Source organism: Melanerpes formicivorus, unplaced genomic scaffold, assembly GCF_026170545.1.
Source record: "Melanerpes formicivorus ecotype bairdi unplaced genomic scaffold, bMelFor1.0.p_v2 SCAF_8, whole genome shotgun sequence".
Lineage (NCBI taxonomy): Eukaryota > Metazoa > Chordata > Aves > Piciformes > Picidae > Melanerpes > Melanerpes formicivorus.
Window position 1 is genome coordinate 27407073 of NW_027142360.1, and position 60811 is coordinate 27467883.

The window sequence follows — 60811 nt, forward strand, 5'->3', positions numbered from 1 at the left end:
GCAGCGTGTCCTCCAAACCCCCGGCAGGGACCCTCCCCGTGGGGACCCCTCCTCCGTGGGGACCCCCGCTCCTAGCCGCTGCCCCCCAGCAGCGTTCAGCGGTGGCCTCTCCGCAGCCTCTCTCTCCCCCGGGCTGCCCCAAGCCCGGCGCGGGGCTGCCCGGGCGCCGCCGCCGGCCCTCCCCCGCTTTGCTGCCCTTTGCCCACTGGCGAAGCCTGGGGCAGCAGGGCTCTCCCGCCAGGGCCGGGGGCTCCCCGAGCAAAGCCCTGCACCGCCGCAGCCCCCCCGCCCCGGGCCCACCTTCCCTGCGGCGTCCCGGCCCGCGGCGCAGCCCCGCGGCGCTGCCCACAGCTGACATGGCGGCCGCGGCGCCCTCTCGCCTCCGCGGGGCCCTTCCTCGGCCGGCCCGCGGCAGGGCGCTGCGGCGGCTTCCGGCGAAGCCTTCTTGCCTTCAACAAAGATGGCGGCGCCCGCGCGGTGGCCGGGGCGCGCCGCTTAGTGCCCAGCTCCCTGGTGTAAGTACGGGCCCAGGGGCTTCTCCTCTCGCCCTCTCCGCGGTGCGGCACCAGCGGCCCGGCCCGGCCCGCCCGCTGCCCCCGGCGCGGCTGAAGCAGAGGCAGAAGCAGGACTGAAGCCCTCAGCCCGAGCGGGGCCCGGCGGCGGCAGCCCCCAGCGCGGCTGGGGCAGGGGCAGGGCGGCAGGGTGGCGGCAGGGTGGCAGCAGGGTGGCAGCAGGGTGGCAGCCGTGCCCGGCGGCAGAGCCGAGCCGCTGCTGCTGGAGCCTCGCCTCGGCGGCAGGCTCCCGGCTCGGGGGCCAGCAGGGCGCGTAGCAGCAGCTTCCAGCGCTCGGCTGTGGGGGGGAAGTTGAAAGCGAAACCTGGGGGCGTGGAGGCGTGGGGCAGTTGGCAGCGATGCTGCCAGGAGCCAGGCGCGCTCAGGCGCTGGGCAGGGGATGCCTTCCTCTTAGCTCAGCAGGCACATGGGAGTGCTCCGGGAGCCATGAGCAGCGCAGTGCAGCTGGCGCTTGGGAGAGGGCCAGAGTGCAGCCAGCCAAGAGCTGAGCGAGTGTGCTTCGTAGGACCAGGAGGAGTCCTTCTTGAGCCCAGGCTTTCAAAAGCCTTATCCCCAGTCACGGGTAAACGATGTGTCAGAGGCAGGAGCAATGCAGACCTGGTGTTGGTGTGGGGAGACAGCAGGGCCTGGGGGGCTGTGTCCCGAGTCGTGGCTCTGCAGTGGAGGTGATGCGGTTTTGGAGCTGGGTGTGGAAGCTTTGAGCCATGGGAACGTTTCAGTGAGCCACGCTCATGGCATCACAGAGCCGTGTTGGCTGGAGAAGACCTGAGCTCACCCAGCCCAACCTTCAACCCAGCCCCACCATGGACACCAAACCATGGCCCCAAGTGCCATGACCACAGGGTTCTGGAACCCCTCCAGGCATGGGGACTCCACCACCTCCCTGGGCAGCCTCTGCCAGGCCCTGACCACTCTGGCAGCAAAGACATTTTTCCTTATCTCCAACCTAGCCTTCCCCTGGCACAATTTCAGGCCATTGCCTCTTGTTCTATCACCTGAGAGCAGGGAGCAGAGCCCAACCCCAGCTCACTGCAGCCTCCTCTCAGGGAGTTTGTTGTAGTGTTTACTTTGGAGCCCAAGATACAGGCTGTGATTAAAATGAGTTGAAATCAGTGCCATGGTGCAGTGAACTCCATCCCTACACTGGTAGGCACCACAGTCTGGACACATTTCCATGTCTAACTGCTCAGCTCCTGACTTGGACATTTCCCTCTCAGACCCACAGAGAAATACTGAAGTTTTAAGAAGACCTTAAACCCAATGCACTCATCCTGGAAGTTTACTGGGCTGGTGGCCTTGCTGTTGGTGACCCTAAAATCTCTGTTGTTCAGGGAATCACAGAATGGGTTGGGTTGGAAGGGACCCTAAAGATCATCCAGTTCCAACCTCCCTGCCAGGGGCAGGGACAGCTCCCACCAGCCCAGCCTCATCCAGCCTGGCCCTGAACACCTCCAGGGGGGAGACATCCACAGCCTCCCTGGGCAGCCTGTGCCAGGCTCTCCCTGCCCTCCCTGGACAGAATTTCTCACTCTTGCTTTCAGTGAGCAAAGAACCTTTTTCAGCAGAAGTTCCCTCTTCAGCTTCACGGCTGGGAAGGCATTTTGCAGTCCACAAAGGTGCAAAGCTGGATGGTTTGGAAAGGCCTGGTTTCTGCACAGTGTTGTCCACGTTGGTGCTGAAGCAGGGGACCCCATCAGGTGCTGCACAGTGGCTGGAGACGTTGGTGTGCCTCATCTGGCACATGGGAGAGGAAGCTCCTGGGCAGGGACTCTGGGTGGTCAGTGCAGAATGGAAGCACAGTAGAGCTTCATATCATCTGAAAGAGTTCTCTGCCTTGCTTGAGATCAAGCCCTCAGGGCTGCTGCTGGGTGACTCTCTTGAGCTCTGCAGGCCCTCAGGGGCTGTCAGGGAATCCTGGAATGGAGGAATGGAGATCTGCTGCCTAAATTTTACCTGCTTTAGCTTTAGCCCAGTGGTTGCTCCCAGGAGTGTGAAGGCAGTGTGTGTCAGAGGCCTGGCTGCAGCTTCACCTGGCCAAAAGGAGCGTCCCAACAGCAAATGGGGAAATCCTTTTATCCTTCTCCTTGCTTGTGCTCTCGTGGCACTCCTTGGTGGAGCCTGCTGTTTGAGCTGTGCTGAGCAAACCAGCCTCTGGAAGGACCTCTGCCATGACTGCTGTGGTTTGATCCCAAAGCAAGGGTCAGACAGAAGGGGTGAAAATTCCCTTTGGTGTAGGAGAAAGCTACTGAAGAAGCCAGGAGGGGTGGAGTCCTCCTGGGAGGTACCTGCCCTCCAGCAGTGCAGGAACGTGGCTTCACTGGAGGGTGGCACAGATGTTGTTCCCCAGACCCTCTCATGGTGCTGGGCTCCTTGCACTCTATCCAGGATGCCCTCTGCATGCCCAGATGTTCTGTGGGTTGCCTGCCCTGGGTGTAACAGCCAGGCCAACCAACCTTTGGTGTGGCCTCGAGAGGCATCTCATGCTGCAAAGACTTCAGGAGGTTTCTCACGGCGCTTTGGCCTCCTCTGCCTCTCCCCCTGTCCTGCCTGTTGCTGTGGCTGGTGGAGCAGCAGCATCTCCTTTAATTACCAGCCACTCTCTTGGCAATCACTCAGCACCTGCTGCAGTTTTTCTGACTTCATTATTTTGTCACCAGAAAGCATTTAATTGTGTTACTCTGACACTGTTTCCCTTCTCGAGTGCCATGAGTGGGCCCAGGGAGATGTTTGTCAGTAAGTACTAGACATGACATCTCAATTCTCTGGGTAGGTCTGCCACAGGCTCCCAGCATCATCTTGAGCGAGTTGCTTGAGCTCCCTCCACCTTGATTTCTCTTCTCTAGAGTGGCTATAAAATGCTTTCCTAGCTTAGTTCCCCCCCCCCCCCCCCTCCCCCCCCTTGGTCAGAGTGTTCAAGTGAAATGGAAGCTAGCAGAGGGCATCCTGTCAACACATCAGAAGGGTAAATACCAGGGAGGGAGAAGAGCTACTTAAGCTGCAGAACAAATAGCTATTAATAGGAGGTGGGTACAGATGAGAGAGGAATCCAGAGGAAGTTTCTCCCCATCAGAGCAGTCAAGTTCCAGAGCAGCCTTCCAGGATGAGTCAGAGGGGAGGCTGGCCTGGTTCAGAAGGTACACTTCTACCCCTCCTCAAAGTGCATCACATGTGGGCCAAAGCTGCCTGCTGAGACCTTCCCTGCTGCTGCTGCTGCCTGCAGGGACCTGATGTTGTTTAGTCTGGAGCAGAGGAGGCTGAGGGAGAGCTCATTGCTCTCTGCAGCTCCCTGAGAGGAGGCTGCAGTGAGCTGGGGGTTGGGCTCTGCTCCCTAGTCTCAGGTGTAGAAGAAGAGGCAATGGCCTGGAATTGTGCCAGGGGAGGCTTAGGTTGGAAATGAGGAAAAATTTCTTGGCTGCAGGAGTGGTCAGGGCCTGGCAGAGGCTGCCCAGGGAGGTGGTGGAGTCCCCATGCCTGGAGGGGTTCCAGAGCCCTGTGGCCGTGGCACCTGGGGCCACGGTTTGGTGGCCATGGTGGGGCTGGGTTGCTGGTTGGCCTGGGTGATCTTAGAGGGCTTTTCCAACCCAAACAATTCCATGGTTCTCTGACTCATCAGTTCTGCTGCAGTGTTGTGGGACTGCACAGAGGCAGCAGTAGGAGAGCTCAGGTGTGGCTTCTCTCTAACGTTTTAGGGACAGAGTCTCTGAAGTGCTGGCAAATGCTCTGGCTGCCTAGGGTGACCCTTGACTGGTCAGTGAGCAGGACTGTGTGGCTTGGCTTCTATTCTAGCAAAGGGCTGGGCTGAGCAGAGCCAGAGGTTTTCTTCCTGTCTGCTGTTTCCTGCCTGCCTTCTAGCTCTTGAGACAGGGCAAGGGCAGAGGGTGGAAAGCAGACGGTGGGGGTCGTTGACAGCTTTCCCACCCAGGCTGCTGGCTGAGTTTGGTTTTCTTTCTAAAGGTTGCCAAGGATCAAACATCACTTCTGGCTGTTCCAACACCACTTCTGGCTGTTAAAGGTTGAAGTCTTTCAATCTTCAGACACTTCCCCACTCCTTTTGTGGTGCTGCAGGTTGCCAGATGGATGCCAGAGACAAGCAGCTCTTGCGCTCGATGCGCCTGGAGCTCAGCACGGAGGTGCTGGTGGATGGAGTTGTGATTCAGTACCTCTACCAAGAAGGGATCCTCACAGACAGCCATGTCCAAGAAATAAAAGCCCAGACCACCACCCAGAGAAGAACCATGATGCTCCTTGATATTCTCCCCACCAGAGGACCCAAGGCCTTTGATGTGTTCCTGGACTCCTTGCAGGAGTTCCCGTGGGTGAAAGAGAAGCTGGTGGTGAAGCGCAGGGAGACGACGGTGCAGGATCCTGCAGGTAAGGCCAGGACTGGGGCTGCTGGTACTTTGGGGCTTGTTCTGAAGCTGTGATCTGAGAGTATTGGAGGTGCCAGGAATTTCAGGTGATGCACCATGCAGATACTGAGCACGAGGCCAAGGAAAGGGGACAGGCTGAATTTCCTTGAAGCTGGGAAGTGTTGCAAAGTTTGGGGAAGGAGCAGGGTTGAGCCCCAGGAGAGAGCAGAAGCTGTCTTGGGGGAGGCTGGGATGTAGGAGGACCTGGGCTCTGTTACCTCAAAGGGGATGGACTATAAGAAGTAGTTTTAAGTAGCAGCAGCAGCAGATGTCCCTTCACCATCCACAGCTCATCATTGCTCAGCTTCTGTGTGTTTCAGAGTGCTTTGTTTCACAGGCAGGACTCGATGAGCTCAGAGATCTTCTCCAGCCTCAGTAATCTGTGATTCTGGATGGTTTCTGTTGCCAGAGCCTGCATCTGCTGACTCTTCTTTGGGGTTTCCCATCATTTCCATGCAGGAGCAGGTGCTACTGAGGCTTTGGTTTGCTTACTGTGTTTAGGGGAGTGGAAGTGCCACCGTGAGCAGCCCTTGCCTGCTTTGAAAGCAAGTGTAGGAGCTGGCTGGCTGAGTGGATGCTTTGTAGCCTGCTTTACTCAAACCTTTGGCTTCCTGACATTGCAGTGTGCTGTTGGGATGAGCTTTCTGGACTTGGTGCCTGTGCAGAAGTGAGTTCTTTAGCAGTGTGGCCACACAGCTGTGGAGCAGTTTTGAAGTCAGCACAAGAGGGTCAGGCTGCTTGGGGCTCTGAGCAACCTGCTCAAGCTGCAGAGGTCTCTGCTGGCTGCAGGAGGCTTGGACTAGATGACCTTTCCAAGTCCCTTCCAACCCCAAGCATTCTGTCTTTCTATCATTCTTGGCCTTGAATCCTGGCAGCCTGCCCTGGCTGCTAGCCTCCTGGTGCCAGCAAGGCCTCACTTAGGAACATTGTTTCCAAGCAGTTTGATTAACCTTTCTCCAAGCCCTGCTCTCCCCTTCCCTCCCCTCCATTTAAGTTTGGTCATCTTAGCAGCTGGACAGGAGCCAGCAATGGGCTGCCAGTGCCCACTGCCAGAGATGGAGAGAGGGGATCTGCCCCTCTGCTCTGCTCTGGGGAGACCTCACCTGCAGGGCTGTGTCCAGCTGAGGAGTCCCCAGTACAAGAGAGACAGGGACCTGATGGAGAGGGTCCAGAGGAGGCCACAAAGAGGAGTGGAGAACCTCTCCTACAAGGACAGGCTGAGAGAGTTGGGGCTGTTCAGCCTGGAGAAGAGAAGGCTCTGGGGAGACCTCAGAGCTGCATTTCAGTATATGAAGAGGAGCTAGAGGCAGGCTGGGGAGGGACTGCTCAGAAGGGGCTGTGGGGATAGGCCCAGGGGCAGTGGTTGGGAACTGGAGCAGGGCAGAGTGAGGTTGGACATCAGGAGGAAGCTCTGCACAGGGAGGCTGGGGAGACACTGGCACAGGCTGCCCAGGGAGGTGGCTGAGGCTCCATCCCTGGGGACATTCAGGATCAGCCCTGATGTGGCCCTGGGCAGCCTGGAGGTGTCCTTGTTGAGTACAGGGGGGTTGGACAAGAAGATCTCTGAGGGTCCCTTCCAACCTGCTGCAGTCTGTGCTTCTGGGGTGGGATTTTCCCAGTGTCAGTGTGCTTTGGCTTTGCATCAGGCTGAAAGCCTATGGAGATGGCTGATGAAGACCAGTTGATCCTTGAGGGTCCCTTCCAACCTGATGCAGTCTGTGACCATCCTGTGCTCCCCTGTCCCACTCTGCTGCTCACTCAAGAGTGTTTTGCCCAGGTCTGCTGTCCAACCTGACATTATCTTAGCTGAGGAGATTTTGAATGGAATGTGAGGGGCAGCTTGTCTTTCTGTTGTGAGCCTGTGGCCATTGCTTTATGCTGGCTCCCAAATGGGTGCACAGCTCTCAGGATTCAGGCAATCGATGTCCTGTGCTGCCCAGAGAGAGGAAAGCTCTGCAAGCCTTCAGCACAATGCAGACTTGCTGCCCTGGGCCTGCTGGAGGAGACCTTGCTTGCTGTGCTGACACCTCCTGTCGTGCTGACTCTCTTGGTTTGCTTCTCCTATCAGCCTGCTTGTTTGCTATTGCTGGGTGAGCTGTGGAACCATCCTCCCAGTTGCAGAACCTGCCCCCACACAGAACCAGCACACACACACTCAGGAGCAAGTGGTCTGGTACTAGAAGAATTGTTTCCCATTGTTGTTCTCTGGATCATCCTGGGGCTTGCTTTGTCTGCTTCCCCATGGCCCCTGCCTGACAGGTTGGATTTACTCCTCTCAGGTCCTCTGGCCTCCACTGGGCTTGGTAATCCTATTGCCAAAGCTTGGCTGCAGCTCAGGGAAGGCTTCCAGATGAGATCAAAGGTTACTGTCGTTCTCGCTGTGGCAAGGCAGAGCAGGAGCAGAGGCAGCCAGCCAAGTCTGTCTGAATATTGAGGGATGTTCTTTAGGTGCCAAAGGAAGGGAGCACCATCTGTGCCCTGATAAATGCTGAGTGCACCCTGGAATGCACTGGGAACTGTAAGCAGCAGCACCTGTGCTGATTGCATGCAAGGAGATGTGGTTTGGGGTGAAGAGCCTCCCTTTGCATCCTCAACAACAAACTTGTAGGCTTTTGTCCCAGCAGAGTGCTCCAGCAGGTTCTTGGCCCTGAGCAAGGAAAAGCCCCTGGCACCAAGACACCCACAGCATACTTTCAGTGCAATGTGTTCTTCAGTGCCCTGCTGGAGAGCCTCTCCCCTCCCCCTCTGGAAGCAGTGATGGTTTGTCTGTGACAGTGTCCTTGAAAGAGTCCATTTGGAGTGCAGAAAGGCTGCCACATGCACACTGCCTTTGTTCACACCTCGAAGCTCTCCAGATGTAGCTCAATACCATGGCCTCAGGCTTTAAAGTCTTGCTTTCTTTTTTCCCTTTGAATCATCCATGCTTGTGGAAGGCTCCTGCCTGCTTTTCACTTCTTTATGCTCCATTAAGATCCTCTTTGCTCAAGCAGAATGCCCTCAGTTTTCACAGGTCCTTTGCAGGACTAAGGACTGCTGCCAAGCTGTTCCTTGAAGCTTCCCTGGAGGTGCTCAGGGCCAGGCTGGATGAGGCCCTGAGCAGCCTGGGCTGGTGGGAGGGGATTTAAACCGGATGATCTTTAAGGTCCCTTCCAACCCAACCCATGCTGTGAATCTGTGATGCCTTTCACTTCTCCCTGCCTTTTTCAGCTCAGTAAAAGCAGACTGTTAGGGCTTTTTCCCTCTGAATGTCAAAACCTGTGGCCCATGCACAGGGATTTCTCTGTGTAGGCCTTTGGGTGATGGTCCTCCTCAAGAGCTCATGCACAAACAGCACAAACTCAGCACTGTTTGGTGAGAACTGAGACAGAGCAAGGTGCCAGGAAGCTCCCCCACACTGCAGTGCCAAGAAGAGGGAAAGGACCAGGAGGAAATGGAATCAGGTTGGCTTGGATGTGCCTTCCAAGAGGATGGATGAGACAAAGCTTTGTGTCTGATTTGGGAAGGGAAAGCTGAGAGCAAATGGTCCCAGTCTCTATGGGGCACAAAGGTGAAGATCTGGAGGGGGGAGAGTGCCCCTGGCCTCTATGCCAGTGGGACTGAGAGGTTGGTCTTGGTGATCCCAAGGGTCTGTTCCAACCTCAACAGTTCTATGGTGCATTTTCTTCAAAGAGATCAAGCTTCCCAGCCTTGCTTCAGCTGAGTTTGTTGGTTCCCAGTCAAAGAGAACAAACAAAAATCACCACTGTGGTTCTTAAGCATTTCATTTATTTTCTTCCCTTAGTGAAAATCCAAACCCCAAAAATCCCAAACCAAAGCAACCAACCAAAGTCCCAGCAGAACAAAAAGAGCCCAGGCCAACAGAACCAACCAAACAGCAATTTCAGGGCAGAACTAAAGCCCTTTTTGGTTGTGTAGTGTCAATATCCTCTGCTGTATGGAACAGCTTTGAAATGGAAGCCAAAGTCTGACCTAAATGAGAGACTGCCACTGACTCACCAGGAGCCTGTGGGCCATGGACTTATTGATCCCCACGTTGTGTAACTGAGTGAAATGGTCATGGAGCAGCTTAGAGTGTAACAATAAACTGGCCCCAGAATCAGCCCTGCTTGCAAACAAAGGAACTTTGAGGCCTGGGATATCCTGAGTTGTATTGCTGACCTAAAAAGAGAAGTTCCATGGAGCACAGAAGAGCCTAATCCTGCAGAGCACAAGGAATCAGGGGAGTGATGTGCAGGCAGGTAGGGCCACCTGCACCTCTAGAACTGCAGAAGATAGCCAAGGTGGAGTCACCATCCCTGGAGGTGTTCAAGATATGTGTGGGACATGGTTTAATGGCCATGGTGGTCTTGACTTGAAGGTTGGACTTGATGGTCTTAAAGGTCTCTTCCAGCTGAACCAATTCCATGATTCTACAAGATTCCTTCCCCTTGCTTGCTCACTTTATGCACAGGACATTCCTCTTGCCTAGAGTCACCTTTCTCCTCTCTTACTTGCACCTGTCAGGTGGCCACAGCTCTGAGGAAACCTTCTCTTAAGGTAGGCAAAGCATCTGTGTAAAGCTCCAGACTGTCAAGAAGGGAATGTAAAGTCTTGTGCTTTGGGAGGTGAACATTTCTGAGCCTGACTGATTTCCAGGTGGCAGTGACAGGGTGCTGGGCCAGCTCCTTTAATTACACCAGCACCTAGAGAGGTTGGACCAGGTCATCCTGGGGTCCCTTCCAGCATGGCCTTCTGTGACTCTGTGTGATAAAAACACTCTGCAGAGGGGCACTGCAGGACTGAGACCATTCTAAACACCACCCCAAGGCTTGAATCATTCTAAACACTACCCCAAGACTTAGACCATTCTAAACACCACCCCAAGACTTGAATCATTCTAAACACCACCCCAAGACTTGAATCATTGTAAAAGCCACCCCAAGACTCAGACCATTCTAAACACTACCCCAAGACTTAGACCATTCTAAACAGCACCCCAAGACTCAAACCATTCTAAACACTACCCCAAGACTTAGACCATTCTAAACAGCACCCCAAGACTCAAACTACTCTAAACACCACCCCAAGAATTAAATCATTCTAAACAGCACCCCAAGACTTAGACCATTCTAAACATCAACTCAAGACTCAAACCATTCTAAACAGAACCCCAAGACTCAAACCATTGTAAACACTACCCCAAGACTTAGACCATTCTAAACAGCACCCCAAGACTCAAACTACTCTAAACACCACCCCAAGACTCAAACTACTCTAAACACCACCCCAAGACTCAAACCATTCTAAACTCCACCCCAAGACTCAAACCATTCTAAACACCACCCCAAGACTTGAATCATTGTAAACACCACCCCAAGACTCAAACCATTCTAAACACCACCCCAAGACTCAAACCATTCTAAACACCACCCCAAGACTCAAACCATTCTAAACTCCACCCCAAGACTCAGACCATTCTAAACATCAACTCAAGACTCAGACCATTGTAAACACCAAGCACAGCTTTTGCAGATCAAAGCTCCTGCTGTAGGAAGAGCTAACAAGAACAGTCTGAGTCTGTGTTGTTGGTGTGAAAAGAAGAAACATTCCCCTTTTTTCTGCCCCAGTTTGAATAAGCTTTGGCCTTTGTCAGGCCCATAAATCTTCAGTGCAGTATTAGAATCCTTGTGAGAGGCTGCAGCTGTTGGCACCAGAACTCCACTCTTTCTAGGAACAGCTAACTGCTACCCAGTATTTCTTTGCAGCAGCTCCTACCAATCAGATCAATCTAGAAGCTCCAGCAGCATCTGTTTATGAAGATGCTTTTGTCATCTCTCCCCCCTTGGGAATTGCTCTGCCCAAGGGTTTGATGTCTGCCCCTGCTGCCAGCCAGTGGTTTACTTGTCCAAGTGTTGGTGCTGCACCTCTTTGTGGTGCTGCTGCTTTCCCCACCCCAGCTGCAATCCCCAGTGTTGGGACAGAGGAGAGCCTGGGATGGCAGCCTGTGCCTTTGCCTTTGCCAAAGGAATCCTGCAGCAGCCCTGGCAAGTGTGAGAGAGTGTGGGGCATGGAGCTGGCTTGGCAAGGGCAACTTTCTGCTGCCTGACTTCCTGTGGTTGTTATGGTGCCCTCTCAGCAGCCTGCATCAAGGTGCTGGTAGACTTGGGGGAGTCTGGTTGGGGTTTCTTTTGGGGTCTTTTTTTGGATCTGAACATATTTCAGTGTGGTTGGGGTTGTTGTTTCTCCCCTCCCTGGAGGTGTGGGGAGTGTGTTGTGTCATATAGCTATATAAAGCTTGGTGTTGTGTAAGGCTTGGGATGGAGCCTGCCAGTGCAGGACAGGAGAGAGCCGGCAGCAGTCCTGCCCTCCCCCCCAGCTTCCCCCACGTCCCTTTGCCACAGCTGCCCTGGAGCTTTCTAGGAGTGGGGATTCAAATGCTTTAGGACATGGGGAAGTCTCATCTCTTCTTGTCTGCTTCCTGCCCTCTTCCTATCCTGCTGCCTCCATGTCTGAGGCAGTGAGGGAACAGCCTCATCTCTTGCCCTTCCCGTTTGGCTGTCAGATAGGAGAGCAGCTGAGGAATTCCTTCTCTGTCTCTAGAATGGGGGACAGAAGACAGTGGTGGTGGGGGGGGGGGGGGTTGTTGGGGTTTTTTTTCCTCTTTCTTCTCTTTCCCTCCCCTCTCTTGTCCAGTCCAGTGGCAGGAGGAGTTTCCTCCCATGAATGTCTGAAGGAAAGGGATGGGCTTAGCAGCCTTGGCCACACTGGATTGAGCTGGAGGTGAAGGAATGCCCTTGTGCCTGGAGGCTATAGAAGCCTGTTTCTGGAGAGATCCAAAGGCACCCTCGAATCTCCCCAGGTCTTTCCCACTCTCCCATCTGCCCTGCAAGTCCAGTGCTCCATTTGCAGCCTTGGCTTCCTGCCTGCCCCACAGATCTGTGCAGCTGGACCCGAGGTCTGTGCACACACTGCTGACAGCATGCAGCATGGCATGGACAAGCAGTCAGCCCCCCAGGGCCTGCAGAGCCTTCTCTGGGGGGGATTTTGGCTTTAGTTTGGGTAGAAACCTAAGAATTTCATTTGATTTTTTTTCTCCTACAGCTTGTTTTGGGTTTTGTTTGCCCCCTTAGTGAGCAGCTGTGCTTATGCTGCTGACAGCTCTCAGGTGATTCTCCCCCTCTCCTCTGCTCTCCTCAGACCCCACCTGCAGTACTGCCTCCAGTTCTGGGGCCCCCAGCACAAGAAGGACCTGGAGCCTGTTGGACCTCTTTGTTAGCCACCTGGGTGCTGAGAGGGGCTGGATCTGGAGGAAGTCTGTAGGTGAATTCACTGTGCACACTTGTCAGTTTGTGTTCTCAGAGCTGAACTAAAGCAGGAAGGCAGGATGAGAGCAGACCTTGGCAATCATTTGACCCAGGAGAGCAGGACTGCTTCTCAGAGGGATCTCAGCCAGCAAGAACCTCATGATGGCCAGCAGAAGTAAGTGTAAAGTCCTGCAGCTGGGCTAGCAAACCCCTGCAGAAGAGCACAAGGTGGGCACTGACCAGTTGCAGCTCTGCAGAAAACAAGCTGCATGTCTTGCTGGGCAGAAGGTAGCTGGTGAAGATTAACCACACACAGGGCTGCAGCAGCAAGAGCAAAGCCAGCAGGCTGAGGGCAGCTGGTTATTCCCCTGTGCTTGGTGCTAGGAGGGTGTGTTTAAATACTGCCTCTAACTTTATGCCACCAGCACAAGAGAGACTGAGAAACCAGAGTGCTGTGGAGCACCCCTGAAGTGCTGAGCTTAACATGAAGTACACTACAAGGCTGAGAGAGTAGAGTTTGTTCTTGGAGGAGGCCAAGCTGACTCAGAAAAGGTAGAGTCAGACTCTCCCAACTGGTGCACAGCAAAAGCAAAAGGCAAAGGAGTGGCAGCCTCCAGCTGTAGCAGGGGAAATTCTGTTTGGCTGTGAGGAAAGCAAAATCACAACACAGCTCAAGCAGTGGCCACCAGAGCTTTTGGCCCAAGCAGCTTCATGGATTCATAGAATGGCTTGAGTTGGAAGGGACCTTAAAGATCATCCAGGCCACCACCAACCCAGCCCCACCGTGGCCACCAAACCATGGCCCCAGGTGCCATGGCCACAGGGCTCTGGAGCCCCTCCAGGCATGGGGACTCCACCACCCCCCTGGGCAGCCTCTGTCAGTCCCTGACCACTCCTGCAGCAAAGAAATCTTTCCTCTTCTCCAGCCTAACCCTCCCCTGGCACAGTCTCAGGCCATTTCCTCTCTTTCTATCACCTGAGACTAGTGAGAAGAGCCCAACCCCAGCCCACTGCAGCCTCCTCTCAGGGAGCTGCAGAGAGCAATGAGCTCTCCCTCAGCCTCCTCTGCTCCAGACTAAACAACCCCAGTTCCCTCATCAGAGGAGGCCATGTGTGCCATGTCTGGAACAGTGAAATGAATCACCTCAGGTGCAGAGGCAAAAGGCAGTCGCTCAAAACAAGGTGTGACGTAGAATCAAGATAGAGAGGATGCACTGTTAGCTAATCATCCCCACTCCAGGCCTGTCACAGAATCACAGAATGGTTGGCTTGGGAGGGACTTCTGAACAGCATCCACTCCAACCCCCCTGCCAGAGAAGGATCAGCCAGGGCAGATCACACAGCAACACATCCAGAGGGGGTTGGAAAGTCTCCCTGTAAGGAGACTCCACAACCTCTCTGGGCAGGGCTCCAGCACCCTCACCAGGAAAAGGTTTCTCCTCATCTTGAGGTGGAACTTCCTGGGTTCCAGTTTGTGTCCCTTGCCCCTTGTTCTACCACTGGGCACCAGTGACAAGAGCCTGGCCCCAGCTTCTTGCCCCCCATGCCTCAGATCTTCGTAAGCATTGCTCAGATCCCCTCTCAGCCTTCTCTTCCCCAGGCCAAGCAGCAGCCCCAGGGCTCTCAGCCTTTCCTCCTCACACAGAGGTTGCTTATCTCACACTTCCAAAGCCTGATCCTGCCATAGTTTGAGGGTGGTAAGCTCCCTTCCCCCTTTAAGAGTGCTGGATTTACTCCCTGCCCTTATGAGCACTGTCTGTGTTCTCTCCAAGGCCTTCCTCCTCAAACATCAAAACAGCCCAACCCTGAGAGCCTGTTGCTTCCATTAGCAGTGGATGGCTTCTCCCAGCCACTCCCAGCTGTGCCATCCCTCCAACTCATATCAGGCTGCCTCCTTCCAGAGCTTCTTGAGGAACATGAAGGCATTCCCATATTGTTGAGTTACACTTCTGCCCTCCACAGTTCCTCCCCTGCCCTCTCAGGGTTAATGACTGCACTCAAAGTGGTGGAGCACCAGAGAAGTGGGCTTGGCATCTAAAACACACAAAAAGAGGAAACAAGAAGAAAATTAGCTGTGTGCATTGGTGCCCCCTTGGTTTCAGTGTGGTGCTGTGGCAGTGCAGGGCACAGCCCAGCAGAGCACTGAGCTTGTTTTCTTCTTTAATCTTTTATGTTTGCTGCCTCTTTGCTGCAGCTTCTCCTTTTAAATGGCTTTCAAAGATCAGCATTCTGAGCAGCATGCCAGGATATTGAAACAGCTCCCCTGGCCCCTTCCACCTTCCCCCCCTGTGGCTTTCTAACCTTTATTTGCTGTCAAGCTGGAGCTCTGATTTTCTGCATCCTACCAATACTGCATGCATCTGAACCTTGCTCTCCCTGCTTGTTCCTCTCATCCCTTCCAGTGCTGTGCAGCTCCTTTCCACTCCCAGCCTTGCTGGATCAGCATGGAGAGCTGTCTCCTGGCTCAAGTAGGTCAGCATCTCCAAGCCCCTCTACCAAATGCAGTGTCTGTGGTGGGCTGGTTGCTGTTGGCTGTGCTGTGTTACAACCTCCATGTCTGTTTTCCTCCCCTGAGCTGCTTTGCTGGTAGTGCCCAGGCCTCCTGCAGTGCCTCACCTTCCTTTGAGGCTTAGCAGCACCCCCACTGCAGGTAGGTGCTCTGAGTGCAGCCAAATGGATGCTGTTGAGCTGCTGCCAGCCTTGGCCTGCTGCTCCTACCTCGAAACCATTTTTACCTTGACCCCAAGCTGCTGCTTTTTGTGGGGCTGCCTCTTTGGTTAGCTGGGCTGCAGTCCTCTCACCGGTGCCCCAACCAGGAGAGCAGAGCCATGGGGGAGTTTCATTCCCTCTTCTAGTGCTAATTTGAAGTGTGGCCTTGGGCAAGTGGCTGCTGCTCTGCTTTCCCCTCTGTTCACTGGAGGCAGTGATACTCATTTCTGCCTCAGCTGTAGTATGAAAGCAGAGGGCTGCTGGACCCACAGGACCTGCTGTAACTAGCTGCAGTGGGGATGGTGGAGCATTTCTTAATCACTTTCTGTGTATTTTTATTGTCCCCCCTCCCAGGCCAGATGGATTTGAAATTTATAGTTCCAAGAAACTGGATTCCTCTGTTCATACTGTTCATAGTCTATGGCTGCCTTGCTCCCCCAGCCCCCTCCTTTTTCCTTTCCTTTTTTTCCCCCTGCTCTTCAGCATGAGGGTATCTAATTTAATAAGAGATTCAATCAGCTGGAATGTGCACACTGGGAAGTGACTGACAGCAGAGGCTTCCCAGGGAGACCAGGCACACCAGCAGGCTTGGGGAGAGAAAAAGGAGGAGGCAACTGCAAAAGCAAAGATGCCTAATGCAGTTACCATACTAATAACACCCCCAAAATGAACAGCCTGCTCTCTTTCCCCAGCCTGCTGAAGTGTGGTGGTGCTTCAGAGCTCATCACTTCCCTCACTTGGAGGCTTAATGCTTTCTGACAGGTGACAGGTTTGGTGGCATCTTGCTTTTCTCAGCTTAGAAATCCAATCCAATCCAATCCAATCCAATCCAATCCAACCTAATCCAACCTCTCTGTTCACCTGCCTCCCAGGCTGCAAAGGGTTAAGGAGTGCTGAATGCAGACATAGATGGTGCTGTATTGATATTATGTACTTTGTAATAGAAAACAGAGCTATCCAGGTCAAATATCAATAACATTCTATAAGCCTTTCTAGGAAAATATAATTAAAACCATTCAGAGCTGTTTCCCATCACTGAATGTACTGGGTCCTGTTGACTTTGGTCCCACATCTCCAATGTGATATTATTATTGACTTGTAGAGTTCTGCCTGGTTGAGAAACAATGAAAGCCCCACATCAGGTGGTGGTATCCATCTGAGCAGAAATCTTGCCCTCTTGGGGGTTTTTTTGGGCTGTTTTGGGGTGGGTGGTTGTGTTAATTTGTATTTTTGTCTGAAGCAGGGGTCACACTGAAGTGTTTGACCAACAAAAATGGTGGGGGCAGTCCTTCAGCTGGTTTAAATTGGCACAGCCCCACTGCAAGCAGCTAAAGCAGTGGACCATCAGCTAAGAACTTGTCCCAGGTGAAGCAGTTTATTCCTTTGCACCCAAGGCTACAACTTGCAGCCCTGCCTCTGATTTTGTTATCAACCTCTATTGGCTTTTTTGTTGCTGTTCTTCTCCCTCCCCCCCCCCATTTGAGTAGGATTTAGAGTGGGAAGCTCACAAAACTGTTTAAATATTCCAAACAGCGTGAGTTTGCTCTTCTAATTCTGTCCCTCCCGCTCCTCAAAGCCAATACCTGTTTTGTTGTGCTCTCCTCCCCGCTGCAATCGGGAGTGTGTTCCTCCAGGCAGATCATTTTCCTGACAAATGTGTTCTGCATATTCTTAAACCCTGTTTGCTAGCACAGCCTCTTTAAACCAGTGTTATCACAGCCTCCAAGTGAGCATATTGCTGGGAAATGGCTGATACTAGAGCCATTAATTACATTTACTCTGCAGGCTTAGGTTTTTTTTTTGCAGCGATCTGCTGGTAGGATAAATTTTTTTTTGGTGGTGGTTATAACCATGAAATATTCTGCAAATATTACAAGAGCCTAAGAACAAAAAAAAAAATCTGCTCTGCAGAGAGTTTTGTTCTGGCTGTTGGCTGTGGGTAGCTATAGCACTCGATGGCTGTCACACGGTGTGTGATCCGTAGGGAAGATCCTGGAGGGAGTCAGCTGTATGTGGATGTCTGGAAATACCCCAGCCAGAGAGAGAGGGGAAAAAATGGATGGAGCAACTTACCAGGAGTTTAAAGGTTTCATTTGCAGACAGATTCAGTGTGCAGTGGGCTGAGTTTTCCTGCAGTCTGAAGTTTCCTGGAAGTTGGTAGGGATCGTGTGGTAGAAGAGAGGGAAGAATTCAGGCTGCTTCCTTTCTGCTTGACTTGCACTGCGCTGGGTGTGTTTGTGCCTGGGTTAAGAGGACCTAGGCTGAGCATGAACTCCCTCTAAAAACACTCAGGACTGGCTATTTATTGGTTGTGACAGCTAAGAATATTTTTGTGAGCCCATTAATATTTACATAGTTGGGGCTTAATTGTTCCAATAAGGAGCAGCCCTCCGATGGCTGCCGGCAGTGGCAGCGCTCAGGGAGATCTGATGGCTAAATCTGCTCCAGAGGAGATGAGGTAGAAAGAAAACCATTCTGAAAGTATTAAGAGCTGAGGAATACTGCATGTGGAACAACAAAAATTAAAATAGCTGGGTTTTCCTTCAGCAAATACCTTCATAACTTTTGCTAACTTGCTAGATAGATGTGAGCTGGGAGACAGAAAGGCTTCTGTCTGAGCCATAATTATATTCCTCCTGCTGTCAGAACTGCTGTAATTCCGGGGCTGAGCTTTAAACAGAAATTACATCCTAGAGATCATTTCAGCTACTGGCCTCCCTGCTATTTGATCTGAAAACTCAGACATTAATTTGGGTGAATAGGAGCTGCACTTCTGTTTTTATTTTCCAAGCCATTGGAAGTCACCTGCAAATCTCAGGCAGCTCTGAGCCTTTCCTTTTGTGTTGAACTGCTTTTTGTGTGTGTGTGTGTGTGCAATAATAAAAGAATCTCAGTGTTTCTGCTTGAAATGCAGAGGATTTTACCTTCTGTTTCATATTGTAATAACTCTGGGAGTTTGATGTCTGTATCTGCTGTTCCTGGTAGTAGAAACTACCTCAGGTGAAAGGGAACCAGGGTAAATACTTGAGAAAGCTGTAGGGCTCTCCTGGCATTTTCATCAGCTCATGTCATTGGTAATTTCTCTTTTCATGCCTAGCTTAAACATCTCCCCAGCCTCCTTGTGGGTTGATGTCTGTCTTCTCTAAACAGAAAGGTGGTGGTTAAAATATTGGCTAAAGAGGAGATGATTTTGATGGACTGTCCTCTTGCTTTCTTGCCTTGAAACAAAACTGCTTGCAGACACTCAGGGACAAGCAGGCAGGCAGGGCAGTGGCTGTAGAGTTGAATTCACACAGGCAGGGCAGTGGCTGTAGAGTTGAATTCACACAGGCTGGGCAGTGGCTGTAGAGCTGAATTCACACAGGCTGGGCAGTGGCTGTAGAGTTGAATTCACACAGGCAGGGCAGTGGCTGTAGAGCTGAATTCACACAGGCTGGGCAGTGGCTGTAGAGTTGAATTCACACAGGCTGGGCAGTGGCTGTAGAGTTGAATTCACACAGGCAGGGCAGTGGCTGTAGTGTTTAATTCACACAGGCAGGGCAGTGGCTGTAGAGTTGAATTCACACAGGCAGGGCAGTGGCTGTAGATTGTAATTCACATGATTCCCTTTTGCCCCAAATCTATAGTGCTGTGCTGGGCCATTTCAAGAAGGAATATTGATTACAAGCATTAAATGTTCTTTGTTAAAACTCCACTGTTTTAGCACACAGGTGGCAGTAGGAAGATTAAAGCAAGCAGCTACTGAAGGATGAGAGGAGAGAGAACCCTGCTCCCGACCTGCATTACTTCTTTTCACAGCAACTTCCCCCCCCCCATTTTTCACACAATCCATAAACACTCGAGGAAAAAAACAACCTCTAAAACCAGCCCACAGTTAAATCACATTTTTACATGTATCTATAAATTTGGCAGGGCAGAGCCTGCTGCTAGCCTGGGCCTGCCACTTCCCTGCTAATTCTGTCCTTCCAGGCTCCGTGCACAGCATCCCTGCGGCACGCAGGGGGATCGTAACGGCACTGACATCTGCGGCAGCTTCTCTCCTTTATCATTCCTTTCGCTTCTTCCCAGCTGAAAATTAACTGTCCCCCTTCATCTTTGGAATGGTTGTGGAGGGCTGTGATTTTATGATTATTCTCAGGGCCTCCTGAGGTGGTTTAGAATATTGTGTAATGCTTTCTTTTTCTGAGTTCAGAGCCCGGAGTTGCCTGTACCAGAGTGGTTAAGGCATAGGGATACACCCCCTGAAAGTTTCCAGTAACAATTACATTCCAAGAAAGGTGCTAAATATATTGCTACCAAGAATCTCCTGGGTTGGTTTGGTTGGGATTTTTTTGTTTGTTTCCACCACCCCCACCCCCCCCCCCCTCAATCTTTTTGATGTCATTTGGGAGCGACAAAGACATTTTCACTTTGCCTCCTTAAAAAGCATTTAACCAGCCAGAGAAAAATTTGCTTCAGATTCATTTTGTTGGGTTTTTTCCCCCTCTTTAACCTACCCCAGGAAGTTTAATCCTGTGGCAATCACCTGGTCATGAAAACAAAACACAAAGCAAAGCAAAGCAAAGCAAACAGAGGCATAAAAACAATTCCCACTGTGTTGAGCGTGAGTCTTCCTCATGGCAGGGCTGAGGGGCTGGAGCTGCAGGCAGCCCTTCCCTGGTGCAGTGACTCCGAGCCCACGAGAGGCTGCTGGGTGGTGGTGTGCTGCCTGAAAACTTCCCTTACAAAAGGCACAAGCCCCGTGGAAAAAAAAGTACCAGTAAGAAAGAAAGTCAAGTTTCCAAGCTGGCTTGTTTACACTTTGTCATGCAGCAGACGTAAGGCGGCTGGTCGTGTTACGGCCAGTGTTTGTTTTAACGCAGAGATGTGCCACCCTTTTAAACCGCCCTTCGCTTTTTGCTCTGCTTTTGGGACACGGTTTCTAACCCTCGTTTGTTTTCATACGCCCGAAGTGAACGCTGTAAATGGATTCGAAACGATGAGACACATCTTTAGGTCAGCGTTATACTTTACCCCAGCCTATTTCCACCCCCTCCCCTTGCTCGCAGTTGCTTTGCAAAGTCGGAGCAGATGATAATTGCGGCAGTTTGCAGGCAATAACAACCTGCATTTTCTCACAGGAAGCCTTAGTAACGGTGTGACATAACGAAGGTAGAAGCAAATCGAATTAGAGAACCAGCAAACCTTGTGTTTTATAACCCCCAAATAAAATTCTCCAGCAGCAACTAGCCCTGTAATGTAATCCAATCTGGTTTAATACTGAGATTTTTCCAAGAAAGCAGGAAACAGTAAAGGGTAAGGCTTTCAAACCTCTGCTGTTTCGTTTACAGATCCCTTGCGTTAATTTAATGCTTCTAGGGAACTGGGGCTCTTTCTTTTTTCTCAGAATCCCTTCTCTAGGAAATACTGAGTGGTGTGGCGCTCAGAGGCACTCATGGTTTACAACAGATAAGCCAAAGGAGCTGGCTTCAAATTCCACACTTCTCTGAGAAAACAAAACACGCCAGTGCGTGCTTCCCTCTCCAGCGGAGGATTTCTTGCTAGCAGGCTACAGAAAATTTACCTTAGAAGGAGCTTAGCAGACAACCTTCGTGGGCCTTCCATCTCCTCCCCTTCTCCCGTCCCTCCAGTGCATGCACCAGCATCTCGCAGTCCTCTGCAGTCAGGGCTTTTGTAAGCAGAGAAAAAATAAAGAAGAGGTAGGGGGAGAAAAAAAAAAAGAGGACAACAAAAAAAAAAAAGGACAAAAAAAGAGAAAAAGAAAAGCTAGATAAATATTTACAGCTCTTACTTTTGGAGCCTTCCCCTGAAAACGTTTTACTGGCACAAACTTCCCCGCTGCCGCCGGTGTGGCCGGGCCAGCTGCAGCCCCAGCAGATGCAACAACGCCTGCCCCTTCCCGAGCCCTGCCAGTGGGTTTAACTCCTGCTTGAAAAACAAAACCAGAGACACCCACCTGGGCAACTGCATTTTGTGGCTAAAAAAAATGATTTTTGTCTGGGGGGGAAGGAGGAAAAAAATAAATAGGAGGAAGCCCTGAAAGCAGAAGAGTTTGCTTGCGAGATCCCAGCCCGGCTGAGGTCAGCCCTGGGCTTGGTAGCAGCCCTGCTGCCGCAGCTGGAGGAGATGCCTCTTTCGGCCTCCTCGCTCTTTCTTTGCCTCCTTTGCCTGGTTCAAAAAAGGGTTCAGAGTGTGGATTTTGAAAGGAGAGCAGCCCTGGCTCCTGGGTTTTGTTGGCAGTGAGAGGCTGGGGTGCAAGTTGTGGGGTGCGGGCAGAGAGGGCTGCGGGGCTGCTGCCGGTCGCTCAGCAGCCTGGGCTGCCTGATCTGCTTGCGCTGGGGAAGAGCAGCCACCAGCAGCGAGCAGGAGAAGACATCTGGAAGGGGATCATCGCTGGGGACCCACTGCTGGTCCTCAGAGGGGCAGGGGAGAGCAAGAGGTGTGGAGGAGAAGGAGTGAGAGAGGCACAGTGGGAAGGAACAGCTGCCTGACCCCAGGTGCCTGTCCTTCCCACAGACCAAGCATGGCTCTTGGGGAAAACAAGGGAAATGGAGGCTGGGAAGAGGGAGAAGTTCCTATCTTTGGGGGTTGTGTTTTGTTTTGATGGGTTTTGGTGTTTTTTTTTCCCCCTTCTCAAGATCTGAATCAGTAATTAAAACTTTGTGTTAATTGGCAATAAAGTCAAATTCCTTGAATTGGGACTTTGCCTGCAAGGGGGGAGGAAAAGCAAACATTCACTGCCTGCTTTATCACCAGCAAGCTCTTCTGCCTTTGCCTCTGCTCTGCCTAGCATGGGAGATTCTCAGGACCTTTGTTCTTCTGGTGGCACAGAGCATGCTGGTAGATGGAGGCTTTTCCTCTGGCCAGTGATTTTTGTATCCCTATGTAAAGGCAGGGAGAATATCAAAGACTGAGCTGCACCCTCTCCCGGTTCCTGGGTAGGCCCAAAGGATCTCAGATTCACATGGTGGGAGCAGAAACTGGGCAGAAGGGAAGAGGGTTGTCCTGTATAATGTGTTCTTGGTCTCAGTCCCACCTCTGGTGCCATACAGCTTAGGAAAAAAACAAATCAGCAAGTAGCTGTAGCTGTGCCACTGAGAGCCCTGCTGCCACGGCAGGGCAGGTGCAGCTCCCCGGGAGTCCTGCTCACAGTTGAGGCTTTGGCTGTGAAAGTGGTAGTGCATGGGATCCAGGCTGAAGTGGGGTGGTCCTGGTGCTCCAGAGATTCCCCAGGATCAAGGAAATCAAAGGACTCTTCTTCGGGGACAGCTGTTACTGCCTTATAAGCAAAGGGAGACAGAGCTGATGCTGTGGTCGATTAATCACTGCCCTGACTGTCTTCCTTTCTGGGTTTGATGTGGGAGGGAGAGCTCTGCATCTGTTTCATCCACAGGGTCAGTTTGCTTATTAGATGAAATAATATTGAGGAGTGCTGGGAGAGAAAAAAGGAGGAGTTTGTTCTGTGCTGCTCTGACTGGTAGCAATTTTTAGTGCTCCTGGTTTCATTTTCCTTTCGCAGAGGTCCTCGAATCCTGCGCAGAGTTCTTGAGCATGGCCAGGCAGACCCCTACCCATTCTGGAAACAAACTTTGACAAGCAAATTGGCTGCTCTGTCAAAAGTCTGCAAAGGAAACTTCCTCTCCTGGCCCTGCCACTTCCAGATTGTTCCTTTGTTTTGTCATGCTGGGGTGTAAGCTGCTCAGGGCTGGCAGCCTCCTCCCGAGGATGGCTGATTTCTTCTAACCCACGCTGGTCGTTAACTCTTTGGGACAGCATTTTGGGTGGCCAGGCTGTTTTCACTTTGCATGAGCAGGCCTTGGGAAGACATGAGCACAGAAATAGTCTGAAGATGGGCATATGGAAGCAGAGCAAGGCCCATCTGTCTCAGCAGCCTTTTTCCTGTTTGATTCAGTGGCTGGGAGGCCAAGGGAGTGCTGCAGGAGCAGGTCCTGCCCATAGCAGTAGGTTCTCACTGTGCTCCCTCTGCAGGCTGGGGCCTGGGGGCTTCACAGAATGCCAGGTGGGAAAGGACCCCAAGGATCACCTGGTCCAACCTTTCTAGCTGATGGTGGAGTTAAATGAGCTGGCCCAGCATTCTGTCCAGCTGAGTCTTAGAGCTACCCAATGGAGGGGGCTCCACCACTGCCCTTGGGGGATGATTCCAGTGCCTGACTGTGCCCAGGGGGAACATTTCCTTATGGAGTCCCGTGGGAAGCTCCCCAGCAGTAACTTGTCCCCATCACCTCCTGTCTTCTCCGTGGGACTCCTTGTACAAAGAGAATCTCCATCCTCCTGGGAGCCCCTCTTTATGCCCTGGACTGTGGCAACAAGGTCCCCCTTGAGCCTTCTCTCCTGAAGGCTGAACAATCCCAGCTCCCTCAGCCTTTCCTCATGAGTTTGTATCTTGGTGTGGATTTTTCTCTCCCTCAATCTGAGAATGTGCTGCTTGAAATCTGGAGGTTGTGACTGCTGTAACTTGTCTGCCTTCCCCTTCAGGTGCATTTGATGCACCTGTGTTCCCCAGGCATGGTTGTCCTGAAGGAGAGCGAGCAGCCTGCACTCGGTAAGGATGTGGCCTGCAAGGGCCATGCAATAAAAACATCCCCTCCAAGCACAGAGACAAATCCCAGCTCTGCTGAGAGCTTTTCGCTCTTCAATCCCCAGGGCTCCTCCTGGGCTCAGGAGACCTGTGAGCCTTTTTTGCTTTTGGAATTGGCTCTGTAAAGCCATGAAATGAGACTGTTCTAGCCTGACAAAGCCTTCTGATAAGGAGCAGTGGCACCCAGCTGCCTGAGGGTGCCTGCCCGGTGTCATTTACATGCAGCCCTGCTCAGAGCCTCCAAGCGTTTCCCTTTGTCGGTGTGCAGTGCACCACCAGCCAGCTTCACCCACAGAAGGGCAATTGTTGGCTGGCTGTCTCTGCCGTGCAGAAGAGCCCCCAGCAGTGCTAGCTGTGAGTGGCTGCTGCCTTCTGGCCGGCACAGCTTTCCACGTCCGTTGTTTCTTTCCTGCGTGGGATTCATCTGCGAGGGTCGGCAGGAGCAGAGGCTCAGGCACACATGCGGTGGGGTGGAAGCTGCTCGGTGTGGGCAGCCCTCCAGAGCCATCAAAAGAGCTCCTCAGTCTGCTCTTCTGCTGCTTCTCTTCCTCGAATTTCTTGGCACTTAGAAAGCAGATAATAAAACTGTGCTGTCTGCAGACCAGAGTCTTATCCTGTCTCCTGTTAAGCAGTGCTTATTAGTCCATGGCTGCTGGGGGCTGGGGGGGAGTGGGGGTGGGGTTTAAGTTAAGAAGAAAGTTTGCTGGGATGAGAGGCAAGGGTTTGAAACTGGAGCAGGGGAGAGATTCAGGCTGGACGTCAGCAGGAAGTTCTACACAATGGTGAGGCTGTGGAACAAGTCACAGGGATGTGGTTGAGGTCCTAGCCTTGAAGGCTTGCCGTGTCCCTGGGCAGCCTGCTCTAGCTGGAGGTGTCCCTGCTGCCTGCAGCGGGGTGGACAAGATCACCTTTGAGGGTCCCTTCCGAGCCAATCTGTGAAGCTGTGGGAGATAAAAAGGGTTTCTGTGTTGCCCTATAGGTTGTAATAAGGCCTCTGATTGAAAAAATATGGACTAAAACAAGTCAGCTTCGGGGCAAATGTGATAACTCTTGTTTTGTGAGGGGTTTTCTGCTCACACTCAGCAGAAATCGCTGCTTTTTACCCCGTTTCCTTATGTTGGGAGATACTGCAGTGAAATAAAATCAATGTTTTTAGAGAGACACCTTAAAATACAATTGCAGAGTATGTTCTCTGTGTGTGCTCTATTGAACATTAAGTTAAAATGTGCATTTTGTCTTTATTTAAAACCAGTATAAGTGAGCTGGACCTCTGAACTCGAGGCCTGAGGGACTGTTAATGCAAAGGTTAGTGACTGCTCATCTGAAGTGTGGTTATCACTCCATTGCCTTGCATTTGCATGTAGCTAATTTATAAGCCAGAGATTTGATCTTTCAAGTTGATAACAGATCTGATATGATTGATATTCTTTGCAGTGAGGCTGGGGAGACTCTGGCACAGGCTGCCCAGGGAGGCTGTGGCTGTGCCCTCCCTGGAGGTGCTCAAGGCTAGGCTGGATGAGGCCTTGAGCAGCCTGGGCTGGTGGGAGGTGTCCCTGCCCATGGCAGGGGGTTGGAACCAGGATGATCTTTGAGGTCCATGGTGGTGTTGGATTAATGGCCTAAGAGGCCTTTTGCAACTGGAACAGTTCTGTGGTTCTTGTCAGTCCGTGTCTCCAGCGTGGAAGCCTCGGTGTGTAAGGCACGGGGAGCAGTGAGAATTGTTTTGCAGCTAATAAATTCAGCAATAAAATGAATGCTTTCCCTGAGGTTTATGGCAGGTTCAGGAACTGAACCATTAGCTCCTAGTCCAGTGTCCTGAGCACAGTTAAATGAAATGATTTTAAAGCTTCAGGCCTGTTTCAGGGGTGCCTCAGGGCTGAGGGCACTGCTCCCTCTGCACAGGTCACCCAGAGGGGTTGTGGAGTCTCCTTCTCTGCAGACTTTCCATCCCCACCTGGCTGTGTTGCTGTGTGCCCTGCCCTGGGTGACCCTGCTCTGGCAGGGGGCTGGACTGGGTGATCTGCAGAGGTCCCATCCAACCCCTCCCACTCTATGGCTCTGTGATGCTTTGTGATTCTATGATTTCAAGCTGTGAGTGGTTTAGTGTCTGGTATCTATTTTACTTAAAGAGTCACAGGAGTTCGGTTGCTGAGATTGAAGTCTCCTTTGAGCTCACTTTTTAATTCTTCTGTAGCCCTGGAAGAGGAGGGGAGCTGCTTTTCCCTGTGGAGAAGTAGTACTTCAAAGCCATCAGAGTTGGTGTTTTCCAGCAAACCTGATCAAACAGTTCTTTAAATTCCTGAAAGGCTGCAGCCCTGCATTAAAGCTGGTTTCCCTTTTCCCCATCATTCTTGCACCCCTCCTTGCAAATCCAGGGGCTTGCTCCAGCTCTGCAGCACACAGATCAGTGTGTTCAAACCAGAAACATTCTGCCTGAGCACAGTTGTCCATCAGGCTCCAGTGGGCATGAGGAGTAGGTATCAGAGTGTTTGCACTGAATTTTCACTTGGAGTCTGGGATTGGCTTTGGGGAATTTGACCAAACTCCCTGAGTGCAGCATGCCTGAGCTGGTGACTGTGTGGGGAACTCCTCCCTTGCTTGTTTTGTTATGGTTATCTCTGCTCCTACTGAATGTGCTGCTGGGACTTACTTGAAGGGCTGTCAGTGTCTGGCTGGGCCTCCAGGATCCTCCTTGATTGGAGACCATAAAAACACCACGCTGTCTTTCAGCAGAAAGGTTTGACTGCTGAGCAGCCTCTGAAGTGCAGCTCATGAAGCAACCAAGAGAGCAGCGGTGCCAAGCCCCAGCCAACCAACTTTTGTTTCAATTAGGAATGGAAAAGATTTCCTGAACCTAGCATTCGTTCTCCTGCTGTTCCAGGCACCCTCCTCCTGCTATGCCATTTGTACAGTGATCAAAAACCCACTGAAGTTCTTTGTCTTCACTACTGTCATTAAAAATGTGTTCCAAAACCTCAGTGCAGTCAGGCTAGAAGCCCTCTTCTAACTTCAGCCTGAATTTCATTGTGGCCTCTTTTATATCCACTTGTTCTGGAGGCACCCTTGTCATTTTGCTTGAGCAGCTCTTTTACTTCCTCTGCAATGTATTTATAGAGACAAATCTTGCAGCCCCTTTCAGTCTGTGTCTACTGAAGGTCACAGAGTGGCTCAGGCTGGAAGGGACCTCAGAGCTCATCTCCTCCAACCTCCCCCACCACGGGCAGGGACACCTCTCAGCTAGACTCAGCTGCTCAGGGCCTCATCCAGCCTGGCCTTCAACACCCCCAGGCAGGAGGCAGCCACAGCCTCCCTGGGCAAGAATAACCAAGCCAAGCTCCTCAGGTCCTCTTCTCTAGGAGAGCTTTGTCTCTTCTCTTGACCCAGCCAGTGACTCAGCTTTGCATCTGTTTGAAAGCAGCTTCCTTCAATGAAGGCCTTTGCTCAGTGCTCCAAGTGAGCTCTTTGTAGAGCAAGGGCATGCAGTGGTCTGTAGCTAGCAGAAGCACAGAGATGCTCCAAGGGCTGGAGCAGCTCTGCCCTGAGCACAGGCTGAGGGAGCTGGGGCTGTGCAGCCTGCAGAGGAGAAGGCTCCAGGGGGACCTCAGAGCTGCTTTCCAATAGCTGAAGGAATCCTCCAGGAAGGCTACAGAGTGACTTTTCCTGAGGGTGTTTAGAGACAGAACAAGGGGGAATGGTTTGAAGCTGTGGCAGAGCAGGGTCAGAGTGGAGCTGAGGAAGAAGTTCTTCATTGTGAGGGTGGTGAGTCTGGCACAGGTGCCCAGGGAGGCTGTGGCTGCCTTCTCCCTTGAGCAGCTGAGTCTGCTTGAGAGGTTGGAGGAGATGATCTCTGAGCTCCCTTCCAGCCTGAGCCTTGCTGTGATGGTCCTATCATGCACTTCATCAGCATCTTTGTCTTTTATGTCAAGGTGACTCTGTGTGATTCCAGGGGTTTCTTCTCTTCTCTGGCATTGCCAGATGCTAAGCTTGCAGTTTAGAGCAGGAATTTTGTGTTCAGTCCTCTTGTTTTGCTTTTCCAGCTGCATTTCCAGAGCAGTGCTCCACAAGCTCCCCCAGTTCTGCCTGTTTGCTGTCTCCTCAGGCCAGCTGATTATTTCATGAACTGATTTCTTCTGAGTTTATCACACCTGCCCCTTTGAAGTCCTGGACTTTTGTTACAGGCATTTTGCTGAGCTCTCTGTTCAGTTTAACGAAAAGCAGCAACAGCCTTCAGCTCCTGATTGTTTTCTTAACCTTGCTGTGTCCCAGGTATCTTTGCTACTCCCCAAATCAAGCCTAAGAATGCCACCCCCCTGTTGTTTAAGCAGCGTTTGGTGGAGAAATAGATAGGATCTGGCATCCAGCAGTAGCTGGGGCCCTGCTGTTATTAGAGCCATTTGTTCTGCTGCCTGTGTCTCAGAACTGAAAGTCTTGTTTTCTAGCAGGGGCTGTGGCCTTGGAGTGTCAGGGAAAAATATCTTTGGGGGGAAATGAGAGAAAGCTTTTGCACAGGAACTGAGAGTCTGCTGCAGGGTGGATTTTGTGTTATTGATGATGTACCTTCGTAGCACATGGCTGCTGCTGCTGATACTCACATTCAGCTCCTCTCCATCATTTCCCCTCCTGCTTTTACCTTTCCTGAGCATAGTTCTGTTCTACTCCTGAGTGCATTTTCTGTTCTCTCTGCTTCACATTTGGCACCAGCAATTAAAACTCCACCTTCTCTTTTCTGGAGCTTAAGTGTTAGTACCCAAACATCTTCTTTGCTTCTCACTAACCACTTGTTTCCCTTGCTGAGTCAGGCACAGTGTCTCCTCTCTGTTACTGCACTCTGCACTACTCAATCTGATTTCCCTCCCCTGTTTCACTCCCTGCCATGCCCTTGCCCACTGCCATCTCTCTTAAATGCAAGACTTCCACCATTTCTAAACCTAACTCTGCTGCCTGTATCCATCTGATACTCCATTCTTGTTTGTAGATCCAGTCAGAGGACAGGTTTGCAGCTCTCCTTAAGGACAGTCTCCCACCATGCCTGTCGTCTTCTGCCTGCTGTTAGTCCCCATGGCCATGGCGGTGTTGGGTTGATGGTTGGACTCAAAGAGGTCTTTTCTAACCAAACCAGTTTTGTCATTCTCTGTTTCCTTGATTCTGTGATTCTATGATTCTGTGAAGTCTGACCTTTCTCCTGAGAGAGAGAACAGGTCTTCTGGGACATGGTTTAATGGCCCTGGTGGTGTTAGGTCAATGGTTGGACTCAAAGAAGTCTTCTCCAACCAAAACAATTCTGTGAAGCTGTGGTTCGATGGAATCTGATATCCTTCTCCCCCACCCTTTCTCCTGAGAGAGAGAACAGGTCTTATGGGACATGGTTTAATGGCCCTGGTGGTGTTAGGCCAATGGTTGGACTCAATGATCTTGGAGGTCTTTTCCAACCCAAACAGTTCTATGCTTCTGCGATCCCTGGGGAGCATCCTGCTTGCTGTGTTAGCTGCCCAGTGCCCTGCCAGCATCGAGTCCCTTGATGCCTCTGTTGTTTTTACCCATGTTCCCTTTCCCTCCACTGCTCCCAGGGCTCATTCTCTGCTTCCATGCTCACTCTTGTCCAGGGGATTCTTCAGGCAAACCTGTGCCAAGTCCCTGCAGCAGTCTTGAGCTGTACTGTGTCAAAACTCATCTGTCCAATACCCCACCAAGGGTGCAGGGCACCTCATTTTCTGTGTCCAGTCATCTCTCTTGACTTTGTGATGATCTGGGCCTGCCCCACTGCTGTCCTAGTCACCAGCATTGTCTTCTCATCCCTGCCCTGAACTTGTGACAACCAACTGGAGAGACAATCCTTCCCCTTCCCAGCTCCTGAAGGAGCCTGCCCTCTTTCCTGCTCTCTGCTGCTGGCCCCAGGGCTGCTGGATCTGCTCCAGGGATCCTGGCTTCTTTCTCTAGAAAATACATCTTGGTATCAGTTGGGGAAGTGCTGGAGGGAAAGCCTTGCACTGAGGGGCTGCACACAGTGCAGTAAAAGCTGCTGAAATTAATAGTGCTTGTAGCTGTATTAAAGGAAACATCTGACTACTGTGCACAGCCCCAAGCCCCAGCCCAGCAGCAGCACTGCAAAGCAGTTCATTTGTCTGTCTGCATTAAGAGAGATCCTTTCAAGCTGCACTTTCAAAGCATGTTTTCTTTCCCTGAAAAAGTCACTTCTTTCTGGTTGAAGCTGTCAAAAAGTCAAAGTAACAGAGCAAAGCAGCACAGCTCTGCTGCTGATCAGCTAAATACTCACTGCAGTCCTTGAGCCTGAACACAGTGCAGGCAGGCAGTGCCCAGAGCAATTTCATAGTATCAGTCAGGGTTGGAAGGGACCACAAGTTCCAACCCCCCTGCCATGGGCAAGGACACCCCACACTAGATCAGCCTGCCCAGAGCCTCATCCAGCCTGGGCTTAAACACCTCCAGGGCTGGGGCCTCAACCACCTCCCTGGACAACCCATTCCAGGGCTTCACAACTCTCATGGGGAAGAACCTCCTCCTCACCTCCAGCCTGAATCTCCCCACCTCCAGCTTCATTCCATTCCCCCTAGTCCTATCACTGCCTGAGAGCCTGAGCAGTCCCTCCCCAGCCTTCCTGTAGCCCCCTTCAGATACTGGAAGGCCACAATGAGGTCACCTGGGAGCCTTCTCTTCTCCAGGCTGCACAGCCCCAACTCCTTCAGTCTGTCCTCACAGGAGAGCAGCTCCAGCCCTCTGATGAATTTCTTCATCATTGATACAAATCTTTTAGAGTAACTGGGAGGTGACCAAAGTCTGGGGCTTTGGTGGAGCCACAGTCAGAGTGTTGCACTTTGATGCATTCTCAAGACTGAAAAATTGTTGGGTTTGGGTTTTCCCCCTCCTTAGAGCAGTGTAAAGCTTTGGGGCAGTGAGTGAATGATCCTCAGGCTCTCTCCAGCTAAGCTGTGTTCAGACAAAGCAGGGAAGGCTGACAGATTATTTCAGCCTGACAGCCGAATGAGAGACCAAAAGGGCTGTTGGAGTTGCAGGTGCTTCCTGCATCTGAGGAGGGGATGAAATAGACTTTAATTAAGTTACAGTCGCTGCTTATTGAGCTTCTGCTGTTCCTGGGGCCTGGCTGTTGGGGTGGGTTTTTTTCCTCAGTCACTCTCACTGTTTTCCAGGAATCCTGGAACCAGGAAATGTTCTACTCAGAATTTGAAAGCATAAAGCCCTCAGTTGAGTGAGGCTGGAGTTTGGAAAAACACTGAGGTGGAGGTTCCTCGTTTGTTGCTCTCTGTGCTGCCTTCCCAGCTTGTTTAGTATCATCTCATTGCCCTTCATGGAGCCAAAAAGAGAACCCCAGCCCCCCCCAGACAGTCACTGCAGATGAATGCTTCCTCTGTTAAACACACATCAGAAGGAGGTGAATTTAAGAACAAAACACACAGGGAGGGACAAGAAAGGAAAGGAAAAGGAAGGGGTGGCTCAATAATCCAAAGGCCTTTTTGAAGCCAGAGACTGCTGCAAGATCTTCTTCTCATTCTCCTCTGCCCTCGAGTGAAACACACCTGCTGCTCATTCTCACTGGCAAAGGAGGAGCTTCCTCCTTCCCTCTCATTTTCCTCTTCATTCCTTTTCCACATGAAACCTGCCCAAGCTTGACCTTTCTCTCACTTCCTTCCTTTCCAGCTACTTCCTCAGCACTGTTCTATCTTCAGTGCTTTTCTGCACTATTCATGTGCTCTCCACCCCCATCCTTTGGGGGCTTCTTTGTCTCAGGGCCCCAGTCCAGTGATGCTCAGGGCTCAAAGGAAACCACAGCAGTGTTTCCCTCAGGCTTGCAAGTTCCATCCTGTTCTTAGTGAGGGTGAGTGGGAGACATCCCTGCCTCAGTCCCCAGCACCAGAGGCTGCAGGCAGGGCTCTGTCCTGAGTGCTTACTAGTTTACATTAAACAAAGAGGGCAGAGGGAAGGAAGCACAGGGCTGGGACATCTGAAACAGATACTTGTGCAGGGCTGAGGGCTGGGGCTGAGAGCTGGGGCTGAGAGCTGGGGCTGAGGGCTGGGGCTGAGAGCTGGGGCTGAGAGCTGGGGCTGCCATGAATCACAGTCACAGAATGTCAGGGCTTGGAAGGCACCTCCAGAGATCATCCAGTCCAAGCCCCCAGCCAAAGCAGGACCACCCAGGGCAGGGCACACAGCAACACATCCAGGTGGACTTTGAAGGTCTGCAGAGCAGGAGACTCCACAACCTCTCTGGGCAGCCTGCTCCAGGCTCCAGCAGCCTCACACTGAAGGAGTTTCTCCTCATGCTGAGGTGCAGCCTCCTGGGTTCCAGCTTATGCCTGTTGGTCCTTGTCCTATCACTGGGCACCACCAAACAGCCTGGCACCTCCATCCTGGCACCCTCCCCTCAGGTATTTATAGGCATTGCTCAGGTAGCCTCTCAGCCTTCTCCTCTCCAGACTAAACAGCCCCAGGGCTCTCAGTCTTTCTTCACAGCAGAGATGTTCCAATCCTTTGATCATTCTTTTAGCCTCCACTGGACTCTCTCCAGCAGATCCCTGTCTCTCTTCAACTGGGGAGCTGCAAACTGGGTACAGGATTGCAGGAGTGGTCTCACCAGGGCAGAGCAGAGTGGCAGGAGAACCTCCCTAGAGCTGCTGGAGGTGTGTCCTCCACTGCATGGCTGCTGGCTTTTCCTGCTCAGCACCAGGGCAGGGAAGGGCCCTGCTCAAGAGGAGCAAAAGCCACACAGGGCCAACACTCAGTGTTGTCAGTTGTCCACCCAGCTATCAGCAGAGGACACACTCAGGCCAGCACAAGGGAGCTGAGCAAGGCTTGGCTGGAGCTCAGCTGAGACCCCAGCTTGGCCCCATCCCTCTGGGGGATGCAGAGGCACATCTCTGCAGGACAAAGAAGGCTTTCTGCAGTAAGAGGGAGAACATGTTGGAACAAGTGGTCCTCAGGAGTGCCACCTCCTAATGGGCTGCCCAAGAGCCACTGTCTGAGGCCACAAAGGGGACTTGGTTACCCTTCAGGGGATGTGGGCAACTGAGGATGAGAGAGGCTGAGATCCAGCTCAGGAGGTTTTCTCAGCTGATCCAAGAACCACCCAGCCCAGTCTGCTGGGTGACCTGGGGCCCTTGGTTTGCTTCTCAGGGCTTTGTGGTTCCTCCCTGCAAGGTGGGGCTGACAATCCCCTCCAGAGTGAGATCCTGGAGACCTGCAGGTGCAGAGCTCCCACCAAGACCTTCACCAAGCTGTGTGTGCCAGGCCAGTGAGTTCAGCTGGCTCTGAGCTGACCCACCCTGAAAGCTTTGTGGCCCCTTGAGTAAACCAGAACCACCCACCTGTAGTTCCCCTTCCCAACCCCTCACTAAGGAAGCCACAGGTTTGGGTTTGGGAGTTGAAATTCTCTTGCCCTGTTAGCCCAGAGTGTCTCTCAGCCTCTAGATGGATCTGCTGGATTGCAGTGCCCAGTGTAGCTCTCCTCCTCCTCTTTGCAGGACCTCCATGCCTAGGGAGAGCTGGAACAAGCAACCTCTGAAGTTAAGTGCAGTTTAAAGCAAATATGCTGGCTGCCAGCCCCAGTAACCCAGTTTGGGGTGACAGCAGTTTCTGCCATCAGAGAGAAGGGAGTGATGGCTTTGCTGACAGCTTGTGAGCTCACCTCAACTGAGTTGGCAGGCAGGGGCTGTGCCAGCAGCCAGGCAGTGCACAGTGACAAATCCTCACCTGCCACAGCCCAGCTTTACTGCAGCACTAAGAGTTTCAAAGAGGATCTTGCCCAGCCTGGAAGAGAGAAGCAGCTCTGATACAAGCTGCTCAGGCTGCTCAGGGCCTCACCCAGCCTGGCCTTGGACACTGCAGGGAGGGCACAGCCACAGCCCCCCTGGGCAATCGAAAAACAGACACAAAGGGCATCAAATGAGTGCAGAAAATGTTCCTCAGCTGTGGCTCAGGCATGCTAGCAGCAGTCAGTCCTGAGCACTTCAGGCATCAGAGGGGAGGAAGCCTCAGCACTCAGCAATCTTCTGGCTCTTCAGACCTGACTTCATTCCCCTCCTGCTCTCAGCTACATCAGAGTGGAACCTGGAGTTTGCCATTTTCTGTCCTGTTGTGCTGTGCCTCTTGGCTTTGCCTTTGGCTCTGGCATGGTTTGGGGCTTTTCCCTCGTGTTCCTGTTTGAGCTTCTTCACTTCAGTGCCAGTTCATGATGTGCAAGTGTTCAATACTGTGGCAGATTGCCAGGGAGGGCCTCTGGCTCACTGCCTGCACCAGTACTGCCTTGGCTTGGCCCTTTTCTGACTTCAGTCTCAATGTGTTGCAACCCTGTGGCCACTGTGGAGTCATGCTGTGCTGAGCAGGCCAGGCAGGGATGCCTTTGCCTATTTCTGGCTTTCCAAGGATATTCCTGACATTTGGCTCTAATTAAGAGGCTGAAGAAATGAGGGAAGACACAGAGATTTCTCTCTGTACATATACTTGACCCCCAGCCACTCCAGGAGAGAGTCAGAGCTGAGCTGGAGCTGCCTGGCGGAAACGGCAGCGGAGTGTTGGTCATTTGTAACCTGGGAGGGCTTTTCCTGGGGAGAAAGCTGCTGCTGCTGAAACTGGGGCTTGCTGAAAGGTCACTTTGCCAGCAGCAGAAGGCAAATCAGGAATCAGTGGCTGGAGCTGGAGGCCAGGACATTTCAAAGGAGTGGCAGCACTCCTGTTTTTCAGCAGAGAGGTGGCTAAGCCTTGGAGGAGGCTGCTGGCTGGCAGATTAAAGAGGGCATTGTTGTTCTTCTTTAGCACACTCCACAAGGTTTTCTCCAGCAGATGCACTGAAGCCAAACAGAAGTTTGTCCTGTGCTCAGGCACAGCTGAAGCTAAGTGCAAGAGAAACAACCTGAAGTAAAGTGGCTTGGAGTAATGCAGAAGGTGGAATGAGACCAAAGGGCTTCAGCACCTGACTCTAGAGCATACAGGAGTCATGGAATGGTTTGGGTTGGAAGGGATCTGAAAGATCATCCATTCCAAAAGCCCCTGCCCTGGGGGGGGTTCCCAGGGCATGGACACCTCCCCCAGGAGCAGGACTCTGCCCAGCTGCCCAGCCTGGCAAGGTCCCTCTGCTGGAGCCCTGGAGCAGGCTGCCCAGAGAGGTTGTGGAGTCTCCTGCTCTGGAGACCTTCAAAATCCACCTGGAGGTGTTCCTGGGTGCCCTGCCCTGGGTGGTCCTGCTTTGGCAGGGGGCTTGACCTCCAGAGGTGACTTCCACCCCCTGATGTTCTATAATGCTGTGTTTCTGTGTCAGCACATTGGGGTTCAGCCCCCACTGAGCTCCTCCAGTCTTCTGTAGGCATCAGAGGCATGAACTGAGGCCTTGAGCAGCCAAGTCTGGTGGAGGTATCCCTGCCCATGGTGGGGGAGGATGGAGCAGATGACCTCTGAGGTCCTTTCCAGCCTAAGCCAGCCTAGGGTTCTGTGACTCACCTGCAGGTGACCTGCTGTGACCTGCCCTGCCCACAGACACTCCAGCAGTGAGAGAAGTTACCTCTGGAAGGAACTGAAGAGAAAAATGGTCTCCTGAAAGACCTAAGCTTAAGAGCTGCACTTGGGATGTGTCTCAAAGACCACTCCAGTGTGATTCCTGGGAACTCATGCTCAGAACACAGGAGCAGCTCTTGGTCCTTCTCTGCAGGGCTGGGAAGCTGGCCACCAGCAAGAGGTTGCTGGGAGCTTGGTGGTTGTGGTGCTGGTTGTTATCTGCCTGTGGAACACTGCTTGGAGTGCTGTGGTTTGGTGGTTGCTTTTCATGAGGCAGGCTTTATGGTGGGCCTGGGGCCTGAGCAGATGGCTCCTGCTCCTACTCATGCAGGACATGAGCTGTCACAGCACAGAAGGAATCATAGAGCCATGGAATTGTTTGGGCTGGAAGAGCCCTCTGAGATCACTGAGTCCCAGCCAGCAACCCAGCCCCACCATGGCCACCAGCCCATGGCCCCAGCTGCCACGGCCACAGGGTTCTGGAACCCCTCCAGGGCTGGGGACTCCACCACCTCCCTGGGCAGGCTGTTCAGCTCCTACTTCAAGGCAAGTTACTGGTCTGTGTGCAGCAGAAGCGTTCTTGGGTACTCAAGCCAAGCAGATGCTCCTAAAATCCCTGACTCCCCCAGCACCTTGAGATCCCTGCAGACATATTTTGGTCATCTTCCTCTGCTGGGATAAAGAGTCACCGCTGTGGAGGAAGCTCCACATGCAGGGATGGCCCTTCACAAGCCACAGAAGGAGAGGGAATGGCCTGAAACTGTGCCAGGGGAGGGCTAGGCTGGAGATGAGGAAGACTTTCTGTGCTGCCAGGGCGGTCAGGGATTGGAACAGGCTGCCCAGGTTACTTTGAGCTTCTAGAACATCCTGTGTCTGTGAGCTTGGCAACTCTGCAGGCTGGGGCAGAAGCCTAAGTCTTCCCTTGCTGCTTCTGGCTTGTGGCTGTGTCTGGTGAGCACCTGTGCTGCAGGGTGGCTTGCATCTGTCTTTCTCTTCCTTTGTTTCCCAGGGGGTGTTGCTGGCATGGTGATAGGTACTGAGTGGAAATTACTCCCAAATGGCAAATCAGAGGACAAATAAGCTTTTCAAGAAGCTTACACACACATTGTCTGCACAGATGGAGAATGCTGAGTGCTCACAGGCCCCATTCCCCAGAAGATAAGGACATAGCTGGGTTTTTGCAGGGTCTCCTGGAGCCTCCTGGAGCCCAGGGAGCAGTTTGGGACGTTGCACACCTGCTGCAGTCCCTTGCTGGCTCGTGGTGCTGTGAGGCTGGAATGGATTCCTGTGGTGGGTCATGAGTCATGCTCAGCCTGCAGGGCTGTGACAAGTGGAGTGGCACTGGGCCTGTGCTGGGTGCCATGTGAGCTGAGGGGGGAGAGCAAGTGCTCCTTCCCCAGGTGTCCCTGAGCTGGGGGCACCCAGGCAGTGTCAGTGGGCTGAAGGTTGCCTTTCAGAGGGGTCCTGGAGAAATGCAGGACCAGGCTGGAAAAGGCCCTGGAGATCATCAAGTCCAACCCATCAGCCAACACCACCCAAGCAACTCAACCAACAGCAGCCTTGGGGGACAGCTGCCAGTTTCTGGGCAAAGCCTCCCAAGGTTTTCAGCACATCTGTTGAAGGCCAGGCTGGATGAGGCTTTGAGCAGCTTGGTCAAGTGGAACCTCCTTCTCTGAGGGCTTCAGAGAGCCATCTGGGTGCAGCCCTGGGTGCCCTGCCCTGGGTGCTCTGGCAGGGGGGTTGGACTGGGTGATCTCCAGAGGTCCCTTCCACCCCCTCCCACTCTGGCTCTGTACCTCCCTGCTGACCTTGCAGGGGTGACCACAAGCCCCTGGCATTCCCTGGGGGAGGAGATGCCTACACTGAAACCCACAGCAGCTCTGTTCAGGTTGTGGAGCTTCAGGGGGAGTTGAGGCTGTTCAGGGAGTTTAGCTTGGTCAGGGAAAGGAGGTTGTTGAGGTGGTTTAAAGCAGAGCAGAGTGCAGCATTTCTCCTTACACTTCTCTGTCTCCCAGCTGCCAGCTCTCAGCTGCCAAGCAGTGGTTCAGATGAGGCTGAATCTTAGCAGCAGACAAAATGCTGCTTCGGTGCAGCTCCTTTGTGGACCTGTTTGGGACACACCAGGGCCTGTGCCTGTGTTCTGTGGAGGCAGAGTGTCCAGGTCAGGTTCACTGTGTGCTCCTGGTGCCTGCAGCGCAGGGTTTTGCCTGCCCTCCAGCAGCACTGCCTGTCCCTCTGTCAGGTCTGGAAGTGCAGTGATAGCCAACTGGCTTTGCTTTGGAGAGGAACTCAGAGTGCTTCAGCAAATTAACAGGTTGGGAGGGCTCCCAAAGGGAAATTGCTGAGCCTGGAGCCTGTCTGAGGAGGGTTTGTCATCATGGGAAATTCTCTGCCATCTGAGAGAACAAACCTTCCCCCAGCAGCAGCCATCCCTGCCACAGAAATGCTGCCAAGCACTTATGGCAGCACTGGAGCTGGGGAGGAGTGGCTCCCTGATTGCCTGGGCTTTGTCTGCCACAGCTCCTGGGCTTTTGCCTTCCTCCCCTTTGACTCAGGCAGCTCAGAGAGCAAAGCCATTCCTGGCCAGGGCTGCTCCCTCAGTGCACTCCATCTTCCCCTTTCCTCCCTGGCTTCTGCTGGCTGCAGGAAGCTCTGCTGTGTCCTGCTCGATGCTCATCTTCCTCTGCAGCTCAGGCCAAGGCTCTCACAGCCCTGTGCAGGCCCTCCAGCCCCCACTGCTTGGGGACAGCAAGGCAGGAGGCCAGCAAGCCCTGCCTGCTGGTGAGGGCAGCAAGCAGCAGGCGCCAGGCTCTTTCTGGTGGTGCCCAGTGATAGGCAAGGAGCAAGGGACACAGAACTGGAGCCCAGGAGGCTCCACCTCAACCTGAGGAGAAACTTCTTTACTGTAAGGGTGCAGAGGCCTGGAGCAGGCTGCCCAGAGAGGCTGTGGGGTCTCCTGCTCTGCAGGGATTCCAAACCCACCTGGGTGTGCTCTGGGTGCCCTGCCCTGGGTGATGCTTGTAGGCTGTGTTGGACTCTGCCCAGCAGGTCTCTGTCCTCTGCAGCTGGGGAGCCCAGAGCTGACACAGGATTGCAGGGGTGGCCTCACCAGGGCAGAGCAGAGGGGGAGGAGAGCCTCCCCAGATCTGCTGGCCACCCTTTGCTGGCTGCCCCCCAGGATGCCATGGGAGAGCTCGGCTGAGCTGCCTCTGTCTGCCAAGCAGGCAGCCTGCAGGGGCTGTGGCAGAGGGCTGAGGACAGTTTGCAGGGCTTTGAGCTCCTGAGTTCCAAACCCAAACACTTTAAGGGGAGCTTGCACCTGGGCAGCAGCAGCTTGGGTTGCTCTGGCTGCAGGAGCTGCAGGAGCTGCAGCTGCATTTCCTTGGTGGCTCTCCCCTGTGCAGGCTGCAGTGTTCACTGACAGAGGATGAGAGCAGAGCCCAGCCTTTGGTTTGCATCCCAGGCTGTGCTCTGCAGGCCCATGGAAGGTGGAACGAGCCTGGGCCACTTTCACTTTCCCTTTGCAGGGCTATTTATAACGTGCTGCTCCTGCTGGCTCCCCTCCTTTTGACCCGTGGTGTAATGCTTGGCCTGGAGCTGCTGCTGGGGAAGCTTCAGATCCCAGCAGAGTCCCTTCCACCCCCCTTGCATGCAGTCTCCCTTGGATGGCCACTGCTGCTCTGTTTGGTTTTCCAGCACAGTCTCTGTTGGACACAGCCCTGCTCTGGGGAGCCCATGGGGAGTACCCCCCCAGCCAAGGCCATGCTAAGTGCCCCTCTGGGTCGCTGGCTTTGCTGTACTCTGCAGAGCAGGTAGCAGCCCCTCGGTGCTGGCCTGCTGGGGGTGGGTTGTGCCCTGCTTTGGGGGTGGTTAGTTTGGGTCTATTGATCATTTCTTTGGGCTTTGTTTTCCTGTTTGTGTTTGTTTGCTTCTCCTGAGGATGAGCTGGGAAGAGTGAGGGACTGGAAACTCCAAATCCTTGGCATTAAAACCCAAAGAGATTCCCCCCCCTCCCCTCCCCTCCCCCTGTCTGGGACTGAGGAAGGGTGAGCTGCTGAAGGGTTGGTTCCTTGCACTCTTGATTTGTGGACAGTTTTGGTAGTGACAGTGGCTTCAGTCTCACCTAGGGGGCTGCAAGTTCCTCCTTCCACAGCATGCTGATGGTTTAGGTCATCCTGAAGCTGTGCAGACCAGCAGGCAAGCTCTGGGAGCACTGTTCAGGGAGCTCCTGCTGGTTTGCAGGGTGTAGCAGAAGCAGAAGGAAGGAGTCACAGCTCACTGCTGGGCACTTGAGAAATGGGTCCTGCTTGGCTGGTGCTCTGCTGGATTGACTGTGCCAGGGTGGAAGGAGCAGAGGTGGAAGAGGGCACCAGAGGGTCAGGGTGAAGGTTTGCTGTGGTCTGAATGGTTCCTCCTTGGCTGATTCTCTACTGCATTTACTCTTCCAGTATGGAAAGAGCAGAGGTGGAAGAGGGCACCAAAGGGTCAGGGTGAAGGTTTGCTGTGGTCTGGGTGGGTCCTCCTAGGTTGATTCTCTACTAGATTTACTGTTCCAGTAAAGAAAGATCAGAGGTGAAAGGGAAGAGGGCCCCAAGGGATCAGGGTGAAGGTTTGCCATGGTCTGAAGGGGTTCTCCTTCCATTTAAATCCATTTCCCCTTGTCCTGTTGGTGAACACTCTTGTGAGAAGTCCCTCTCCACCTTCCTGTAGGATCACAGAGCTGTCAGGGTTGGAAGGGGCCTCAAGGCTCAGCCAGTTCCAACCTCACACCACAGCAGGTTGCTCACAGCCACCTCCAGCCTGGCTGCAAACACCTCCAGGCAGGAGGCTTCCACCACCTCCCTGGGCAGCCTGTGCCAGGCTCTCACCACCCTCCTGGGGAAGAGCTTCTTCCTGACATCCAATCCCTCCAGCTATTGGAAGGCAGCTCTGAGGCCCCTCCAGAGCCTTCTCTTCTCCAGTGAGAGTTTCAGGAGCTGATCCATGGCCCCCCCTTTGTGTGGGGCAGGCTGAAGCCAGGCCATGGGGCGCAGCCCCAGGCTGTGCTCTCCCAGCAGGCGAGGGCTGTGCCGTGGCAGTCTCCCAGAGGAAGCAGGATTTCAGTTTGCTTTGGAAGATGCTACCAGGATGTAATTTCATAGGTGGGTTTTCTGGGCTGTTAGAACTTGTCCAGGCAGACTTCAATGAGTCCAGTTACTGGAATCCCCTGGAGGAAAACAGCCTTCAGAGGAATGAAAACCACAAGGCACCGGCACAAAGAGTTTTCCTGTCTCTTGCATAAGGAGGTTGCCTTGCATGGGTGTTCCATGGCTGGCCCTTGCCATGCAGGAACAAGGCTTTGGAAGCAGCAGTCCAGCCTGCTTTCAATGGCCTGAGCCTTCTTTCCCTGCAGGAAAGGACTTGGGGGGGCTGGGGGGGGAGAAGCTGGGCAGGAGCCAGCAATGGGCACTGGCAGCACAGCCTGGGGCTGCCCTTGGCCTTCTGGGCTGCCAGTGCCCATTGCCAGGGATGGAGAGAGGGGAGCCTGCCCCTCTGCTCTGCTCACCTGCCCTGCTGTGTCCAGCTGTGGGACCCCAGCACAAGAGGGACAGGGACCTGATGGAGAGGGTCCAGAGGAGGCCACAAGGATGATCAGAGGGCTGTGGGGACAGGCTGAGGGGGCTGGGCTGTGCAGCCTGGAGAAGGCTCCAGGGAGACCTCAGAGCTGCATCTCAGTACCTGCAGGGGAGCTGCAGGCAGCTGGGGAGGGACTGCTCAGGAGGGGCTGTGGGGATAGGCCCAGGGGCAGTGGTTGGGAACTGGAGCAGGGCAGAGTGAGGTTGGGCATCAGGAGGAAGCTCTGCACAGGGAGGCTGGGGAGACACTGGCACAGGCTGCCCAGGGAGGTGGCTGAGGCTCCAGCCCTGGAGTCATCCAAGCTCAGCCTGGCTGTGTCCCTGGGCAGCCTGCTCTGGCTGGAGCTGTCCCTGCTGCCTGCAGGGGCTTGGACAAGAGGACCTTGGAGGCTCCCTCCCACCCCAGTGCATTCTGTGGAGCTGTGCATTTGCTGTGTACAGGGGAGAGAGGAAGCCTGAGTTTGCAGTCTGTAGGCTTGCCACAGAGCTCTCTAGCATCCCCACAGCTCCTTGCTACAGGTGATGTTAACACCCCTCTGAGAGGACCCTGGAGCATTGTGAGGAAGAGCCCAGGTTGTCTGTTCAGCCTGCTGTGGGATTCAGATTTCCCTGATAGGCTCAAAGTAAACCCCCCCTGCCCCTGCCCCTGCCCCTGCCCCTGCCCCTGCCCCTGCCCCAGCAGCAGAGCAGGAAGGTTGATGGAGGTGGTTAAGTAGAAGTTGTGCAATGTTGAGCCCAGAGCCAGGCTGGGTGGGTGTTCCTGTGGCACATGAAGGGGGGGCTGGGAGAAGGCAGTTGGAGAGGGGGCTGGTTTTGCCTTGCTGGAGGGAGCAGCACTCCTGAGCACAGCCAGGGGCTGGCTTGGCAGCAGACCTGCAGCCAGCAGCCATCCTGCTTTGCCATCTGCTCAGACAGAGCTCTCCTTCAGCAAGGTCAGCTCCTAGCAGAGAGGGAGACAGCCTGGGCTGTGTGCACACGCTCCAGGGGGAGCCTGGCACTGCCACAGGCTGCCCAGGGAGGGGGTGGACCCCCCCTGTGGCTGTGGCACCTGGGGCCATGGTCTGCTGGCCATGCTGGGCTTGGGCTGCTGGGTGAGCTTGGAGGGCTTTGCCAGCCCAAACAACTCCCTGCTTCTGTGGTTCAATGATTCCATCCTTGTCATGACCCAAACCTTCCCAGGGGTCCCAAACCTTCTCAGCCCCCTGCCCACCAGTGCCTGTGGAGACAGCTCAGTGCCTTTTCCTTCTCCTCAGTGCATGGGAGGCTGCCCTGGCTGTTGGCCACTCCAGTCCTCTCCTTGCTCACCAGAGCTTCCCTCCCCTCCTCCCAGCCATGGGGACTAGCAGAGGGGCTGTGCAAGGCCAACTGGCAGAAGGGAAGCATCCCAGGCTGTGCATCCATGCTGGGCTCTGGGGGTGATTTATGCAGCTGAAACCCTCAGAAGAGGTTTGCCAAGATGCAAGTCAGGAGGAGAGCTCAAGCTGACTTCCTGCCTGAGACTCCAGGCTGGGGTCTGTGCTGAATGAGCCAGGGGTGCCAGCTCCCTGCCACCTTCCACACCAGGAACTGGACACTTCCCCAGGAAATTTTAACTGAAAGGAATGGCTTCTGAACCTCATGGGGTGGGAAAAGCACCCAGAGCAGCCCACCCAACCCAACCCAGAAACCCCAACCCAAACCCAAAGCAAACCCAGGACACTCTCTTGGTGGGAAAGAAACACAACCAAACCAATAAACCCAGCCCAAGAAAGAGAGCCCATGAAGAGCCCAGCCAAACCATCATAGTCATAACAACAGGAGCAGCACTGGCCTCTGTGCACTGCTGGGCAGCTATGGGAGCAGCCTGCCCAGGCTTCTGCAAGAGGGAGGAGAGAAGAGAGGAGAGGGAGAGGAGAGGGAGAGGTCAGTGCTAGGAATGGGAGGGCAGAGGAATCCCCTCCATGGATCACACTTGGTGCAAGTGCAGACATCAGAACAGGACTCAGAAGTGGTTTGTTTTTCCCAGGTGAAATCCCACACCTTAACTTCCATGGGAGGCAGCAGGCAGGGATGGGAAAAGGTTGCTCAGGGGGGTGGCCCAAAAGTCCCTCGTCCCCAGGTGCCATGGCCACAGGGCTCTGGAGCCCCTCCAGGGCTGGGGACTCCACCACCTCCCTGGGCAGCCTCTGCCAGTCCCTGACCACACTGCAGCAAGGACATTTTGCCTCCTCTCAACCTGAGCCTCCCCTGGCACAATTTCAGGCCAGTTCCTCTGTTTCTATCACCTGAGAGTAAAGAGCAGAGCCCAGCCCCCAGCTGGCTGCAGCCTCCTCTCAGGGAGCTGCAGAGGGCAATGAGCTCTCCCTCAGCCTCCTCTGCTCCAGACCAAACCACCCCAGCATCCTGAGCTGCTCCTCCCCAGCCCCTTCCCCAGCTGTGTTGCTCTTCTCTGGCCCTGCTGTAGCCCTCAGTGTCCTTCTGGGGGTGAGGGGCCCAGAAGTGAGCCCAGCACTGGAGGTGCAGCCTCAGCAGCGCCCAGCCCAGGGGCCCCATCCCTGCCCTGTGTCTCCAGGCAGTGCTCCCCAGTGGTCTCCAGCCCAGGGGAGCTGCTGGGCTCTTGGATCTTCTGGTGCTTGCCCTTTTGGGGGTTGCTCCAAGGCCACCATGGCAGCCTCTGTGGGGATGAACCACCACAGGCCCAGCCTGCACCCAGGGCTGCACACCCTGCTGCAGTGTCTCTGCTCCCTACGTGCTTGGCTTGAGCACCACGTGGGCAATCCCTCAGGGACTTTCCAGACAGCACAGTGTGGAAACCATGGGATACAGTAGTTGAGATAGGAGAGAGGCTTGGAGGCTGTTCCTTCAGAGTTCCTGGAAAGCCTGGGAGGGTGGACAAGTGAGCTAATACCTAAAACATCTTCAAGTGTGTTTCTAAGGCAAGTGTTGCACAACTGAATTAAGGCTTCAAGGGGAATGAAAAGCCAAGGCAGATTTGTTTTGCTCTTGAGCAGGACAAGTTAGCTGTGGTGTGCTCAGTGAGTCCCCCAGAAGGAGCTGGGCTTCAAAATTAAAGCCACAGCCATGCTGTTACTCTGGCAAAGGAGGTCAGGTGGGGACACAGCAGCCTGGAGCAGAGGAGGCAGAGGGGAGCCCTGGCTCTCTGCAGCTCCCCAGGAGGAGGCTGCAGCCAGGTGGGGCTTGGGTTCTTCTCCACCACTCCTGCCAAGTGGCAGAAGCAGAGGAAATGGCCTCAAGTTGCACAGGAGAGGCTTAGGCTGGAGAGGAGGAAAATTTCCTTTGCTGCAGGAGTGGTCAGGGCCTGGCAGAGGCTGCCCAGGGAGGTGGTGGAGTCCCCAGCCCTGGAGGGGGTCAGAACCCTGTGGCCATGGCAGCTGGGGCCAGGGTTTGGTGCCCATGGTGGTGCTGGGTTGCTGGTTGGCCTGGGTGACCTTGGAGGGCTTTTGCAAGCCATCCCATCCCATCCCATCCCATCCCATCCCATCCCATCCCATCCCATCCCATCCCATCCCATGTGACTCTGCCCAGAGCTGCAGGCCATTGCAGCACACCCAAGGAGTTTCTGCCCTCTCCTTCTAGCAGAGCTTGGTCTCTTCTTAGGCTCTCCTCTGTTGGCCAATGTCTGCATCCCTGCAGGAACTGTGCTTTTGCTCAGGGTCAGAGACTGCTGAGAGCCAGAGCTGCTGCAGATTGCTTCAGCTGCCTCCTGCTGTCCCCTCCTGGAGCCCTGGCCCTGCTTGATGGACATTCCCAAGCTGTGGCTCCTAATGGAACTGTTGGAAGGTGCCTGCAGAGCTGCAAGCCCCTTGCAGTTGTGCTGCTGGGGGCAGTTTGATCTGGTGGTTGGAGCTGCTCCTCTCAGCTGTGTTCAGCTGTTGCACACATCCTCTGCTCCCTGTGCCAGGAGTGCTGCTGCTGCCAGGCTGCCAGGCACAGGCTGACCAAGCTTCTCTCCTTGCTGCTGGGGATAGTGGCCTGGCACCAAGGCCAGCAGGAAAAGCTGCTCCTGCATTCCTTGCTTGCTTCCCAGCAGGGGCCTGCTGAGTCTCTTTGTCAGATGCTCTGCCTCTGAGTTACTTAACAGAGACTAATGGCCTCATGTGGGGATCCAGGGATTCTTCTCCTGGCTTTTGCATTCTGCCTCTCAGAGCTTCCTGAAAGCAGTGAGGCTCCTCACTCTTTCCAGCTGGACTGTCCCCTGCTCTTTGCAGCTCTGGAAGTGTCCAGGGGAGGCTGTGAGGATGATTAAGATAGAGTGGAACATCTGTCTGGGGATGGCTGAGAGACCTGGGGCTGTTTAGCCTGGAGCTGCTGTTTAGCCTGGGGAGCTCTGCAGGCAGTGGGGGAAATAGCTGCTGGGACCTCAGGCCTTCACAGCTCAGCTTGGAAGGGACCACAGAGGTCATCCACTGCAACCTCCCTGCCATGGCAGGGACACTCTCAAGCCCTCAGGCTGATGTGGCATCCCAGGCTGGTTCAAGCAGCTGGGCACTGGAGAGGGCTGCTTGTGGTGCTGAGCCTCCCACTGGGCTGGAAATGGAGAGAGGAAGTTTGGGTTGGGGGTCAGGAAGAATTCCTTCAGTGTAAGACTGCTGAGGTGTTGGCAGAGGCTGCCCAGGGAGGTGGTGGAGTCCCCAGCCCTGGAGCTGTCCAGGGAGCTGTGGATGTGGTGCTTCAGGGAAGGGTTTGTGGTCCTGGGAGTTGGGTTGCAGCTGGGGGCAATGATCTTCAAGGTCATTTCCAGCCCTCAGGATTCTCTGCCACCTGAAGACCTCCTCCCTGGCACCTGTGGCACACTTCTGACTTGGGCTCTTGCACTGCAGTTGGCATCCAGGGGCAAGGACTGAGCAGCTTTAGACCTGCACCTGGCCTTGTTCCTGTGGGTTTGCAGATGCTGACAACTCTCCTAAGGCTCCTAAGCCTTGAAGGCAGTGACACAGAGGGCAAAGCAGAGCAGGGGGCTAAGCCCACCTCACTTCTGGCACTGTGTGAAGTGAAACATCTGTGGAGAGGCACTGAGCTGAGCCCTTGCCTTGTGCTGGGGGGTGTACATGATTCAATGAAGTGCCAGGCAGAGGATTCAGCACAATGGCAGCAGTGCTCCAGCCTGCTCTGCAGGCCTCATGCTATTAATAGCTGCTTGTGGTGGGGAAGGAATTCAGCCTCACTCTGCTGAAATCTGCAGCTCACTACAGAGTAATATCTGCAGCATTAATTCTGCTTTGACACCTGCCAGGCCAGGATCCTCCCCAGCCAAAGGCATTCCTCTCAGCAGAGCTCCAGCTGGTGTGCAGAGCTGTGCTGCTGGTGTTCCAGGCTCCTCCAGCTGAGGAGGGGAAAGGCAGAGGAGCCAGTTTGAAGGGGAAAATAGAGCTCCTAATACCAGGGAGGAATGGGCAGGGCTGAGTGCCAGGGCTTGGTGGCATGCTGGCTCTGTGTCCTGTGAGGAGAACATCTTCACTTGGCTGTGCTATGGAGAGAGTCCTGCAGGACAGCTGGGGGGTTGCTGCTGCTGCTTGGAAGGAACATCATCAACTCCCTCAATGGTTGGGGCTGGAAGGGATCAGCCAGCTCCAGCCCCCTGCCCTGGGCAGGGACACATCCCCCCAGCCCAGGCTGCTCAGGGCCTCATCCAGCCTGGCCCTGAACACCTCCAGGCAGGAGGCAGCCACAGCCTCCCTGAGCAGCCTGTGCCAGAGCCTCCCCAGCCTCACTGCAAAGCATTTCTTCCTAATCCCCACTCTAAGTCTGCCCTCTTCCAGTTCAAAGCCATCTCCCCCTCTCTATCCCTCCAAACCCTTGCCAGGAGTCCCTCCCTGGCTTTCCTGTGGGCACCCCCAAGGCACTCTGAGAGTTACACTGCTAGTGTTTAAGGTTCCTAATTTAAACCTGAGGAGTTTCCCTACCCATCCTGATCCTGTTGCTCAGCAGTCTCTGGCTAGCCTCAGCCCTGGAAGTGCTTAAGAGGAGGCTCCCAGGAGACCTCCTTGTGGCCTTCCAGGATCTGCAGGGGGCTCCAGGAAAGCTGGGGAGGGACTTTGGAGGGTGTCAGGGAGGGATAGGGCTGGGGGGGATGGAGCAGAACTAGAAGTGGGGAGACTGAGATTGGCTGTGAGGAAGAAGTTGTTCCCCAGGAGGGTGGTGAGAGCCTGGCACAGGCTGCCCAGGGAGGTGGTGGAAGCCTCACCCCTAGAGGTGTTTGCAGCCAGGCTGGAGGTGGCTGTGAGCAACCTGCTGTGGTGTGAGGTGTCCCTGCCCATGGCAGGGGGGTTGGGGCTGGCTGAGCCTTGAGCTCCCTTCCAGCCCTGATTCTGTGATCTTTAAGGTCCTTTCCCACCCAAACCCATCCTATGAATCTCTGGGGATGGAGGCCAACCCTCATCTAACCTGCAGCCTCAATCTCCCTCCCCAGGCTTCACTCCATTGCCCCTTGTCCTGTCTCTGCAAGCCCTGGGCACCAGCCCCTCCACAGCTGGCACCCAGGGAGGTGCTTTGGTTGCTGCAGTGCTGCAGCCCTTAGAGAGATGGCTTGGTAGGACAGCTGCTGGTGACAGAATGCCTGCCCTGTTGCACTTGGCCACTCAGACCCCAAGCAGCCTGCAGGGAGCCACTCTTGCCTCAGCTCTGGCAGACAGCTCAGGCTGCTGCTGGGAGGCACTCAAGTGGGGTCTGCTGGAGGCAGCTGCCTTCCAGCCCCCTGCAGAAGGCTGGTGTGATGAGTTTGGCACTCAGCTGACACAACAGTCACTAATTGTTCAACTTCTCTTTGTTTGGCACTCAGAGAGGCTGAACCACTCTGTCAGAGCTGCCCAGCCCACCCAGGTACACATCTGCCTGCTGTGCCACCAGGAGCAGTCTGCTGCCAGGCTCTGACCCTCAGGCCTCATGCAGCCAGCTGCTGCTGGGCAGTCCCTGCTGGTGAGGGAGGGGAGCAGAGGCTTGGTGTGATGGAGGCCAGCAGTGACTGCCTGGCAGTGCTGGGAGCCTCCTGGAACTCCCCTGGGCTCCCTGGGGGCAGCAGAGCACTCCAGAGGCGTTCTTCAGGACAGGAGCTTTGCAGCATGAACTCTAGAGCTGGCTCTTGGAAACCCAGAGCCTCCCTGCTCTGCTCTGGCAGCCTGGCAGAGAGCTTTCTGCTGCCTGACAGCTGCCTGCACCTGCCTTGCACAGCCTGCCTTGCAGAGCCTGCCTTCAGAGCCTGCCTTGCAGAGCCTGCCTTCAGAGCCTGCCTTCCAGAGCCTGCCTTGCAGAGCCTGCCTTCCCCAGCCTGCCTTCCCCAGCCTGCCTTCCAGAGCCTGCCTTGCACAGCCTGCCTTGCACAGCCTGCCTTCCCCAGCCTGCCTTCCAGAGCCTGCCTTCCAGAGCCTGCCTTCCCCAGCCTGCCTTCCCCAGCCTGCCTTCCCCAGCCTGCCTTCCAGAGCCTGCCTTCCCCAGCCTGCCTTCCAGAGCCTGCCTTCCCCAGCCTGCCTTCCAGAGCCTGCCTTCCCCAGCCTGCCTTCCCCAGCCTGCCTTCCCCAGCCTGCCTTCCCCAGCCTGCCTTCCAGAGCCTGCCTTCCCCAGCCTGCCTTCCAGAGCCTGCCTTCCCCAGCCTGCCTTCCCCAGCCTGCCTTCCCCAGCCTGCCTTCCCCAGCCTGCCTTCCAGAGCCTGCCTTCCCCAGCCTGCCTTCCAGAGCCTGCCTCCCCCAGCCTGCCTTCCCCAGCCTGCCTTCCAGAGCCTGCCTTCCCCAGCCTGCCTTCCCCAGCCTGCCTTCCCCAGCCTGCCTTCCAGAGCCTGCCTTCCAGAGCCTGCCTTCCCCAGCCTGCCTTCCCCAGCCTGCCTTCCAGAGCCTGCCTTCCCCAGCCTGCCTTCCAGAGCCTGCCTCCCCCAGCCTGCCTTCCCCAGCCTGCCTTCCCCAGCCTGCCTCTGCATCCCCTTTCCAGACAACTTGTGCAGTCATGTTTGTTCACCTGTCAAACCCAAATCCTTGGCCAGTGTCTGAGTGCTCAGTACCTGGATTTGAGCAGGGCTTCCACAGGCTGCCCAGCAGCTCAGGTGGTGCTCAGAGCCTCTCAAGTGAGAGGGGATTCTCTTTTCCTTAGTGCAGTGCTGCATGCTGAACCTGCTCATGCATGCCCAGGTGCCCAAGAAGGCCACCAGCTGCCTGGCCTGGAGCAGCAGTGGTCTGGCCAGCAGGAGCAGGGGCAGGGAGTGTGCCCCTGGGCTGGGCACTGAGGAGGCTGCACCTCCAATCCTGGGCTCAGTTTTGGGCCCCTTGCTCCAGGAGGACATTGAGGGCTGGAGCAGGGCCAGAGAAAAACAAAGCTGGGGAAGGGTCTGGAGAGCAGGGTTGGGGAGGAGCAGCTGAGGGAGCTGGGGGTGTTCAGCCTGGAGAAGAGGAGGCTGAGGGAGACCTCATTGCTCTCTGCAGCTCCCTGAGAGGATGCTGGAGCCAGCTGGGGGCTGGGCTCTGCTCTTTACTCTCAGGTGATAGAAACAGAGGAACTGGCCTGAAATTGTGCCAGGGGAGGGTTAAGTTGGAGAGGAGGCAAAATGTCTTTGGTGCAAGAGTGGTCAGGGCCTGGCAGAGGCTGCCCAGGGAGGTGGTGGAGTCCCCAGCCCTGGAGGGGTTCCAGAACCCTGTGGCCATGGCACTTGGGGCCATGGTTTGGTGTCCATGGTGGGGCTGGGTTGCTGGTTGGGTTGCTGCTTGGACTGGGTGAGCTTGGAGGGCTTTGCCAACCCACAGAGTTTTGTGATTGATTTGAGATAAGCCAGGGAAGCTTTGTGTAGCAGCCACAGCTGTGGAAGGATGCAGCCAGGCCTCAGCTCTGGCCTGGGGGATCTGTGCTCTGTGCAGGTGGACAGAGACCATGAGCAGATGGTGATGCAGTCGAGAGAAAGAGGTTTGCAGCTGCCCTGGGGCAGGAGTGTTTGGAGCTGTGGCAAAACACCAACTCTCCCTTCCCAGCCTTTGAATCACTCTGGTGCTGAATTAGCAACCAGCAGGCAAAAATCAACACCCAAGTGATGCAGGAGGGGTACAACAATGCCCAAGTGATGCAGGAGGGGTAAAACAACAGCCAAGGGATGCAGGAGGGTAAAGCAACACCCAAGTGATGCAGGAGGGGTAAAACAACACCCAAGTGATGCAGGAGGGGTACAACAACACCCAAGTGGTGCAGGAGGGGTAAGAAGCCTTTGCTTGCTGCCCCCCAGGATGCCCTTGGCCCTCTTGGCCCCAAGGGCACATTGCTGTGCCATGGGGAACTCCTTGTCCACCAGGACTGCCAAGGTCCTTCTGCATGGAGCTGCTTTGCAGCAGGCCAGCCCCTGGCCTGTGCTGGTGCCTGGGGTGGTTCCTGCCCAGCTGCAGGACTCTGCACCAATCTTCTGAACCTCCTCAGGTTCATCTTTGCCCAGCTCTCCAGCCTGAGTCTCCTGCCTGAATGCCAGCACAGCCTTCAGGTGACTCAAGCAGCCCCCCCAGGTGGGGCTCACCAGCAAAGCTGCTGAGGGCCCCCCCTGTCCCCTGCTCCAGGCCAGTGCTGGAGGTGTTGGGTAGCCCCTGGGGAGCAGCACCAGCTGCAGCTCTGCATCACAGCCCTCTGAGCTCTGCTGCTTAGCCACTCCATGACCATCTCACCTTCCACTCCTCCAGCCCACACCTCCCCAGCTTGCCCAGGGGCTGTCACTGAACCTGTTGGCCCTGAGCTGAAGTGCCCCAGCCGTCCCACCAGGCTCCTGTGGAGCTGCCTTGTGGCATCCCCTCCTGTGGTGCCCCAGGCTGTCTGCAGGCCTCTGTGCATGCACCCACCCCAGCAGCTTCTGAGCCTGCTGGCCAAGGTCAGGAAGCTGCCTGGCTGCTGTGGCAAGAGCTGCAGCTTCAGGAGTGCCTCTGGGGTCAGTGAGCAGCTGGAAGAGAGAGGTCCTGAAGCAGGAGTCAGACACAGGACTTGCCCCTGGGGGAAGCAAGGCTCCTCTGGTGTGCTGCTGGCAGGCCTGCTGGTCTAACTTTAGCACTGCTCAGGGAAGAACTGCTCTCCAGATGCCAGGGGAGAGGATTAAAGAGGACTCTGAAGTGCTTCCTTTGAACTCTTCAGAAGTGAGGAGCAGGGTCTGATAAGAGGGTCAAGTGAGCAGCAGTTAGGGACTTGAGACCACTGGAGCACTCTGCAGAGCTTGCAGGGGCTCTGGGGCCAGCTGCATGCCTGGGCACTCACCCCTCTGCACAGCTCCTCTCCAGGGGCAGGGTCTGCAGCCCAGAGCCAGCCACCCACTGCTGATGCTCTGCCCAGAGCAGAGCACTTCCCTGCCAGTGTTCCTGCCAGGGGCTGCTCTCTGCAGCCTTGCCCCTGGGCTCCCAGCAGAGTCCTCCCTGCCCCAGGCTCACAGGCTAGAGGCTGAGCAGCACTCTTGGCCCTGCCCAGGAGGTGTTTCTGCTTTGCTGCTGGGATGGTTTATCAGGAGGAAGGGGATGAAGAGGAGCATGGCTGCAGCTCAGCACTGGGGTGTGCAGCTCTGGGGATCTGAACTCCAGGGCTGCTCTGTGCTCTGAGCTGATGAGCACATGGTCACTGGAGTGGATGAAGTGCAGGGGCAGAGCCTGAGCAGAGAGCAGCCCCTGGGCATCCTTTCCCAAGGGACATTCCCTGGATCCTGGTCAGCTAAGAGCTGGGCCACTGTCTCCCTGGCTCCTGGGCTGTCTGTAGGGCTGTCCTTGCAGGGTGAGGCAGCAGCTGATGCAGGCTCTCTCAGCACTTTGGGCTCAGTGCCTCCTGTCCAGCCCAGTCCCTTCTGCACAGCAAAGAGCAAGAGCCAGGCGTGGGTTGTGTTGCCTGGGGTGAGTTTGGAAGGGAGGAGGCTTCCTCAAACACCAGCTGGTGCTTTGGGTTGTGCACAGAGCTTGTGCTTAGGTGGAGCAAGGCCCTTCAGACAAAGCCTTCACAGAACCAGGGGATGGTAGGGCTTGGAAGAGACCTTTGCAGAGCAGCCAGTCCAAGCCTCTGCCAGGGCAGCAGCACCCAGGGCAGGGCACACAGAGCACAGCCAGGTGGGGTTGGAAAGGCTGCAGAGCAGGAGGCTCCACAGCCTCTCTGGGCAGCCTGCTCCAGGCCTCCAGCACACCAAATGAATGTTTGCCCACGTTGAGGTGGAGGCTCCTGGGTTCCAGTTTGTGTCCCTTGCCCCTTGTTCCACCACTGGGCACCAGAGACAAGAGCCTGGCTCCTGCTTCTTGCCCCCCAGCCCTCAGATCTTTGTAAGCATTGCTCAGATCCCCTCTCAGCCTTCTCAGCCCCAGGGTTCTCAGCCTTTGCTCCTCACACAGAGGTTCCAGTCCCTTCAGCATCCTCACAGCCTCCCCTGGACTGCACTGCAGCAGCATGGAGGCTGGGAGGCAGCTGCTCAGTGCTCAGGAAGGGTTCCCCATGGCACGAGACAGCCTGAGAGACCAGCTCAGCTTTTCTTCCTGGAGATGGTGATGAGAAAAGAAGGGCAAAGGATTCCCTCAAGGGCTTCAAAGCCTCTCTTCACTGAACTTTACCTTGCAGCCTCCTGCTGGTGCCAAGCAGGACAGAGCTGGAGTGAGTTTCCTTTCCATCCCCTTGATTGTTGCAACAGCTCCTTGGAGTCTCCCACTCACAGCCAAGGAGAGGTCCTGAAGAAGAAGGAATCCAGGAGTGGTGGCCAGCTGCCTTTGCCCCACATGCAGCTCTGCTGTCTGGGTGACTCTGTCTGCTCTGGCCCCTCTCTCTGAGGCTATTTATATCCAGCCCTGCTTCCTGTCCACACTCCCCAGCCTCTGCCACTCTCTGCAGTGGGCTGGGAGCAGCACAGATGTGCACACAAGCAGAAGGTGTCAACATCTCCCCTTTTCCAACTGGGGCAGCCAGGAGAGAGACTCAGGGGGGTGAGCTGCCTTGCCAGCTGGAGCTGTGGGCAGGGAGAAGTCCTTTCCATGCTGCTGCAGCTTTGGACAGCACCACAGAATGCTCTGGGTTGGAAGGGACCTCCAAAGCTCATCCAGTCCACCTCCCCTGCACTCAGCAGGGACATCCTCACCTGGATCAGGTTGCCCAGAGCCCTCTTGAGCCTCACCTTGAGTATCTCCAGGGGTGAGGCCTCAGCCACCTCTCTGGGCAACCTGTTCCAGTGTTCCACCCCCCTCACTGCAAAGAATTGCTTCCTAATCTGCAGTCTGAATCTTCCCTTTCCAGCTTCAGTCCATTGTCCCTCATCCTGCCACCCCCAGCCCTTGTCACAAGTCCCTCCCCAGCTCTCCTGGAGCCCTTCAGGTGCTGCAAGGCTGCTCTGAGGTCTCCCTGGAGCCTTCTCTTCTCCAGGCTGCACAGCCCCAGCTCTCCCAGCCTGGCCCCACAGGGGAGGCTCTGCAGCCTCTGATCATCTTTGTGGCCTCCTCTGGAGCCTCTCCAGCAGCTCCAGGTCCTCCTTGTGCTGGGGGCCCCAGAGCTGGAGGCAGTGCTGCAGGTGGGGTCTGACTGCCCTCCCTGTGCTGTGCTCTCCCTGCTCTGGCTGCAGCTCAGCACCAGCTGCCTGCTGGGCTGCCAGGGAGCAGTGCTGGCTCCTGGGGAGCTTTTCATTCCAGCCAGGTGGGTGCTGAGCACAGAGAGCTCCTTTAGGCTGTGCCTGCAAGGCCATCCTGCTTGTTAAGCCAGGAGTGGCACTGACCCTAGCACACAGCCAAGCCCTCCTGTGCTCCCTGCCACTGGGAGATCTCCCTAAGCCCTTCTCTGCCCCTCCATGGTTGTGCCCACCCTGCAGCACTTCTCCCTCACTGACTTCACCTCAGAGCTGCAAAAGAGCTATCAGAGGAAACAAAATGGGACTGCAAGAGCAGCCCTCTGTGTGACACTCAGCACTTGGCTTCTCTCCCAGGGCTTCCCCCACCCCTATTGGAGTCAGATGGTGGAGTGAGATGAAAAGATTTCCTGGCTGGGCTTGGTTCTCATTTGCTGTGTGAAAGGGCTGACAGCAGGCTGAAGGCAAGAGGCTTTACTGCTTCTTGTAGGAAAGGCATCCAGCTCGTCTCAGAGGCTGGATGGACAAGCTGGCAGGGATCAGTGTTAGTCCTCCCTGCTTGAGCACCTCTCAGCATCTCAAAACTGTTCTGCTGGGGAGCATGATGTGCACACATTCCTCTGGGAGAGCAAAGAGGAGGGCCCAGGCTGGCAGGTGGGACCCACAGTGAGCTGCTCTCACTGTGAGCAGCTGCCCCTAAGGCAGGGCAGGGGTTTGCTGCCAGGAGGTGTGGATGGCAGCAGCAGAGTGCAGCTGTGCTGCTTCCACAGTTAGCTGTTCCCAGGTGTTGGCATCCATGGGAGGCACTGCCCCAGCCTGACTCACCTGGGGAGGGGCAGCACAGGGCAGCCCCACCACTGCTCCTCAGCCTGCTGCATGAGGCCACAGCTGCTGGGGAGAGCCCAGAGGATGCTCCCAGGGCTGGAGCAGCTCTGCCCTGAGCACAGGCTGAGGGAGCTGGGGCTGTGCAGCCTGCAGAGGAGAAGGCTCCAGGGGCACCTCAGAGCTGCTGCCAGCACCTGAAGGGATCCTGCAGGAAGGCTGCAGAGAGACTTTTGCTGAGGGGGTCTGGAGCCAGGCCCAGGGGGAATGGTTTGGAGCTGAGGCAGAGCAGGGTCAGAGTGGAGCTGAGGCAGAAGTTGTTCAGCAGGAGGCTGCTGAGCCTCTGGCCCAGGCTGCCCAGGGAGGCTGTGGCTGCCTCCTGCCTGGGGGTGTTGAGGGCCAGGCTGGATGAGGCCCTGAGCAGCTGAGTGTAGCTGAGAGCTGTCCCTGGGCATGGAGGGGAGGCTGGAGGAGCTGAGCTCTGAGCTCCCTTCCCGCCTGAGCCAGTCTAGGATTCTTCAGGAGCTGTGCATCCTCTGCTGTGTCCCCAGGCCAGCCACTTGCCCTGGGTTCCTTTGGCAGGCTGGAGACAGAAAGCTCAAAGGGACTTCAGTACTCCTCAGAAAGCAATTTCCCCCTTCCCCTGAGCAGCTTTGTGTGGCACTCATGCATGACAGAGCTTAAAGTGTGCAGAGGGTTGCAGGCTGTGGGGGCTCTCTGCACAGAGCAATGACTTGTGACAGGATGAAGGAGTGCTGCTTCCTAGTGCTGCTCGTCTGCTGGAGCCTGCCAGCACGCTCTGGGAGCTCTCAATTAGATTGTGCCAAGCAGCTCTCTGCAGGGAGCCTTCTGCTCCAGACCAGCAGGCTAGAATTGGCCTTTTCTGGGGGACACTTCTGCTCTGTTTTGATGCAGCATCCTCACAGCAGCCCAAGGAGAGCAGCAGCTGCAGGCTGCACTGACCCTTGGGCCCTGCCTGTGCTGGGGAGGAGCAGCTGGGGGAGCTGGGGGTGTTGAGGCTGGGGGAGCTGGGGGTGTTGAGGCTGGGGAGCTGGGGGTGTTGAGCCTGGGGGAGCTGGGGGTGTTGTGCCTGGGGGAGCTGGGGGTGTTGAGGCTGGGGGAGCTGAGGGTGTTGAGCCTGGGGGTGTTGAGGCTGGAGGAGCTGGGGGTGTTGAGCCTTGGGGAGCTGGGGGTGTTGAGGCTGGGGGTGTTGAGGCTGGGGGAGCTGGGGGTGTTGAGCCTTGGGGAGCTGGGGAAAGGATGCAGGAGGGGTGTTGAGCCTGGGGGTGTTGAGCCTGGGGGAGCTGGGGGTGTTGAGCCTTGGGGAGCTGGGGGTGTTGAGGCTGGGGGAGCTGGGGGTGTTGAGCCTTGGGGAGCTGGGGGTGTTGAGCCTGGGGGTGTTGAGCCTTGTGGAGCTGGGGGTGTTGAGGCTGGGGGAGCTGGGGGTGTTGAGCCTAAAGGAGCTGGGGGTGTTGAGGCTGGGGGAGCTGTGGGTGTTGAGCCTAAAGGAGCTGGGGGTGTTGAGGCTGGGGGAGCTGTGGGTGTTGAGCCTAAAGGAGCTGGGGGTGTTGAGGCTGGGGGAGCTGGGGGTGTTGAGCCTTGGGGAGCTGGGGGTGTTGAGGCTGGGGGAGCTGGGGGTGTTGAGCCTTGGGGAGCTGGGGGTGTTGAGCCTAAAGGAGCTGGGGGTGTTGAGGCTGGGGAGCTGGGGGTGTTGAGCCTTGGGGAGCTGGGGGTGTTGAGTCTGGGGGTGTTGAGCCTGGGGGAGCTGGGGGTGTTGAGGCTGGGGGTGTTGAGCCTGGGGAGCTGGGGGTGTTGAGCCTGGGGGTGTTGAGCCTTGGGAAGCTGGGGGTGTTGAGGCTGGGGGTGTTGAGCCTTGGGGAGCTGGGGGTGTTGAGCCTTGGGGAGCTGGGGGTGTTGAGGCTGGGGGTGTTGAGCCTGGGGGAGCTGGGGGTGTTGAGCCTAAAGGAGCTGGGGGTGTAGAGGCTGGAGGAGCTGGGGGTGTTGAGCCTTGGGGAGCTGGGGGTGTTGAGCCTGGGGGTGTTGAGCCTGGGGGAGCTGGGGGTGTTGAGGCTGGGGGTGTTGAGCCTTGGGGAGCTGGGGGTGTTGAGCCTGGGGGTGTTGAGCCTGGGGGAGCTGGGGGTGTTGAGGCTGGGGGTGTTGAGCCTTGGGGAGCTGGGGGTGTTGAGCCTGGGGGAGCTGGGGGTGTTGAGCCTTGGGGAGCTGGGGGTGTTGAGCCTGGGGGTGTTGAGCCTGGGGGTGTTGAGCCTGGGGAGCTGGGGGTGTTGAGCCTGGGGGTGTTGAGCCTTGGGGAGCTGGGGGTGTTGAGGCTGGGGGTGTTGAGGCTTGGGGAATTGGGGGTGTTGAGGCTGGGGTGTTGAGCCTGGGGGAGCTGGGGGTGTTGAGCCTGGGGGAGCTGGGGGTGTTGAGCCTAAAGGAGCTGGGGGTGTTGAGGCTGGGGGTGTTGAGCCTGGGGGTGTTGAGCCTGGGGAGCTGGGGGTGTTGAGCCTGGGGGAGCTGGGGGTGTTGAGCCTTGGGGAGCTGGGGGTGTTGAGTCTGGGGGTGTTGAGCCTGGGGGAGCTGGGGGTGTTGAGGCTGGGGGAGCTGGGGGTGTTGAGTCTGGGGGAGCTGGGGGTGTTGAGGCTGGGGGTGTTGAGGATGGAGGAGCTGGGGGTGTTGAGCCTGGGGGTGTTGAGCCTGGGGGAGCTGGGGCTGTTGAGCCTGGGGGTGTTGAGCCTGGGGGAGCTGGGGGTGTTGAGGCTGGGGGTGTTGAGCCTTGGGGAGCTGGGGGTGTTGAGCCTGGGGGTGTTGAGCCTGGGGGAGCTGGGGGTGTTGAGGCTGGGGGTGTTGAGCCTTGGGGAGCTGGGGGTGTTGAGCCTGGGGGAGCTGGGGGTGTTGAGGCTGGGGGAGCTGGGGGTGTTGAGGCTGGGGGTGTTGAGTCTGGGGGAGCTGGGGGTGTTGAGGCTGGGGGTGTTGAGGCTGGAGGAGCTGGGGGTGTTGAGCCTGGGGGTGTTGAGCCTGGGGGAGCTGGGGCTGTTGAGCCTGGAGGAGCTGGGGGTGTTGAGGCTGGGGGTGTTGAGGCTGGGGGAGCTGGGGGTGTTGAGCCTGGAGGTGTTGAGCCTTGGGGAGCTGGGGGTGTTGAGGCTTGGGGAATTGGGGGTGTTGAGGCTGGAGGAGCTGGGGGTGTTGAGGCTGGGGGTGTTGAGGCTGGGGGAGCTGGGGGTGTTGAGGCTGGGGGAGCTGGGGGTGTTGAGCCTAAAGGAGCTGGGGGTGTTGAGGCTGGGGGTGTTGAGCCTGGGGGTGTTGAGCCTGGGGAGCTGGGGGTGTTGAGCCTGGGGGAGCTGGGGGTGTTGAGCCTTGGGGAGCTGGGGGTGTTGAGTCTGGGGGTGTTGAGCCTGGGGGAGCTGGGGGTGTTGAGGCTGGGGGAGCTGGGGGTGTTGAGTCTGGGGGAGCTGGGGGTGTTGAGGCTGGGGGTGTTGAGGATGGAGGAGCTGGGGGTGTTGAGCCTGGGGGTGTTGAGCCTGGGGGAGCTGGGGGTGTTGAGGCTGGGGGAGCTGGGGGTGTTGAGTCTGGGGGAGCTGGGGGTGTTGAGGCTGGGGGTGTTGAGGCTGGGGGAGCTGGGGGTGTTGAGCCTGGGGGTGTTGAGCCTGGGGGAGCTGGGGGTGTTGAGGCTGGGGGAGCTGGGGGTGTTGAGTCTGGGGGTGTTGAGCCTGGGGGAGCTGGGGGTGTTGAGGCTGGGGGAGCTGGGGGTGTTGAGTCTGGGGGAGCTGGGGGTGTTGAGGCTGGGGGTGTTGAGGCTGGGGGAGCTGGGGGTGTTGAGCCTGGGGGTGTTGAGCCTGGGGGAGCTGGGGCTGTTGAGCCTGGGGGTGTTGAGCCTTGGGGAGCTGGGGGTGTTGAGGCTGGGGGTGTTGAGGCTGGGGGAGCTGGGGGTGTTGAGCCTGGGGAGCTGGGGGTGTTGAGCCTGGGGGAGCTGGGGGTGTTGAGGCTTGGGGAATTGGGGGTGTTGAGGCTGGGGGAGCTGGGGGTGTTGAGCCTTGGGGAGCTGGGGGTGTTGAGGATGGGGGAGCTGGGGGTGTTGAGCCTGGGGGAGCTGGGGGTGTTGAGCCTGGAGGAGCTGGGGGTGTTGAGCCTTGGGGAGCTGTGGGTGTTGAGGCTGGGGGAGCTGGGGGTGTTGAGCCTGGGGGAGCTGGGGGTGTTGAGCCTTGGGGAGCTGGGGGTGTTGAGCCTGGAGGAGCTGGGGGTGTTGAGCCTGGGGGAGCTGGGGGTGTTGAGCCTTGGGGAGCTGGGGGTGTTGAGCCTGGGGGAGCTGGGGGTGTTGAGCCTTGGGGAGCTGGGGGTGTTGAGGCTGGGGGAGCTGGGGGTGTTGAGCCTGGAGGAGCTGGGGGTGTTGAGCCTGGGGGAGCTGGGGGTGTTGAACCTGGGGGTGTTGAGGCTGGAGGAGCTGGGGGTGTTGAGCCTGGGGGAGCTGGGGGTGTTGAGCCTGGGGGTGTTGAGGCTGGAGGAGCTGGGGGTGTTGAGCCTGGGGGTGTTGAGCCTGGGGAGCTGGGGGTGTTGAGCCTGGGGGTGTTGAGCCTGGGGGAGCTGGGGGTGTTGAGCCTGGGGGAGCTGGGGGTGTTGAGCCTGGGGGTGTTGAGCCTGGGGGAGCTGGGGGTGTTGAGGCTGGGGGAGCTGGGGGTGTTGAGGCTGGGGGTGTTGAGGCTGGGGGAGCTGGGGGTGTTGAGGCTGGGGGAGCTGGGGGTGTTGAGGCTGGGGGTGTTGAGGCTGGGGGAGCTGGGGGTGTTGAGCCTTGGGGAGCTGGGGGTGTTGAGCCTGGGGAGCTGGGGGTGTTGAGGCTGGGGGAGCTGGGGGTGTTGAGGCTGGGGGAGCTGGGGGTGTTGAGGCTGGGGGTGTTGAGCCTGGGGAGCTGGGGGTGTTGAGGCTGGGGGAGCTGGGGGTGTTGAGCCTGGGGAGCTGGGGGTGTTGAGGCTGGGGGTGTTGAGCCTGGGGAGCTGGGGGTGTTGAGCCTGGGGGTGTTGAGCCTGGGGGAGCTGGGGGTGTTGAGTCTGGGGGAGCTGGGGGTGTTGAGGCTGGGGGTGTTGAGGCTGGGGGAGCTGGGGGTGTTGAGCCTTGGGGAGCTGGGGGTGTTGAGCCTGGGGAGCTGGGGGTGTTGAGGCTGGGGGAGCTGGGGTTGTTGAGGCTGGGGAGCTGGGGGTGTTGAGGGTGGAGGAGCTGGGGGTGTTGAGGCTGGGGGAGCTGGGGGTGTTGAGCCTGGGGAGCTGGGGGTGTTGAGCCTGGGGCAGCTGGGGTTGTTGAGGCTGGGGGTGTTGAGCCTGGGGGAGCTGGGGGTGTTGAGCCTTGGGGAGCTGGGGGTGTTGAGCCTGGGGGTGTTGAGCCTGGGGGAGCTGGGGGTGTTGAGCCTGGGGGTGTTGAGCCTTGGGGAGCTGGGGGTGTTGAGGCTGGGGTGTTGAGCCTGGGGAGCTGGGGGAGAGCTCACTGCAGCTCCCGTTCCTTCGCCGCAGCTCTGCTGTGCCCTGCTGTGCCGGGGCCCCGCGGCAGTGCCCGCGGCAGTGCCCTGCACGTCCCCTCGGTGTCGTTCGCAGGTGGCACCGAGCTGGCTCCGCGCGTCCTGGAGGCGGCCCCGACAGACCAGCAGCTGAACCGGCTGGCCCGGCGGCTGGGAGCCGAGTGGGAGCACCTCGCCCTGTGCCTGGGTCTGTCCCACACTGACATCTACCGATGCAAGGTCCAGCACCCGCACAACCTGCAGTCGCAGGTCCTGGCCGCCCTGGTGCTGTGGCGGCAGCGGCAGGGGAGGGCAGCGACCATCCGGAGCCTGCAGGCCAGCCTGCTGGCCGAGGAGGTGGATCCTTCCCTCATCCACGACATGCTGGAGGGAAGCCCTCGGGCACTGCCTTAGCCCGGGGCAGAGGGTCCCCCGGAGGGTGTGTGGGAGCTCTGCCCCCCAGGCTGGGCACGGAGGGGCTGGGGGGCTGTGCTTTCAGGGAGCCCTGGCACTGCTGCCCTGGGTGCCCCAGCACTGCTCCCCTGGGTGCCCTGGCACTGCTGCCCTGGGTGCCCTGGCACTGCTGCCCTGGGTGCCCTGGCACTGCTGCCCCAGCACTGCTCCCCTGGGTGCCCCGGCACTGCTGCCCTGGGTGCCCTGGCACTGCTGCCCCAGCACTGCTCCCCTGGGTGCCCCAGCACTGCTCCCCTGGGTGCCCTGGCACTGCTGCCCTGGGTGCCCCAGCACTGCTCCCCTGGGTGCCCTGGCACTGCTCCCCTGGGTGCCCCAGCACTGCTCCCCTGGGTGCCCCAGCACTGCTCCCCTGGGTGCCCTGGCACTGCTCCCCTGGGTGCCCCAGCACTGCTCCCCTGGGTGCCCCAGCACTGCTGCCCTGGGTGCCCTGGCACTGCTGCTCTGGGTGCCCTGGCACTGCTGCCCTGGGTGCCCCGGCACTGCTCCCCTGGGTGCCCCGGCACTGCTGCCCTGGGTGCCCCAGCACTGCTCCCCTGGGTGCCCCAGCACTGCTCCCCTGGGTGCCCTGGCACTGCTCCCCTGGGTGCCCCAGCACTGCTCCCCTGGGTGCCCTGGCACTGCTGCCCTGGGTGCCCCAGCACTGCTGCTCTGGGTGCCCTGGCACTGCTGCCCTGGGTGCCCCAGCACTGCTGCCCTGGGTGCCCTGGCACTGCTGCCCTGGGTGCCCTGGCACTGCTCCCCTGGGTGCCCCAGCACTGCTCCCCTGGGTGCCCTGGCACTGCTGCCCTGGGTGCCCCGGCACTGCTGCTCTGGGT

General features: G+C 56.1%; 1 protein-coding gene across 2 annotated transcripts; it reads left to right on the forward strand.

Annotated features, from left to right (window-relative positions):
- The first annotated feature begins 431 nt into the window (after positions 1 to 431).
- CRADD (CASP2 and RIPK1 domain containing adaptor with death domain) lies at positions 432 to 60547 on the forward strand. 2 transcript variants are annotated; one of them, XM_068142836.1, is made up of 3 exons: positions 432 to 515; positions 4527 to 4943; positions 59620 to 60544. In XM_068142836.1, the coding sequence occupies exons 2-3, from the start codon at positions 4646 to 4648 to the stop codon at positions 59934 to 59936; spliced, it is 615 nt and encodes a 204-aa protein (XP_067998937.1). In that variant the 5' UTR covers positions 432 to 515; positions 4527 to 4645; the 3' UTR covers positions 59937 to 60544. The 2 variants fall into 2 exon arrangements, with proteins under 2 accessions (XP_067998937.1, XP_067998938.1); XM_068142837.1 differs by having other exon boundaries at positions 447 to 515; positions 4638 to 4943; positions 59620 to 60547.
- The last annotated feature ends 264 nt before the right edge of the window (positions 60548 to 60811 follow it).

Bases quoted from the DNA above. Each gene is read 5' to 3' on its own strand.
- CRADD (XM_068142836.1), top strand. From the start codon at position 4,646: ATGGATGCCAGAGACAAGCAGCTCTTGCGCTCGATGCGCCTGGAGCTC. The intron at 4,944-59,619 runs GTAAGGCCAGGA...TGTCGTTCGCAG, and splicing joins GACGGTGCAGGATCCTGCAG to GTGGCACCGAGCTGGCTCCG.